This window comes from Mobula hypostoma, chromosome 27, assembly GCF_963921235.1.
Source record: "Mobula hypostoma chromosome 27, sMobHyp1.1, whole genome shotgun sequence".
NCBI classification, from domain to species: Eukaryota; Metazoa; Chordata; class Chondrichthyes; order Myliobatiformes; family Myliobatidae; genus Mobula; species Mobula hypostoma.
Window position 1 is genome coordinate 36,480,937 of NC_086123.1, and position 52,755 is coordinate 36,533,691.

The 52,755-nt window shown below is 45.3% G+C and overlaps 2 protein-coding genes across 2 annotated transcripts; one reads left to right on the forward strand and one right to left on the reverse strand.

Moving 5' to 3' along the window:
• Nucleotides 1–14,125: 14,125 nt before the first annotated feature.
• On the reverse strand, nt 14,126–27,568 carry unga (uracil DNA glycosylase a). The gene is made up of 7 exons (XM_063034158.1): nt 27,365–27,568; nt 26,357–26,587; nt 21,584–21,679; nt 20,416–20,513; nt 19,688–19,776; nt 15,800–15,978; nt 14,126–14,632 (listed from the first exon to the last, which is right to left on the reverse strand). Exons 1-7 carry the CDS (start codon nt 27,473–27,475, stop codon nt 14,492–14,494), a joined length of 945 nt encoding a protein of 314 aa, XP_062890228.1. The 5' UTR covers nt 27,476–27,568; the 3' UTR covers nt 14,126–14,491.
• Nucleotides 27,569–28,252: 684 nt separating this feature from the next.
• On the forward strand, nt 28,253–51,610 carry alkbh2 (alkB homolog 2, alpha-ketoglutarate dependent dioxygenase). The gene is made up of 4 exons (XM_063034208.1): nt 28,253–28,336; nt 35,856–36,220; nt 45,458–45,656; nt 49,536–51,610. The coding sequence occupies exons 2-4, from the start codon at nt 35,902–35,904 to the stop codon at nt 49,843–49,845; spliced, it is 828 nt and encodes a 275-aa protein (XP_062890278.1). The 5' UTR covers nt 28,253–28,336; nt 35,856–35,901; the 3' UTR covers nt 49,846–51,610.
• Nucleotides 51,611–52,755: the final 1,145 nt, after the last annotated feature.

The following is a 52,755-nucleotide window of genomic DNA, read 5'->3' on the forward strand; positions in this document are numbered from 1 at the left end:
CAGGTAGAGTTGGCCAGAATTGATTGGAAAAGAACACTGGCAGGGATGACAGCAAAGCAGCAATGGCTGGAATTTCTGGAAACAATTCTGAAGGCACAAGATATATACATCCCAATGAGGAAGAAGTATTCTAAAGGAAAGCGGACACAGCTGTGACTAACAAGTCAAAGCCAACATAAAAGCCAAAAAGAGAGCATATAATAGAGCAAAAAATAGTGGAAAGTTAGAGGATTGGAAAGCCTTTAAAAACCAACAGGCAACTAAAATAGTCATTATGAAAGTAAAAATGGAATATGAGAGTAAGCTAGCCAATAATGTTAAAGAGGATACCACAAGTTTTTCAGATACATAAAGTGTAAAAGAGAGGAGATAATCCATACTGGACCAGTGGAAAATGATGCTGGAGAGGTTGTAATGGGGGACGAGGAAATGGCAGATGAACTGAATAAGTATTTTGCATCAGTCTTCACTGTGGAAGACACTAGCTGTATGGTGGAAGTTCCGGGTGTCAGGGGTCATGAAGTGAGTGAAGTTACCATAATTAGAGAGAAGGTTCTTGGGGAAACTGAAAGGTCTGAAGGTAGATAAGTCATGTAGACTGGATGGTGTACACCCAGGGTTCTGAAAGAGGTGGCTGTAGGGACGGTGGAGGCATTAATAGGGATTTTTCAAAAATCACTAGATTCTGGAATGGTTCTGGAAGACTGGAAAATTGCAAGTGTCATTTCACTCTACAAGAAGGGAGAGAGGCAGAAGAAAGGAAACTATAGGCCAGTTAGTCTGACCTCTAGATGGGAAGATGTTGAGGATGTGGTTTTGCGGTATTTGGAGGCACATGATAAAATATAGTCAGCATAGTTTCCTCAAGGGAAAATCTTGCCTAACAAATCTGTTGGAATTCTTTGAAGAAATAACAAGCAGGGTAGACTAAAGAGAATCGGTTGATGTTGTGTACTTGGATTTTCAGAAGGCCTTTGACAAGATGCCACACACGAGGCCACAGAAGCTACGAACCCATAGAATTACAGGGAAGATTTTAGCATGGATAAAGCAGTGGCTGATTTGCCGGAGGCAAAGAGTGGGAATAAAGGGAACCTTTTCTGGTTGGCTGCGGGTGACTAGAGGTGTTCCATGGGGGTCTGTGTTGGGACCGATTCTTTTAAAATTATGTATCAATGATTTGGATGATGGAATTAATGGCTTTTTTTTTTGCAAATTTTGCACTCAAATGAAGATATGTGGAGGGGCAGGTAGTTTTGAGGAAATGGAAAGGCTACAGAAGGACTTAGGTTGTTAGAACGGGCAAAGAACTTGCAGGTTGAGTCTGTAGTGAGGAAGGCAAACACAATGTTAGCATTCATTTGAAGAGGACTAGAATATAAGAGCAAGGATGTAATGTTGAGACTTTATAAAGCACTGGTGAGGCCTCACTTGGAGTATTGTGAGCAGTTTTGGGCCCCTTATCTTAGAAAGGATGTGCTGAAACTGGAGAGGGTTCAAAGGAGGTTCACCAAAATGAACTCAGGTTTGAATGGCTTGTCATATGAAGAGTGTTTCATGGCTCTGGGCCTGTATTCACTAGAATTCAGAAGAATGAGGGGTGACCACATTGAAAGCTATCGAATGGTGAGAGGACTTGATAGGGTGGATATGGAGAGGATGGTGGGAGAGTCTCAGACTAGAAGACACAGACTCAGAATAGAGGGGTGTTCTTATAGAATGGAGATGAGGAATTTCTTTAGCTAGACAGTGGTGAATCTGAAATTATTTGCCACTGGCATCTGTGGAGGCCAAGTCTTTAAGTATATATAGGGCAGTGGTTGATAGATTCTTGATTGGTCAGGGCATGAAGTGATACAAGGAGAAGACAGGATATTGGGGCTGAGAGGAAAATTGGATCAGCCATGATGAAATGGTGGAGCAGACTCAATGGGCCAAATGGTCTGTTTCTGCTCCTATATCTTATGGTCTTATTGAATATAATGCATTTAATGCATAACGGTGCTGATGTTTTGCAATAGCTTAACTAAGCTAAAAATGTTTTGTTGATGATTTTCATTTGTACTCAGTGTCTGAGGCTTCTCACTTAAGTGTCCAACAATAATCAGCCAGCACTGATGGATTCCAATTGCCCTGATACCATTACTCCATGACTGCAATGCCCTGGTGAAAACTTTCACCATGCTTGTCACTAACAACACCAAGATTTGCAGGGAAACAGTCTAAATGGGAATACAGAAAATGAATCTTTGGTGACATGTTGCACTTCATGGTTTTGTATGCTTGAAGCATGTTGTTAAACAGCTAAATGTAGTTTGGTGCTCTGTACTTGCAAAGAAACTTTTTAACAGCATCTTTGAATGCCTTCCATGTGATTTTCTCCGGTCCCACAAGTTCTTCGAATTACCTGTTATTGATGACCTGTTTGATTGTGGACCATCAAAAATGCCTTCCTTAATCTTGGCATCAGTTATTCTAACTTGAATTATGAATGGAAATAACAAATATAGGCAATTTAAAAAATAAATGATGCATGATAGATGAATTTCATGGTGATTTTCATGATCAGCAGTCCAAAGTCCATAAGATACACCCAAAAGTATTCAGGAAGCAATATCTTTGTTGTCCAGTGTAATCAAATATTTATTTCAGTTCAGCGCTGTGCCGCTAGCTCACTGCTGGCCTGTGCCCCAGTCCACATTGATCATTCCATGTCAGACTGCTCAATAACAGCAAAAAAATGAGTAATCAGAATTCAGGAACATACGCAACGTGAACCTGAAAGTCCCTTGAAACAAGTCCACAGCCTTGCTGAGCATTCCTTGCAAAGTGGATCCCAAGACTCCTGGACTTTCCTCCGACAGCGGCCAGCGTAAGGGAAGGAAGACCGGTCAAATGAATGGCAAACACACACCGTCCTCTGCTCTCATTCTCAATGACTTCAACCTTGCTCAAGACCTCAATCGCAGAGAAGCAATGGAGTCGCTCATGGTCTCCAGGCCACACAGTCCACTCCTAACCTCACCAATCTCCCTTGGTAACAGCAAAACACCAGGCCACTCAATTGGTCCAAAAACACATCATCAAAATGTAAATCACTGATTCCAATTGCATGCAGCTTAGTAGTAGAATCATATTTGAAAGAAGAACTAAATGGTAGTTTCATGAACTGTCTGCAGGACATCAATATTAATTACGTTGTTCACTCGTCATCTTGAAGGATTTCAGTCTTCTAGACATTGCTTTATTTTGTCCCCTCTTCAGCCCAGCATCGAGAGGTTAAAGCTTTTGTTAATCTCTCATTGCTGTGTTTCCAATTCCCAATACTGTATGTATCTTGTCACACTGAATCTCACTCATCACTCTGAGACCTACTTCCAGAACTAGCATTGAATGGTTAGAGATGAGGTGAGGCTTTTATATTTACTGAGAGATACAGGATGGAACAGGGCCTTCCAATGAGCCCCACTGCCCAGCAACCCAACTATTAAACACAAGCCTAATCATGGGACCATTTACAATTTACGATTAACCTGCTAACCAGGACTGTGAAAGGAAACTTCTGTGGTCATGGGGAGAACGTACAAACCCCTTAGAGACAGCGCTGGAATTGAACTCCACGCCCCCGCATGGCCCAAGCCGTAATAACACCACGCTAATCACTAAGCTACTGTGGAGCATCAAAGGGTCATCAGTCTTTTTAACGTTCTTCCCCAAAGGACAGTGGAAGAAAAGTCTTGGAATGACTTTAAGGCTGACGTCGGCAGATTCCTGATTGAATAAGGAGGTGAAACATCAAACACTACAGCAGAGTACGGGCCCCTTGGCCATGATGTTTTATTAACCTTTTAACTTACTCCATGATCCATTAACCCTTCCCTGCTACATGGGCCAGAACCCTTGTGAACCTCCTCTGGACCCTCTCCAATGCCAGCACATCTTTTCTAAGATGAGGGGCCCAAAACTCTTCACAATTCTCAAGCTGAGGCCTCACCAGTGCGTTATAAAGCCTCAGCATCACATCCTTGCTTTTGTATTCTGGACCTTTTGAAATGAATGGTAACATTGCATTTGCTTTCCTCACCACTGACTCAACCTGCAAGTTAACTTTTAGGGTGTTCTGCACAAGGACTCCCAAGTCCCTTTGTATCTCAGATTTTTGGATATTCTCTCCTGTTTAGAAAACGGTCTGCACATTTATTTCTACAACCAAAGAGCATGACCATGCATTTTCCAACATTTTATTTCATTTGTCACTTTCTTGTCCATCCCTAATCTGCCTAAGTCCTTCTGCATCTACCTGTTTCCTCAACACTACCTGCTCCTCCACAAATGTTTGTATCATCCGCAAACTTGGCAACAAAGCCATCTATTTCATCGTCTAAATCATCTATATACAGCATAAAAAGAAGTGGTCCCAACACCGACCCCTGCGGAACACCACTAGTTACTGGCAGCCGATCAGAAAAGGATCCTTTTATTCCCACTCGTTGCCTCCTTCCAATCAGCCAATGCTCTAACTATGTTTGTAACTTTCCTGTAATACCATGGGCTCTTAGTTTGGTAAGCAGCCTCATGCGTGGCACCTTGTCAACGGCCTTCTGAAAGTCCAAATATACAACATCCACTACACCTCCTTTATCTATCATACTTGTAATCTCCTCAAAAAATTCCAACAGGTTCATCAGGCAGGATTTTCCCTCAAGGAAACCATGGTAACTTAGTCCTGTGTCACCAAGTACTCCATCCCCTCATCCTTAACAATTGACTCTAACATCTTCTCAACCACTGAGGTCAGGCTAACTGGTCTATAATTTCCTTTCTGCTGCCTTCCTCCTTTCTTAAACAGTGGAGTGACATTTGCAATTTTCCAGTCCTCTGGCACCATGTCAGAGTCCAATTATTTTGAAAGATCATTTCTAATGCCGCCACAATCTCTGATGCTAGCTCTTTCAGAACCCTTGGATGCAGTTCCTCTGGTCCGGGTGACTTATGTACCTTTAGGTCTTTCAGCTTTTTGAGCACCTTCTCTCTTGTAATAGTAACTGCACCCACTTCTCTTCGTTCACACACTACAACATCAGGCACACTGCTGGTGTCTTCCACTGTGAAGACTGATGCAAAATACTCATTTAGTTCATCATCCATCTCCTTGTCCCTGTTATTTCTCCTACCTCATTTTCTAGCAGTCCTATATCCACTCTCAATTCTCTTTTATTTTTTACGTACTTGAAAAAGCTTTTACTATCCACTGTGATATTATTTGCTAGCTTGCTTTCATATTTCATCTTTTCCCTTCTAATGATTCTTTTAGTTGCTCTCTGTAGGTTTTTAAAAACTTCCCAATCCTCTATCTTCCCACGAATTTTTGCTTTGTTGTATGCCCTCTCTTTTGTTTTTATATCAGCTTTGACTTCCCTTGTCAGCCACGGTTGTACAATTTTCCCATTTGAGTATTTCTTCATTTTTGGAGTACACACGTCCTGCACCTTCCTCATTTTTCCCAGAAACGCACGCCATTGCTGCTCTGCTGACATCCCTGGCTGTAGCTCCTTCCAATTTACTTTGGCCAACTCCTCTCTCATACTATTGTAATTTGACAAACCTATTACAATTTTTTAAGGAAATTACCAGTAGGCTAAACAAGGGAAATGTAGTGGATGTTGTATATTTGGATTTTCAGAAGGCCTTTGACAAGGTGCCACACATGAGGCTACTTAACAAGATAAGAGCCCATGGAATTACAGGAAAGTTACATACGTGGATAGTGCGTTGGCTGATTGGCAGGAAACAGGGAGTGGGAATAAAGGGATCCTATTCTGGTTGGCTGCCGGTTACCAGTGGTGTTCCACAGGGATCAGTGTTGGGGCCGCTTCTTTTTACATTGTACATCAACGATCTGGATTATGGAATAGATGGCTTTGTGGCTAAGTTTGCTGATGATACGAAGATAGGTGGAGGGGCTGGTAGTGCTGAGGAAACGGAGGGTCTGCAGAGAGACTTGGATAGATTGGAAGAATGGGCAGAGAAGTGGCAAATGAAGTACAATGTTGGAAAGTGTATGGTTATGCACTTTGGCAGAAAAAAATAAATGGGTAGACTATTATTTAAATGGGGAAAGAATTCAAAGTTCTGAGATGCAACGGGACTTGGGAGTCCTCGTACAGGATACCCTTAAAGTTAACCTCCAGGTTGAGTCAGTAGTGAAGAAGGCGAATGCAATGTTGGCATTCATTTCTAGAGGAATAGAGTATAGGAGCAGGGATGTGATGTTGAGGCTCTATAAGATGCTGGTGAGACCTCACTTGGAGTACTGTGGGCAGATTTGGTTTCCTTATTTAAGAAAGGATGTTCTGACGTTGGAGAGGGTACAGAGAAGATTCACGAGAATGATTCCGGGAATGAGAGGGTTAACATATGAGGAACGTTTGTCTGCTCTTGGACTGTATTCCTTGGAGTTTAGAAGAATGAGGGGAGACCTCATAGAAACATTTCGAATGTTGAAAGGCATGGACAGAGTGGATGTGGCAAAGTTGTTTCCCATGATGGGGGAGTCTAGTACGAGAGGGCATGACTTAAGGATTGAAGGGCGCCCATTCAGAACAGAAATGCAAAGAAATTTTTTTAGTCAGAGGGTGGTGAATCTATGGAATTTGTTGCCACGGGCAGCAGTGGAGGCCAAGTCATTGGGCGTATTTAAGGCAGAGATTGATAGGTATCTGAGTAGCCAGGGCATCAAAGGTTATGGTGAGAAGGCGGGGGAGTGGAACTAAATGGGAGAATGGATCAGCTCATGATAAAATGGCAGAGTAGACTCGATGGGCCGAATGGCCTACTTCTGCTCCTTTGTCTTATGGTCTAATTTCCCTTACTCCACTGAAAAACTGCTATGTCAGACGTTACTTTCTCCCTATCAGATTTCAAGTTGAACGCAATCGTATTGTGATCACTGGTCCCTAAGGGTTGATAGGAAGATGGAAGGATTGAGGTCGAGTGCAAGTTCAGCAAGGACTCACTGGGCAGATGGGCTCTTTCTGTGCTGTATGACTCTTACACGAAAGCCTGCAGAGCTTTCATATGCTGGCTCCTTGTTTCCCTCCTGAATCAGAATCAGAATCAGGTCTCCCAAGTCAGAATTATTAGCACTGGCATTTCGTGAAATGTGTAGTTTTGCAGTAGCAGTATAGTGCAAGACATAAAAATCATTGTTAAGTTACAAAAATAACTGAGTAATGCAAAAGACAAATAACATGGGTTCACGGACGAGTGAGAAATCTGACGTCAGAGGGGAAGAAGCTGTTCCTATGTTGGTCACACAGGAGCGTGTTGGTGTGAAACAGGACCCAAGCTGAACATGGAGAGACCCAGAACTCTGTCCCTAAAAGTCCCTCCATGCACTCCTTGACATATCCCAGTTTAGCCCTTTCAGCTGCTTGAAGCACCAGATCTCCTCTGAAGTCAAGCAGTTTATATTTGAAATTTCCTATTTTAATTAACTCCTGTTTGTCAGAAAACAACCACATATGAGAGCTAGGACACAGGCCATAAGGTAAACTGCACTCATTATCTGCAAAATAGCAATTCCATGGTTAAAAAGCATGTGGGGCACAGATCTTTAACTGGCATCGTTTTTAATGTGTGAAAACAAGACCAAATATTGTGCAGTGATGTTGTTATATGTATCAGTGATATTATGTACAGAATAACTGCTTTGCAAAACTTCAGAAAAATAAAGCCATGCTTTCCAGAATGAGTTTTATGAGAATTATTAGGTTTTGAAAACCAAAAACAGCAAAAGCCCAGATCACATTTGTGAATCTGAAGTTCTGCACATTTCTTCGCCGGACCCTGTCAGGTGGATCTCTGTAACCAGCACTGGTGAAAAGTGGGAACAGTTTATGCAGGCAGGCAGTTTACGAACGAGGGATTGAAGAGATCCAAGGTGGCAGCTGGGGTCAGGACCACTGCTAATGTGGAGGCTTGGACTCCCTGTTCAATGCCAGCACAACCTTTCCTAGATATGGGACCCAAGATTGCTCACAACACTCCAAATGTGGTCTGTCCAATACCTTCTAAAGCCCCCGCCAGAGCTCAGAGACTGGGGTTTGTTCCTGACCTCTAGCTGTGTTCACTTGGGCATGGCTGGCTCACCCTGTGAACTCCCAGGTGCTTCAGTTTCCTCCTACCACCTGAAGATGTGCAGCCACTGCAAACTGCCCCCAGTACGTGGGCGAGTCTGCAGGGAAGATGGTGAAGTTACCTTCCTGCACTCGGGAGTGTTGGAGTTACTACTGAGCCAGGGCTGGTTACAGAGACCCAGGTTCAGACCCAGTGACATAAAGTGAACCTTGTAATTTAACCAGCCATTGCCAGTCAGAACCTTTTCATCTCCCTTTGGTCAGTGATGGGTACTGGTGAGACATTCTTGCTGGCAGATGGTCAAGGGCTCCCCACCCCAGGTTATACTGTACATTTACTATCCCAAGTACTTCCAAGTGTTGTTCAGTACAGAGCAGAACAACGGGTTCCCTTGCACATCCAAAATGACAAACCAATCTATTCAGTTGCCACTTGTTAACAGAACTCCTTTGTCAAAGGTCAGACAAGGCCAAGACACCAGTACCTACATTCTTGGAGACGGGTACGACTAACAGTCAAGAATCTCCGCCCTATAACGAGATCACCAACAACATCTTGTGTTTGGCTTTCTCTATAGACCATATACTCAACGCTGACATCATTGGGTCACCCAGATAGCAAGGAGCTCCGAACTGGTCCATTCCAGGATTCTCGGGTGCTTTGTTAGCTCCATTTAGAAAGGCAACTTGGCAGATTTGAGACACTAGTGTTCGAAGTATGTCACCAAATCCCACCCAGAGATAGATTTTCTTTCAAGCATTCACTGTAGAATAAAGAAATATAATAGGATCTACCACACACAGAGACTGACAACCAACTGTGCAAATAGAAAAAACTAATAATAAGTAATAATACTGAGAACATTAGTACATCCTGTGCAGAGTTGACGGGCCAAATAGCCTAATTCTGCTCCTATGCCTTATGGTCTAACACAAGTTGTAGAGTCCCTGAAAGTGAGTTACTAATGTTGCTCAGCCTTCTCTCAGATTGCAAGCCAACTGAGGCTATGGTTAAACCCAGATTCTGCCTGGATACAAAAAGACTGAAGGATGACTTCTCCCATGCAAAGTGTCTGCGGTTCAGGAGCATGAAACTGGTCTCAGACACAGGCTGAACAAGAGCTCGGTCTGGGTAGGTTGTGGGAAGTCAGGGGTCCAAACTATCAACAGAATGAAAGCAAATAAATGGACAAATTTAGCACATTGCTAATCTGTTTCCAAAAGAGGATTCCTCCTGCAGTTCCATTTGACAGGTTTCTAATCAAAATCATTTGGTACCATTTCAAAAATATAAAAGATCCTGCTGTTGGAAATCTTGAGCAACACACCCAGTCTGGGACGCTTCATCAGGATGGAAAGGAAGGGGGAAGAAGCCAGAATTACAAGGTGGGGGGAGGAGAGGAAGTACAAGCTGGTAGGTGGTGGGTGAGACCAGGTGAGGTGGAAGGTGGGAGTGAAGTGAGAGGTTGGGAGGGGACAGGTGAGACCAGGTGAGGGGGGAGGTGGCAGAGAGAGGGGATGAAGTGAGACACTGGGAGGTGATAGGTGAGACCAGGTGAGGTGGAAGGTGGGAGTGAAGTGAGAGGTTGGGAGGGGACAGGTGAGACCAGATGACGGGGAAGGTGGGAGTGAAGTGAGAAGTTGGGAGGGGATAGGTGAGACCAGGTGAGGGGGAAGGTGGCAGAGAGAGGGGATGAAGTGAGACACCGGGAGGTGACAGGTGAGGGGGAAGGTGGCAGAGAGAGGGATGAAGTGAGACACCGGGAGGTGACAGGTGAGGGGGAAGGTGGCAGAGAGAGGGGATGAAGTGAGACACCGGGAGGTGATAGGTGAGACCAGGTGAGGTGGAAGGTGGGAGTGAAGCGAGAAGTTGGGAGGGGATAGGTGAGACCAGGTGAGGTGGAAGGTGGGAGTGAAGTGAGAAGTTGGGAGGGGATAGGTGAGACCAGGTGAGGGGGAAGGTGGCAGAGAGAGGGGATGAAGTGAGACACCGGGAGGTGACAGGTGAGGGGGAAGGTGGCAGAGAGAGGGGATGAAGTGAGACACCGGGAGGTGATAGGTGAGACCAGGTGAGGTGGAAGGTGGGAGTGAAGTGAGAAGTTGGGAGGGGATAGGTGAGACCAGGTGAGGGGGAAGGTGGCAGAGAGAGGGGATGAAGTGAGACACCGGGAGGTGATAGGTGAGACCAGGTGAGGGGGAAGGTGGCAGAGAGAGGGGATGAAGTGAGACACCGGGAGGTGATAGGTGAGACCAGGTGAGGGGGAAGGTGGCAGAGAGAGGGGATGAAGTGAGACACCGGGAGGTGATAGGTGAGACCAGGTGAGGGGGAAGGTGGCAGAGAGAGGGGATGAAGTGAGACACCGGGAGGTGATAGGTGAGACCAGGTGAGGTGGAAGGTGGGAGTGAAGTGAGAAGTTGGGGGGCAGGGGGGAAGAGGTGAAAGAGGTAAAGGGCTGCAGGAGGAGGAATGAGATTGGAGGGGAGAGGGACACAGGAGGGAGGTGAGAAGACTAGAGGTAAAAGGGGAGCCACAATGGGGAATGGAAAGATGGAAGGGGGAAATCACCAGAACTTAAGAGCTCATGTCATCAGGTTGGAGGCTTCCCAGACGGAATATAAGGTATTGCTCCTCCAAGCCGAGTGTGGCCTTGTTGTGGCAGCGTCAATCGATCCCCGACACTCAGACCTCCAGGTCTCGCCCTTCACTGGGCAGAGAGGCTGAAGGCGAGTGAACCAGGTGCACCCAGGATGGGCCACCCCATCGTTTATCCTGTCCCACCCTTGGGACAGGATAAACAGTTCACATGGGAAATACACAACCATCCCTTTCTCACCTGGCTGATCTTAATTCTGAGTCATTGAAGGTGACAGGTAACAATCCAATCCAACCACAATAGAAACAGAAAACCTACAGGACAATACAGGCCCTTCGGCCCACAAAGCTGTGCTGAACATGTCCTTACCTTAGAACTACCTAGGCTTTACCCACGTATCCTTCCAGGAGTCTCTTAAAAGACCCCATCGTTCCCGCCTCCACCATCGCCGCTGGCAGCCCACTCCACTCATTCATCACTCTGCGTAAAAACTTACCCCTGACATCTCCTCTGTACCTACTTCCAAACACCTTAAAACTGTGCCCTCTCGTGCTAGCCATTTCAGCCCTGGGAAGAAGCCTCTGACTATCCACACGATCAATGCCTCTCATTATTTTGTACACCTCTATCAAGTCACCTCTCATCATCTGTTGCTCCAAGGAGAAAAGGCCAAGTTCACTCAACCTATTCTCATAAGGCATGCTGCCCAATCTGGGCAATATCCTTGTAAATCTCCTCTGCACCCTTTCTATGGTTTCCACAGCCTTCCTATAGTGAGGTGACCAGAATTGAGCACAGTATTCCAAGTGGGGTCTGACCAGGGTCCTATATAGCTGCAACATTACCTCTTGGCTCTTAAACTCAATCCCATGATTGATGAAGGCCAATGAACCGTATGCCTTCTTAACCACAGAGTCAACCTGCACAGCAGCTTTGAATGTCCTATGGACTCGGACCCCAAGATCCCTCTGATCCTCCACACTGCCAAGAGTCTTGCCATTAATGCTATATTCTGCCATCATATTTGACCTACCAAATTGAACTACATCACACTTATCTGGGTTGAATTCCATATGCCAACTCTCAGCCCAGTTTTGCATCTCATCAATGATTTACAACAGCCTTTGTACACCACAGTTCCTGTACCTTACCATCCTTTCACTGTCTCACTGGAACATATCTACGCAGAACCCTATGCAAATATCCCCTGAACATTTGCCACATTTCTTCCATATGTTTCCCTGAGAACATCTGTTTCCAATTTATACTTCCAAGTTCCTGCCTGATAGCCTCATATTTCCCCTTACTCCAATTAAACACTTTCCTAACTTGTCTGTTCCTATCCCTCTCCAATGTTATGGTAAAGGACATATGGTAAAGATCACTACCTCCAAAATGCTCTCCCATTGAGACCTGACACCTGACCAGGTTCATTTCACAATACCAGGTCAAGTACAGCCTCTCCTCTACATATTGTGTCAAGAACCCTTCCTGAACACACCTAACAAGCTCCACCCCAACTAAACCCCTCACTCTAGGGAGATGCCAATCAACATTTGGGAAATTAAAATCTCCCACAACAACCCTGTTATTATTATTCCTTTCTAGAATCTGTCTCCCTACCTGCTCCTTGATGTCCCTGTTAATATGGGGTGGTCTATAAAGAACAGCCAGTAGAGTTATTGACCCCTTCCTATTTCTAATTTCCACCCAGAGACTCTGTAGACAACCCCTCCATGACTTCCTCCTTTTCTGCAGCTGTGACACTATCTCCGATCAACAGTGTCGTGCCCCCACCTCTTTGCCTCGCCCCCACCCTTTCTGAAACATCCAAAGCCTGGCACTTGAAGTAGCCATTCCCGCCCCTGCACCATCCAAGTCTCTGTAATGGCTACAACATCATAGCTCCAAGTACTGATCCACGCTTTAAGCTCATTCACTTTGTTCGTAATACTCGTCGCATTAAAATAGACACATCTCAAACCATCGGTCTGAGTGCATCCCTTCTCTATCACATGCCTATCCTCTTTTTCACACTGTCTCCAAGCTTTCTCTGTTTGTGAGCCAACCTCCCTTTCCTCTGTCACTTCAGTTCGGTTCCCACCCCACAGCAACTCCAGTCAGATGATGGTCAAGAGGGAACAGGTGCAAAATCTCTGGAGTTGCAAGTTTTCTGATCAGAGTTCAAAAGTTGTTCTTACACCTTTTCTTCAGCGTGTTCGCAAACCCAGCAACCCAATCATATACAACTGCATGATATAGTGTGTAAATTACAAGACATTATCTTCTGGTTTATCAACCACTTTAGGGATTGATAAAACTAGAGGGCACAGATTTAGAATAAATGGGGATTTTTAAAAAAAAATTAAGGAGGAATATGAAGGGGAACATTCTTCACTCAAAGTGTAGCAAGTACCTTGAATGCATTGCCTGAGATCGGGCTTGAGACTGTCACTGACAGCACGTGTCTACATGAAGACTATGCTGGGAGACGGGATTAATACTGGTCCACTTGGACGAGCTGGGCTGAATGGCTTTTTCATACTGTACAAGTCACTCTAAATTCCTGTTCTGTGTCAATGACTGCAGTAAATGGAGGGCGAATGAATGGAGTCACGATGCGATGCACAGCCAGAGTAACTCTACCCAATTTCAGTACAAACCTGGCAGATAAACACTATCATATTTAGGGGAAGAAACATGTTTGACATTCACCCCTCATCATAACATTCAAACATTTACTTGTATCATCTTGCTTTATGCAGATCAGCAACTATAAGTCTAACTAGCTAAGTATTGCAAGCATCAAAGTAATTCACCAAATTTGGAGCCTGTGTGCAGCTCTGGTTAACTGCCTACAGAAGAGATATCAATAAGATTGTAAGAGTACAGAGGAAATTTACAAGGACGTTGCCAAGACTTGGGGACCTGAGCTGTAGTGAAAGGTTGAATAGGTTATGACTTTATTCACTGGAGTGTAGGGGAGTGAGAGGAGACTTGATAGAGGAATATAAAATTATGAGGGGTATAGATAGCAAGCAGGCCTTTTCCCACTGACTACAACTAGAGGTCATGGGTTAAGGGTGAAAGGTGAAATGATTAAAGGGAACTTCTTCCCTCAGAGGGTGGTGAGAGTGTGGAATGAGCTGCCAGAGGAAGTGGAGGATGAGTTAGATTGGACATTCAAGAGAAGTTTGGAGAGTACATGGGTGGGAGGGATATGGAGGGCTACGGTCTGGGTGCAGGTCAATGGGAGTAGGCAGAATTACGGTTCAGCATGGACCAGATGGGCTCAAGGGCCTGTTTCTGTGCTGTAGAGCTCTAATAATCTTAATGACATGAAAGGTACTGGAAATGTAATCAATTTGCAAATACTTGACAAATGAGCTTGGCCAAAGAAATAAAAAATTTTATTTAACATATTTACAAATCAATGCTGAAGCAGTTTTACAGCAGGCAGAACAAAAGGACCACATGTAAATATGTCTGTACATTTCGATAGAAATCACATTTAAAAGATTTTAGTCCAGGACTAAATTAGTGCATTTTTGGTGAAATGCTTTGGTTCAAGTACTCCCCCCACCCCACCCATGAACAAAACTGTAATTGGGAAATGTTAATCGAATGACGGCTTACTAGGGCATCACTATTCAAACAAAAACCTGTTTTGGGCAAGTCCTGGCAACAGCAACTCTTCAGATTCTGCTCAGTGCCATTGTATCCCAGTGTGAACCCACCAGCTCTCGCCAGAGGCTGGACTCACTGCAAACTCCAATCGATGGGAGTCTTCCCCGCTTTCTTCAACAACTCGTTGGTTCTGGAGAAATGCTTGCAACCAAAGTAGCCTCTGTGCGCGGAGAGTGGAGACGGGTGAACAGTCTGCAGGACGTGATGACGTTTCTGTAATGAGGCAATGTTAGTTAGACAGGTGCTGGATGGAGTCTCCCACGAGTGAAGCATCATTACAGCTATGTATGGGCAGCAGTTGGCGCAATTTCTTTACAGCGCCAGTGACCACCAAGCAGCGTTTGATTCCTGCTGCTGTGTCGGGTGTCTGTAACTGTGTGGGCTTCTTCCAGGCAGCTCAGCTTTCTGAAGACAGCATGTTATGTTGGCACAACAGTAGTTCTGGCCTCTGAGGTTTTTGAATTTCTTTCAAAGTAATTGGTTGAAGCACTTGCAGTATCGCAAAGCTGAACAAATATATTTATTTAGTTTTTTACTGACATAACAGCACAGAATAGGCCCTTCTGGTGCTTCGAGCCATATCGCCCAGCAACCCCCAACTTAGCCTTAGGCTAATCATGGGATAATTAACGTACCAGCTATTACATCTTTGGATTACCAGACACTAGAATACTACAGCACAGTACGGGCCCTTCAGTCCTTGATGTTGTGCCCACCCATATATCCCTTAAAAAAAACCCACACTACCCCGTAACCCTCTATTTTTCTTTCATCCATGTGCCTGTCCAAGAGGCTCTTAAATACCCCTAATGTTTTACCCTCCACCACCATCCCTGGCAAGTCATTCCAGGCACCCACAACCCTCTGTGTAAAAAACTTACCCCTGATGTCTCCCCTAAACGTCCCTCCCTTAACTTTGTACATATGCCCTCTGGTGTTTGCTATTTGTGCCCTGGGAAACAGGTACTGGCTATCCACCCTATCTATGCCTCTCTTGTAGATCTTGTAGACCTCTATCAAGTCCCCTCTCATCCTTCTACACTCCAAAGAGAGAAGTCCCAGCTCTGCTAACCTTGCCTCATAAGACTTGTTTTCCAATCCAGGCAACATCCTTGTAAATCTCCTCTGCACCCTCTCCATAGCTTCCACATCCTTCCTATAATGAGGTGACCATCATAATGAGGATTGTGGGAGAAGGTGGAGCACGTGGAAGAAACCCACGCGGTCACGGGGAGAACGTACAAACTCCTTACAGGCAGCAGTGGGAATTGAACCCGGGTCGCTGGTAAATGTGTAAAAGTCTCCCAGAGGCCTCCTCCCAAACAGGTTAGAAATTTTATAGATGGAATATCCCACAGACTAGAGGGAGAGATGACGTACCCTGTCGATAACACTGCCCTTCCGTTGTGCATACGCTCCCCACAGCATGAACACCAAGCCCTCCCGGTTTTTATTGAGGTAGGACACCACAGCATCTGTGAACTCTTCCCAGCCCTTGTCTTTGTGCGAGTTGGCCTGATGTGCTCGGACGGTGAGGACGGCGTTCAGCAGTAGCACGCCTGTTTGAAACAAAACAGAACATTCACAAGTGAGCCTCTGGGGGTAATCAGTTCAACTCAGACACTGCATGAGACCGGATCTCAACAAGAATTAGTGCAACTATGCTGAGTTTACACTCAGTGGCTAGGTGGACCTATTGCTTGTTAATGCAAATATCTAATCAGCCAATCATGTGGCAGCAACTCCATGCATAAAAGCATGCAGACATGGTCAAGAGGTTCAGTTGTTGTTTAGAACAAACATCAGAATGGGGAGGAAATATGATCCAAGTGACTGATTTTGGAATGATTATTGGTGCCAGACTGAGGTGATTTGAGTATCTGAGGAGTTGCTGATCTGCTGGGATTTTCGTGCACAACAGCCCTTAAGTGGAGCAGGAAAAAAACATCGAGTGAGCGACAGTTCTGTGGGTGAAAATGTCTTGTTAATGAGAGATCAGAGGAGAATAGCCAAAGTGACGGTAACTTAAGTAACTATGCATTACAACAGTGGTGTGCAGGGGAGCATTTCTGAACACACAACACATCGACCTTGAAATGATCGGGATACTGCAGAAACCCACAATCATACACCCAATGGCCACTTCATCAGGTACAGGGGGTCCTAATACAGTGGCCACTGAATGCAAATCATGGAACAAGAATGAATGCCCGCAAGAAAGTGGATCTCGGGGTAGCGTATAATAAATTTACTTTGACTAGGGATGGATCTTGCTGGCTGCCATAGGTCCTACAGCATCATGAAATAAAAGCAACATACATCAAAGTTGCTGGTGAACGCAGCAGGCCAGGCAGCATCTATAGGAAGAGGCGCAGTCGACGTTTCAGGCCGAGACCCTTCGTCAGGACTAACTGAAGGAAGAGTGAGTAAGGGATTTGAAAGCTGGAGGGGGAGGGGGAGATGCAAAATGATAGGAGAAGACAGGAGGGGGAGGGATGGAGCCGAGAGCTAGACAGGTGATAGGCAGAAGGGGATACGAGAGGATCATGGGACAGGAGGTCCGGGAAGAAAGACGGGGGGGGGGGTGACCCAGAGGATGGGCAAGAGGTATATTCAGAGGGACAGAGGGAGAAAAAGGAGAGTGAGAGAAAGAATGTGTGCATTAAAAAGAGTAACAGATGGGGTACGAGGGGGAGGTGGGGCCTAGCGGAAGTTAGAGAAGTCAATGTTCATGCCATCAGGTTGGAGGCTACCCAGACGGAATATAAGGTGTTGTTCCTCCAACCTGAGTGTGGCTTCATCTTTACAGTAGAGGAGGCCGTGGATAGACATGTCAGAATGGGAATGGGATGTGGAATTAAAATGTGTGGCCACTGGGAGATCCTGCTTTCTCTGGCGGACAGAGCGTAGATGTTCAGCAAAGCGGTCTCCCAGTCTGCGTCGGGTCTCACCAATATATAAAAGGCCACATCGGGAGCACCGGACGCAGTATATCACCCCAGTCGACTCACAGGTGAAGTGATGCCTCACCTGGAAGGACTGTTTGGGGCCCTGAATGGTGGTAAGGGAGGAAGTGTAAGGGCATGTGTAGCACTTGTTCCGCTTACACGGATAAGTGCCAGGAGGGAGATCAGTGGGGAGGGATGGGGGGGACGAATGGACAAGGGAGTTGTGTAGGGAGCGATCCCTGCGGAATGCAGAGAGAGGCGGGGAGGGAAAGATATGCTTAGTGGTGGGATCCCGTTGGAGGTGGCGGAAGTTACGGAGAATAATATGTTGGACCCGGAGGCTGGTGGGGTGGTAGGTGAGGACCAGGGGAACCCTATTCCTAGTGGGGTGGTGGGAGGATGGAGTGAGAGCAGATGTACGTGAAATGGGGGAGATGCGTTTAAGAGCAGAGTTGATAGTGGAGGAAGGGAAGCCCCTTTCTTTAAAAAATGAAGACATCTCCCTCGTCCTAGAATGAAAAGCCTCATCCTGAGAGCAGATGCGGCGGAGACGGAGGAATTGCGAGAAGGGGATGGCGTTTTTGCAAGAGACAGGGTGAGAAGAGGAATAGGGTGAGAAGAGGAATAGTTCAGATAGTTGTGAGAGTCAGTAGGCTTATAGTAGACATCAGTGGATAAGCTGTCTCCAGAGACAGAGACAGAAAGATCTAGAAAGGGGAGGGAGGTGTCAGAAATGGACCAGGTAAACTTGAGGGCAGGATGAAAGTTGGAGGCAAAGTTAATAAAGTTAACGAGTTCTGCATGCGTGCAGGAAGCAGCGCCAATGCAGTCGTCGATGTAGCGAAGGAAAAGTGGGGGACAGATACCAGAATAGGCACGGAACATAGATTGTTCCACAAACCCAACAAAAAGGCAGGCATAGCTAGGACCCATACGCGTGCCCATAGCTACACCTTTAGTTTGGAGGAAATGGGAGGAGCAAAAGGAGAAATTATTAAGAGTAAGGACTAATTCTGCTAGTCATGAAATAAACCCTGTTTGGCTGTAACTACTCCAGCAAAATTGAAACACTAAGCAGTGGGGAGGATATTCCCATGGTGGGGGTAGTCAGCTCTAGAGGGCACAGCCTCAAAATTGAGCGACGACCTTTTAGAACAGAGGTAAGGAGGAATTTTTTTTTTAAGCCAGGGAGTAGTGCTCTGCCAGACTATGGTGGAGGCCAAGTCTGTGGGTATATTTAAGGTGGAAGGTGATCATTTCCTGATCGTTCAGGGCATCAAAGGATATGGTGAGAAGGCAGGTGTGTGGGGTTGAGTGGGATCTGGGATCAGCCATGATGGAATGGCAGAGCAGACTCAATGGGCTGAATGGCCTAATTCTGCCTCTACATCTTATGGTCGAAGCTTTAAGAGCACTATTTAAAATAATCTAAAAGGGAAAGTCATGGCTTTCATTCTAAGCCAGACTCATCTCGATGGTAACAGTGAACTCGACACATGCTTTGTGCCCCAATACATTAGAACGTGGAAATGGCTGGTCATAACAGATACCCAACAAGATCCAGCATGTCTCCCTCGGCTGGTCCAAGTGTGAACAATATCTATTATTAATCTTCACAATGACCACTCCATTCAGAAGCCACCTTCAGTTGTGTCTGAAGGATCAACCGGTAGTTGGGAGGGACGCCTGGTCTTCATCTGTGATTAAATGTGATCTCACCCGACTGAAGGACAGGACAGGACAGGGGATCCGTAACTGAGAAATGGTCGGGCGTACTCGCTGCGGTGCCAAGGAATAGCTTCAACACCTGGAAACGCGAGGCCCTGGACAGAGTAAATAAGGACTCAATTCTCATGGCTGACAGGGTGAAAGAAAGATTTTGAGCCGAAACGTCGACTGTACTCTTTTCCTAAATGTTGCCTGGCCTGCTGAGTTCCTCCAGCATTTTGTGTGTGTGTTGCTCAGGCTTCCAGCACCTGCAGATTGCAAAATCTAAGATATTGGTGGAGGGATTGCTGGTCCTCCCAGGGTTAAGAACACCTGACCCTTGGGCACCCTGAGGGGGAACAGCTGGATGGAGCCAGTGGCCGCTGCACACATCTGCCTGGTAGGAACAGGCATTCACACCTGTTGGGGCGGATCAAGGCAAGCTGAGGAGTACAGCGAGTCAGTGGGACTGGCTGGTGGTGACTCACCCCACACCTGCTCCTGTGATCCTCCATCAATTATCGGGTTGTGTGTCATTTACTTCAAATAAAAGATGAGCGTTCCTCATCTCCAAACTCCCTCTGGTCAGCAGGAAGTAGAATGATGTACCTACCTTGCTTGGCCCAGCTGGTCAGATCACCGTGTGCTGGGTGCTTAAAGCCTTCAATGTCAGTTTCCAGCTCCTTGTACATGTTTTCCAGACTGCACGAGAACAGGAGAATTTACAGCATTCAAAGCACAGGGTCGTTCATTTCCCCCCACCAGCTCCAGACCCCGTCACTTGTACAGCGAACTAGCTCCAAACAGTTACCCATCTACGGGCTACTTCTGAACAGAGACAAGGCACATTATGACGACAGCATTTCACACACCCAATCTCACTGCACAGGGCAGGATGCACCCCCTTAAAAAATTTCACTCTTCTGTTTAAAAAGATGATTAAGAGGTTAGCTGTACCGTCACATGCACATTGAAACACACAGTTTTCATCAGCAAACAGTCTGAGAATGTGCTGGACGGACCATAGCTTGCCCACAACTTAATCCCATTCTGTACATCTTTTGAATGTGGGAGGATCCCGTAGTCACGGGGAGAACCATGCACACTCCTCAGACAGCAGAACTGAATCCCGTTCGCTGGAGCTGTACAGCGTTACGCTAACTACTGTGCTCCCTCATATAACGTTCCTTTCATTGCCAGGCGTCTATTTTTTAAATATTTTCTTACTAAACGATCTTGTACACAAACACTGCAGCCCCAAGATGGACGTAGCTAGTTGTTAACTTACTGAAGAATAAGTAGGAGACCGCAGATGGAACCAGACTACAAGAGCCTGCATACCTGGGAGGTGGTGGTACGGGGCGCTTGACACTGAAACACAGCCCGTGAGCCTGGTTTGGTCCATGGTACGGGTCCTGGCCGAGGATCACCACTTTCACCTGGGCAAAGACAAGGCTTCCTTTCATTCTGTTCCTCTCCACACAGAATCAATGCAACACCTCAGACACTAACACACATTACTGCTTTCCACAAGTAACTTGCATTTTCTGCCTCATATCAAAGTTCAAAAGTATGTATATACTGTACGTTACCATACACTATCTTGAAACTCATCTTATTGTAAGCACTTATAAGAAAAATACAATAGAGTTAACGAAAAGCTAAACAAAGACAAAGACCGACAAACAACCATCACACCCAAAATGCTGGAGGAACTCAGCAGGTCAGGCAGCATCTAAGGAAAAGAGTAAACAGTCAACATTTCAGGCTGAGACCCTTCAAACAAATGTGCGAAAGAAGGAAAATTGTGCAAAAAAAAAGTTGAAACATTGAGTTTCAAATGACTTTAAAAAAGTGAGTCTGTAGGTCATAGAATCAGTTCAGTGTTGAGGTGAGTGAAGTTAGGAGCCTAATGGTTGAAGGATAACAACTTCCAGAACCTGGTGGTGTGGGATTCAAGGCTTCTGAACCTCCTGTCTGATGGTAGTAAGCAGAAGAGGCATGGCCTGGACCAGGGGTTCCCAGGCCTTTCTAAGCCATGGACCAACACCATTGAGACAGGGGACTGTGGACCATACGTTGGGAACTCCTGGCCTGCATGGTGAGGGTCTTTGATGATAAATGCTGCCTATTTGTAGTCAATGTTATATTTGTATTTCTCTACTTTATGTCAGTATTACAGAAATCTAGTTCCCCAGGGTAGGAAAGTCCAAAGCTAGAAGGCAGAGGTTTAAGATGAGAGAGGAAAGATTTGAAGGGGCCACTTTTTTTTTTGACATAGTTGGTGTTGGATATTTGGAAGTGGCAAAGGCAGGTAGTGTTAGAATGTTTGAAAGACATTAGAACAGGGGTTGCCAGCTTTTCTTATGCCACAGACCAATACCCTTAAGCAAGGGGTCCATCATCCCCAAGTTGGAACCCCTGCTCCAGGGGTTGATGAGCTCAATTTGTAAGGTTCACTGCCATGACACACCAGAAGAAACCCTCAAAGGGCCAACACTGCACTTACATCACGGACATCGCACATCTCCGACCATGAGAAGACTTCGTGAGGTGGCGGATAAACTGTGTAACGCTTCCTCTCTGCAGCTACAAACGCCATCAGCTGAAAACAAACAAGCTGGAATTGAGCACAATCTGACCCAGACCCCTGTATCTCCCCAGTGGAAAAGGACAATGGACAATAGGTGCAGGAGTAGGTTATTCGGCCCTTCTAGCCAGCACCGCCATTCACTGTGATCCACAATCAGTATCTCGTTCCTACCTTCTCCCCATATCCCTTGACTCTGCTATCTTTAAGAGCTCTATCTAACTCTTTCTTGAAAGCATCCAGAGAATTGGCCTCCACTGCCTTCTGAGGCACAGCATTCCACAGATCCACAACTCTCTGGGTGAAAAAGTTTTTCCTCAACTCCGTTCTAAATGGCCTACCCCTTATTCTTAAACTATGGCCTCTGGTTCTGGACTCACCCATCAGTGGGAACATGCTTCCTGCCTCCAATCCCTTAATAATATTACATGTTTCAATCAGATCCCTTCTCATCCTTCTAAATTCCAGTGAATACAAGCCCAATCGCTCTAATCTTTCAACATATGACAGGAGCGACTGGGCTTGTATTCACTGGAATTTAGAAGGAATTAACCTCGTGAACCTACGCTGCACTCCCTCAATAGCAAGAATGTCCTTCCTCAAATTTGGAGACCAAAACTGCACACAATACTCCAGGTGTGGTCTCACCAAGGCCCTATACAGCTGCAGAAGGACCTCTTTGCTCCTATACTCAACTCCCTTTGTTATGAAGGTCAACATGCCATTAGCTTTCTTCATTGCCTGCTGTACTTGCATGCTTACTTTCAGTGACTGATGTACAAGAACACCAAGATCTCATTGTACTTCCCCTTTTCCTAACTTGACACCATTCAGATAGTAATCTGCCTTCCTGTTCTTGCCACCAAAGTGGATAACCGTACATTTATCCACATTAAACTGCATCTGCCCACTCACCCAACCTGTCCAAGTCACCCTGCATTCTCATAACATCCTCCTCACATTTCACAATGCCACCCAGCTTTGTGTCATCTGCAAATTTGCTTATGTTACTTTTAATCCCTTCATCTAAATCATTTATATTGTAAATAGCTGCAGTCCCAGCACTGAACCCTGCTGTACCTCACGAGTCACTGTCTGCCATTCTGAAAGGGACCCATTAATCCCTACTCTGTTTCCTGTCTGCCAACCAATTTTCTATCCATGTCAGTACCCTACCCCCAATACCATGTGCTCCAATCTTGCCCACTAATCTCCTATGTGGGACCTTATCAAAGGCTTTCTGAAAGTCCAGGTACAGTACATCCACTGGCTCTCCGTTGTCCATTTTGATAGTTACACCCTCAAAAAATTCCAGAAGATTAGACAAGCACGATTTCCCCTTCGCAAATCCATGCTGACTCGGACCGATCCTATTTCTGCTATCCAAAAGTGCCACTATTTCATCTTTTATAATTGACTCCAGCATCTTCCCCACCACTGACATCAGGCTAACTGGTCTATAATTCCCTGTTTTCTCTCTCCCTCCTTAAAAAATGGGACAACATTAGCCACCCTTCAATCCACAGGAACTGATCCTGAATCTATAGAACATTGGAAAATGATTACCAATGCGTCCATGATTTCTAAAGCCACCTCCTTAAGTACACTGGAATGCAGACCATCAGGTCCCGGGGATCTATCAGCCTTCAGTCCCATCAGTCTATCCAACACCACTTTCTGTCTAATGTGAATCTCCTTCAGTTCCTCTGTTACCCTAGGTCCTCCGGCCACTATTACATCTGGGAGATTGTTTGTGTCTTCCCTAGTGAAGACAGATCCAAAGTACCTGTTCAGCTCGTCTGCCATTTCTTTATTCCCCATATTAAATTCACCCGTTTCTGTCTTCAAGGGCTCAACTTTGGTCTTAACTATTTTTTCCCTCTTCAAATACCTAAAGCAGCTTTCACCATCCTCCTTTATATTCTCAGCTAGCTTACCTTCGGACCTCATCTTTTCCCCCCGTATTGCCTTTTTAGTTATCTTCTGTTGCTCTTTAAAAGTTTCCCAATCCTCTGGCTGCCCCCTCATCTTTGCTAGGTTATACTTCTCTTTTATTTTAATACTGTCCTTGACTTCCCCTGTCATCCATGGTCGCCCCTTACTCCCCTTAGAATCTTTCTTCCTCTTCGGTATGAACTGATCCTGCACCTCCTGTAATATTCCCAGAAATACCTGCCATTGAGTTCCACTGTCATCCCTGCTAGGGTATCTTTCCAGTCAACTTTGGCCAGCTCCTCCCTCATGGCTCCACAGTCCCCTTCGTTCAACTGTAATACTGGCACTTCCGATTTTCCCTTCTCCCTCTCAAACTGCAGATTAAAACTCATCATATTATGGTCACTACCGCCTAATGGTTCCTTTACCTCCAGTTCCCTTATCAAATTCGGTTCATTACACAACACTAGATCCAGAACTGCCTTCTCCCTGGTAGGCTCTAGTACAAGCTGCTCTAAGAATCCATCTCGGAGGTACTCCACATACTCCCTTTCTTGAGACCCAGACCCCTGTATCTCCCCAGAGGAAAAGGACAAACTGACCCAGACCCCTGTATCTCCCCAGTGGAAAAGTTCAAACCGACCCTGTATCTCCGTAGGGTTAGATTGAACTTATAGTAGGTTAAAAGGTCAACAAAACAAATTCTAAGAGGGCGGTGGGTGCATTCACTACACGTCTATAACCTTGACCAAAGAGGCAAGCTGGAATGTTATTCCAATCACGAAGCAGCGCCTGGTCTCAGAGCAGGTGATTACTGGACTATGGTGTAGGGGCGAGAGGTTTACGACCCAGCATGAAAAACTAACACTACCTCAGGCTACATTCCCTTTCCTGCTCAACACAAGTCCATAACACATTGGAGCAAATTAGGGCATTTAGCCCATTGAGTCTGCTTTGTATGGCTGACTGCACCAATATCATCAGATTTGTTGCGTATAATCGTCATTATATGCCCTGTCACATGATGCAGGTGATCGTGGTCACATGATATGCACCAGCTGCTCCTACGACCATCAACGTACCTCCACCTCGTCACCCCATGTATAATTTATGTTCATTTACATTAGTCATACTCATGATATACTGTGAAGCTGCTGCAAAAAGACAATTCCGTTTTCATAGTAACTATATCCGCACACATCAATAACTTTGAACTCCTGTAATTGCAGTGGTTAATTTTAAAGTCAGTAAATTAAATCTAGGACATTTACACTGCTCACAAAATTACTGAGCTGCTCTAAAGTTCGCCTCAGCAAAGCCCAAGGTACAGACATCGGGGAACGGTTGATTTTAAACAACTTGTCAAACAGCAAAGATCGAGGGTGATTCCGGAACCTACAACAAAAGCTAAACTCGCCCACAGCTGCCATTCTGACACCTGATCAAAAGTATCCTCTTGTCTGCTGGCTTCTTGGTGAACTACAAAAGATCCAAAACCCAGACAACTCAGAAGAACACAGGGTGAAGGCCAACAGATTTTCACTGGCTGGGCAGCCTATTATTTAAAACATATTGAGTACATTCCACTTCAATAGTCACAGAAAGAAACAGGCCCTTTGGCCCATCAAGTCCATGCTAAAACCTTTTAAACTGCCTGCAGCAGGGCTCTGGCCTTCCATACCCCTTCCATCCATGTACCAATCCGAACTTCCATTAAAAGTTGAAATCGACCTCACACACAGCACTAGTGCTGGCAGCTCGTTGCTACTCTGAGTGAAGTAGTTTTCTCTCATGTTCCCCTTAAACTTTTCACCTTACACACTTAACCCATAACCTCTAGTTGTAGTCCCACCCAATTTCCATGGAAAAAGTCTGCTTGCATTTACCCTATCTCCACCCCTCAGTTTGTACAGACATATTTACATGTAGTCCTTTTGTTAATGTTCTGCCTGCTGTAAAACTGCTTCAGCATTGATTTGTAAATATGTTAAATACAATTTTACTTCTTCAGCCAAGTTTATTTGTCAAGTATTTGCAAATTGATTACATTTCCGGTACCCTTCATGTCATTAAGACAGAAACAGGCCCTTCAGCCCATCTAGTCCATGCTGAACCGTAATTCTGCCTACTCCCATTGACCTGCACCCAGACTGTAGCCCTCCATATCCCTCCCACCCATGCACTCTGCAAACTTCCCTTGAATGTTCCAATCTAACTCACATCCTCCACTTCCTCTGGCAGCTCATTCCACACTCTCACTACCCTCTGAGGGAAGTTGTTCCCCTTAATCATTTCACCTTTCACACTTAACCCATGACCTCTAGTTGTAGCCCCAACCTCAGTGGAAAAAGCCTGCTTACATTTACCCTGTCTATGTTCCTCATAATTTTATATTCCTCTACCAAATCTCTCCTCAATCTTCTACATTCCAAGGAATACGGTTCTAACCCATTCAATCTTTCCCTATAATTCAGGTCCTCCAGTCCTGCAACATCCTTCCTGTACACTTTTAATTTTATTTGCACCTTTCCTGTAGATAGGTGACCCAAACTGCACACAATACTCGAAGTGAAGCCTCAGCAACTTCAACATAACGTTCCACCTCCTGTACTCAATACACTTGTGCTACAAGCTCTCCTTACATTTATCAAAGTAGAATTGAAATGATGGCGAATATCGGCAGTGCGCGGAAACACAATATAACACAGCCAGGAGGGTTACTGACGGTTGGCAGCTCTAATTGCTCCCTGCTCTCACCCTGATGAAATAGGGTTTGCTGAACTCGGTCATCAGCTCCTTCTTCCAGTTTTCCTCGAGGCCCAGGGGCGCATTCCGGGCCGCAAGTCTCAGCAAAGCCGCCTGCTTGTTCCTCTCGATGCGGGAGAGTTGCTGGGGACTCAGCGGGGACCTGGGTTTGGTCGATTCCTTCAGCTCTTCCTCCTCCTCCGAGCCAACCTTCAGCTTCTTCACCGGCGTCCACTTGCCGTCCTGGGGGCGGAGAAGGAGCCGGTGGGTTAACATGGAACGGAGACAACGCATGGTCACAGACATCAACCATCGCCAAGTCCCGCCTCCGCGACCATTGACAAATCCCAGCGCAGACCCGCCTCCGCGCTCCCATTGGCTAATCCCATCGGAGACCCGCCTCCGCGACCATTGACCGTCCAGGCGGAGACCCGCCTCCGCGACCATTGACAAATCCCAGCGCAGACCCGCCTCCGCGCTCCCATTGGCTAATCCCTTTCTCCCAGAAACATTCTTCCCGCCAACTCCAAATGAATAGTCATTGATTTGAAAATACAGATGAATATTCTTTTAATCGAAAAATTAGGAAGTAAAATTTTACACAAGATTCATTCTACCGGAATTTAAAAGATTAATACGAACTAAAACATTAAAAATCAAATAAATTCAGCAACACTGTGTCTGCGGATAAACTACATATACACGTATTCAGATATGCAATGCTAACAGCAAAACACAATCTAAATGCTATACAAGGTTATAGTTTTAATCTTTCCATCTAATTAATCGAAATTAAGAAAGCCGCCGGAACTATACTCGGCGTTTACGTTTAAGAAGAAAACAATTTTCCGGATAAACCGCTCTTCCTCTAACCAAAGCTATTCAAAAAGACAACAATACTTAAAATAAAACTTGTTTTGCTGTTAAACTGCACAACTATTCAAAGTTTTCTAAAATATTATTTCAAAATATAATTAGTACACAGTAACGCTTCACGATTTTATAAGGCTGTTTTTTCACCTCTTCATTAATAGCTTCCTTATCATTGAGTTCCTCCTTTGTAACTTCAGATAAACTTCTTTTCTTCACTGGCGTGTTGAAGTAGGATATAATAGATTTCTGTCCGATCATGTTGAAGAATTGCTTCCCTCTAAATGAGTTAATATTTTCAGTGTTTTTAAGAAATTCAGTTCAGGCAACCACTGCACAGATACAGCTTCTGCGCGGGATTCTCACCCATGTGAATCTTTCGCGCCAGCTCGAGGGGGCGGGACTAAGATTTTACCGAGAATTTCACAAAATGTAAATTTCCCCTCCTCCAGTAATACGAATTAAATATTTCCACAAGTGGCGAGGCGAAATTTTGTAAAATATCCCCAGAAAGAGAGAGGAAAACCCCATTAAATTTTAACTTGACAATTGTAATAACGAGTAAAAATCTGATTATTACTAGACAACAAGGTTTCACGTGGTATAGTTGGTTTATTTTATGGAATATTTATTTAGACCAACAGAATAAAACCTAAGATTAATGGAATATTTTCGTATTTTTTACTTTTACCCTGTTTTTAAATCAGCGGGAAACGATTGGTAACATATAGCTACTTTGATAATAAATGCTTACTTTGAATTTAAACCCCAAATCTACTGTTTGGATATTCCGAGGTCAACCAAAAAAAACTATTTTCACAATTAAGCAAAAGGCTAATCTTATTATACGTAGCTGTTGCAATTTCGCAATATTAAAGCTCTGTGAATGACATGTTGAACTTGCATTTACACAGTTTTATCCCCAAGTCCTTAGATTTATTCCTTCCTATCGCTTGCGTTTAGGTAACATGGGGTTAAGAGTGAGTTAGAAGAAGAGATTGATTGGCTAATCTTGGACATGCGGTTTTCTGACCTCCCCGCGGTTCAAGTGGTTTACTGGAGTCCTGTTTGAAGGAGGGTTTGTTTGGATAACAGCCGAGAGCGGGGCTGAGGGACGGTCAGGTAAACAGTGAGCTTGTCATTTTAATCCTGTAATGCAACCAAAGTTGAAACCTGGGGAGAAAAGTGTGATTGGGAGGTAAGCTGAATGCAAGATCTGCTGGAAATCCGGACCCTTCATCAGGACCGGATCTGCCCCGGTGTTTGTTAACAACAAACGATCTGCCGTACGAAGTTAAGGGGTCGAGCAGCATCTGTGAAAGGAAAGGAATTTCCCCGGGTCGAAGCTATGGAATGGGCACTTTACTTAGTTCCCTGTCTTGCAGTGTGTAGGCCCCAATGTTGGCCTTATATTCGACAGAGTTTAAAAGAACGGGGTGCAGGCTCAGTGAAACTACCAAAGTGCTGACGGCACTGGCAGACTAGAAAGATGTTACTGAAGGTGGGAAGTGATAGTTCTCTAGCCAAAGGGTGGCGAATCTCTGAAGTTCATTGCCACAGCCGGCTGTGGAGATCAAGTCATTGAGGATACAAAAATAGGTTATATTCCGTCTGGGTAGCCTCCAACCTGATGGCATGAATATTGACTTCTCTAACTTCCGTTAATGCCCCCACTCCCCTTCACAACCCATCCCTTATTTATTTATTTAATATATTTCCCCCTTTTTTCTTTTTTCTCCCTCTGTCCCTCTCACTATAACTCCTTGCCTGCTCTCCACCCTCCGGGCTCCCCTCCCCCCTTCTCTCTCTCCCCAGGCTCCCAGTCCCTTGATCCTCTCCCTTCTCCAGCCTGGTATCCCTTTTGCCAATCAACTTCCCCGCTCTTGGCTCCATCCCTCCCCCTCCTGTCTTCTCCTATCATTTTGGATCTCTCCCTCCCCTCCCACTTTCAAATTTCTTACTATCTCTTCTTTCAGTTAGTCCTGACGAAGAGTCTCGACCTGAAACGTCGACTGTACCTCTTCCTCTTGGTGCTGCCTGGCCTGCTGCGTTCACCAGCATTTTTTGTGTGTGTAGGTTGATAGATTCTTGATTAGTCAGGGAGTCAAATGTTACGGAGAGAAGGCAGGAGAATGAGGGGTAATAAATCAATCATGCTGGATTGGTGGAGCAGATTTGAATGGCTGAATGGCCTGATTCTGCTCCTATGTCTTGTGGTCTAATTGCGGAAGAGTGTGAGGATTTTGGGACTGAGACAGGGAGTAATTTCTTCTCCAAAAGGATGACGAAGCGGTTTCAGCAGTGGAGGGCAAATTATGAAGCACATTCAGGGAGGAGTTAGATGCTATGTAATACTAATGGGCAGAGAGAACGAGATGAGGAGAAAGTAGGAACATGTCCTGGAACATTTATATGAGTCATATATTGGGGCAAAGTCAGGATGTAAATATCAAACTGGAGGGCATAGGTACTTTTGGTCAAGATGGTGCCAGCAAGCGATGAGTCCTTGGACAACATTTCCCTGAGCGACATCTTCCAGATAGCAAACCTTTCCAATTATTTCACTTCTCCGCCTTTCTTTGTTCTTTATGTCTTGTTTGTATTAAGGAAACTGTGATGTACAGTTTGGGTCTCGATCCAAGGAACCAGCGCTATGATATATCCAGGGTGCTGCCTCGTGGAGATCAAAGATAGTGGGGTGGGGGGGGGCACAAAAAGAAAGGTCCGAGAACACAGACTGACTTGTGGAAAGGACCAGTGGGGTCGTGAATGACTCCATCTCAAAGCAGCGAGGAAGATTGAAGCATCGCAGCGAATGCGGAGGGGGGATGGTCAGCGGCTGGATCGGCTCGTTCTGCCCCGGATCAGAGGCGTTAGGACCCGGGGCGTAGTCACCCTTTACAAAAGGACTGAGTTTGTGCGGCTGGTCTCCTCGTATGCAGATGAAGAAGTTTCTGATATTCTGAGATTAATGTGATTATTGGACTGGTCTTCATACTGGTTTCTGCAGTTTTTCAGTGTTTTCTTTCTTGTGGACAATTGGTGGGTGGGTGATCTGTAAATGTTTTGTGGGTAAGGTTGGGTGTTGGGGGGTTTGGAACTACTGTTGCTGTTCTTTTCTGCGAGTGAGGGGGGTGGGGACTGTTATTGTCACTGTTTCATTTCGTGATTGAGGGGGTCAGGCACTGTTAATGTCACTTTTTTTTTGCTGCAGAGTAGGGGTTACTTGGGGACTGTGAGTTTTGTCTTTTTTGTGCCGGTAGGGGGAAGTTGATGTCATTTCTTTTTTCAAACCCCATGGTCTTTCTGTATTTCCTGGCTATCTGGAGAAGACAAATATCAGAGTTGTATTATACATGCATACTTTGGCAATGGGATGAACCTCTGAAACTTGGCACCTTGTGAGCTGCCCCCAGTACATCTTCGTACATTTCCATTCATGTGTGACAGTCGATAATCCTGTATGGTGCTGCAGTCGTGCTCGTATTGATGGAGCAAGCCCACAGGACTGAATGGCCCACTGCTTCCTGACTTGCATGTGGGATTGAGGGACCCTACTATTGACGATGCCTTGGGGGAAATACGGTGACAACCAGATAACTCGGTACTGATTGTTTAGAAACCCGCGCAGTGCAGTACTCACGAGTTCTGACCTAGCGTTGAGGGCCCAGGATGCACAGGGTGTACAGTCAGAGTCAGGGTCTGGACTCTGGGCTACGGGTGGCTAGAGCAGGGACTGGGCTCGGAACAACAGAAGTCAGGAATGTTTGAGGTTAGAAGGGCCGTGCGGTACTCCTTTGCATCTTGCAGACAAGGGACTGTTGAGGGAGCACAGTGGGTCAATGTTCTGAGTCGAGAAGATAAAGACAAAAATGTCGATTGTCCATATCCCTCCACAGATGCTGCCTGACCCACTGAGTTCCTCTAGCAGTTTGTCGTTTTGTTTATATATTTTCTTGCTCTTTGACTCGAGAGACTTCGACGAGAAGAGGCGGAGGACGAGCTTGCTCGCAGTTAGTTTTTACAATACCTTCTGAGATGGTGATGTGCTTCTCATGTGAGATGTGGCAGTCTTGGGGGAACTCCCCTCTCCCGCAGAGTCACATCTGCCAGAAGTGCATACGGCTGGGCAATCTTGAAGACCATGTAAAAAACCTGGAGCAGCAGCTGGATGACCTTCGACTCATAAGGGAGAATGAGGCAGACATAGATGAGAGCTACAGGGAGGTAGTCACACCTAGGCTGTCGGAAGCAGGTCGTTGGGTGACAGTCAGAGGGGGGAAAGCAAAGGTGAGCAGACAGGTAGTGCAGAGCACCCCTGTAGCCATTCCCCTGAATAATAAGTTTACCATCCTGGATACTATTGGCGGGGACAACCGACCAGGTGTGAGCCACGGTGGCAGGGCCTCCGGCACTGAGTCTGACCCTGTGGTGCAGAAGGGTGGGACGGAGAAGAGGAGAGCTGTCGTCATTGGAGACTCTATAGTCAGGGGAGCAGACAGGAGGTTTTGTGGATGTGGGAAGGACACCCGCATGGTTTGTTGCCTCCCGGGTGCCAGGGTCCGGGATGTCTCTGACTGGGTGCACGACATCCTGGTACGAGAGGGAAAGCAACCAGAAGTCGTGATACATGTTTGCACCAACAACATAGGCAGGAAGAGGGATGAGGTCCTGAAGTGTGAGTTTCGGGAACAAGGCAGAAGGCTGAAGAACAGGTCCTCAAGGGTGGCGTTCTCAGGATTGCTGCCAGTGCTACGTGACAGTGATGGTAAGAATTGGAGGAGATGGCAGTTGAATGCGTGTCTGAGGAGTTGGTGCAGGGAGCAGGGTTTTAGATTTTTGGATCATTGGGATCTCTTCTGGGGAAGGTGGGACCTGTACAGATTGGATGGGTTGCACCTGAACTCGAGGGGGAGCAACATCCTTGCAGGTAGGTTTGGTAGCATGGTTCGGGAGGGTTTAAACTAATTTGCCGGGGGGTGGGACCCAGAGCAATGGAGCAGTGAAAGAAGTGCATGTAGTAAAGCCAGATCTAACATACAGAGAAGCTTTGAGGAAAGAGAAACAGAATAAATGGTGTAAAGACAGTAAGATAGAAGGGCTGAAATGTGTGTACCTCAATGCAAGAAGCATCAGGAACAAAGGTGATGAACTGAGAGCTTGGATACATACATGGTATTATGAGGTAGTGGCCATTACAGAGACTTGGCTGGCACCAGGGCAGGAATGGATTCTCAATATTCCTGGATTTCAGTGCTTTGAAAGGGATAGAGAGGGGGGGACAACGGGAGGAGGGGTGGCATTACTGGTCAGGGATACTATTACAGCTGCAGAAAGGGTGGGTAATGTAGCAGGATCCTCTTTTGAGTCAAAGGGTGGAAGTCAGGAACAGGAAGGGAGCAGTTACTCTACTGGGGGTATTCTATAGGCCCCCTGGTAGCAGCAGAGATACACAGGAGCAGATTGGGAGGCAGATTTTGGAAAGGTGCAAAAATAACAGGGTTGTTATCATGGGTGACTTTAACTTCCCTAATATTGATTGGCACCTGATTAGTTCCAAGGATTTAGGTGGGGCAGAGTTTGTTAAGTGTGTCTAGGATGGATTCCTGTCACAGTATGTGGACAGGCCGACTAGGGGGAATGCCATACTAGATCTAGTACTAGGTAATGAACCGGGTCAGGTCACAGATCTCTCAGTGGGTGAGCATCTGGGGGACAGTGACCACCGCTCTCTGGCCTTTAGTATTATCGTGGAAAAGGATAGGATCAGAGAGGACAGGAAAATTTTTAATTGGGGAAAGGCAAATTATAAGGCTATAAGGCTAGAACTTGGTGTGAATTGGGATGATGTTTTTGCAGGGAAATGTACTATGGACATGTGGTCGATGTTTAGAGATCTCTTGCAGGATGTTAGGGATAAATTTGTCCGAGTGAGGAAGATAAAGAATGGTAAGGTGAGGGAACCGTGTGTGACAAGTGAGGTGGAAAATCTAGTCAGGTGGAAGAAGGCAGCATACATGAGGTTTAGGAAGCAAGGATCAAATGGGTCTATTGAGGAATATAGGGAAGCAAGAAAGGAGCTTAAGAAAGGGCTGAGAAGAGGAAGAAGGGGACATGAGAAGGCCTTGGTGAGTAGGTTAAAGGAAAACCCCAAGGCATTCTTCAATTATGTGAAGAAAAAAAGGATGACAGGATTGAAGGTAGGACCGATTAGAGATAAAGGTGGGAAGATGTGCCTGGAGGCTGTGGAAGTGAGCGAGGTCCTCAATGAATACTTCTCTTCGGTATTCACCAATGAGAGGGAACTTGATGATGGTGAGGACAATATGAGTGAGGTTGATGTTCTGGAGCATGCTGATATTAAGGGAGAGGAGTTGTTGGAGTTGTTAAAATACATTAGGACAGATAAGTCCCCGGGGCCTGACGGAATATTCCCCCGGCTGCTCTCTCCCTCCTTTTTTAAAAAGTGACCTGGATGTGGGAGTAGAAGGGTGGGTTGGCAAGTTTGCAGACGACCAAAAGGTTGGTGGTGTTGTAGATAGTGTAGAGGATTGTTAAAGATTGCGGAGAGACATTGATAGGATGCAGAAGTGGGCTGAGAAGTAGCAGATGGAGTTCAACCTGGAAAAGTGTGAGGTGGTACACTTTGGAAGGACAAACTCCAAGGCAGAGTACAAAGTAAATGGCAGGATACTTGGTTGTGTGGAGGAGCAGAGGGATCTGGGGGTACATGTCCACAGATCCCTGAAAGTTGCCTCACAGGTAGATAGGGTAGTTAAGAAAGCTTATGGGGTGTTAGCTTTCATAAGTCGAGGGATAGAGTTTAAGAGTCGCGATGTAATGATGCAGCTCTATAAAACTCTGGTTAGGCCACACTTGGAGTACTGTGCCCAGTTCTGGTCGCCTCACTATAGGAAGGATATGGAAGCATTGGAAAGAGTACAGAGGAGATTTACCAGGATGCTGCCTGGTTTAGAGAGTATGTATTATGATCAGAGGTTAAGGGAGCTAGGGCTTTACTCTTTGGAGAGAAGGAGGATGAGAGGAGACATGATAGAGGTGAACAAGATAATAAGAGGAATAGATAGAGTGGATAGCCAGCGCCTCTTCCCCAGGGCACCACTGCTCAATAGAAAGAGGACATGGCTTTAAGGTAAGGGGTGGGAAGTTCAAGGGGGGTATTAGAGGAAGGTTTTTTTTACCCAGAGAGTGGTTGGTGCGTGGAATGCACTGTCTGAGTCAGTGGTGGAGGCAGATACATTAGTGAAGTTTAAGAGACTACTAGACAAGTATATGGAGGAATTTAAGGTGGGGGCTTATATGGGAGGCAGGGTTTGAGGGTCGGCACAACATTGTGGGCCGAAAGGCCTGTACTGTGCTGTACTATTCTATGTTCTATGTTCTCTATAAACTTGCCAGGTTCACAGGAAAAGATATTACTCTCCTAAGTAATATGTTTAAAACAAATGAAATGACAGTATGTTTGATTTTAATAGGAGTAACATCTTGTTCTGTAGTTTGCATTCTGTTATTGTTCTCCCTTGGCCACACTGCACCAGGGTATGAGGATCCCAGATCGGCCTCTACAGCCACCGATAGACAACAGCATACTCGAGCCAAGAGATCGCGCTGCTGCCTCAGTGCACTGTGTAATGATTGAACTGCGCACGAGACAGGGCTTTCGCTGAATCTCCCTACACTTGACAATACGCATATTCCAACTCGTCAGTGCAGCCCCAGTAATCCAGCGCCCTCCAGCCGCTGATGACTTGTGGATTTTCTTGACCGCGGGGTCAGAATCGGATTTATTATCACTGATTGTGTAAGCGACAACACAATAGATTTTGTGACATAGATCAGGGCGGCAGAGTGGTGTAGCAGTTAGGTTAATGGTTTACAGGGCCAGCAGCGTGCACAGGGTTCGATTCCCTCACGGTCTTTAAGGTGTTTGTATTTTCTCTCCATGATCGCGTTGGTTTCCCCAGCTGCGCTGATTACCTCCCATATTCCAAAGACGCATGGATAAGGGTTAGGATGTTCTGTTGGTGGTGGGAGCACGCTGACATGTGCAGGCTGCCTCCAGCTAATGTTGCTTGTTAATGCAACGGCACATTTTGCTGTATACTTGTGACAAATAAATCTAATTTCTGATAATGAACCTGAATCGGTTTCTGATCCAGCTGTCCAGAGAATCTGAAACAAAAGAAAATCTGCAGATTCTGGAACTCCGAATCTGAGCAACACACACAAAATGCTGGCGGAACTCAGCAGGCCAGGCAGCATCTATGGGGGAGAAAAAATTCAGTCAATGTTTTGGGCCGAAATCCTTCAGCAGGCCTGGAGAGAAAAAAGCCGAGGAGTAGACTTAAAAGGTGGGGGTGGGGGGAGAATTTGCTGCAGTCAAAAGGCTGGAGGGTGCTGGATTGTTGGAGTTTCACTGATAAATTGAACTTGGTTTATTGTCACATATATAGTACAATGAGTTTGAACAAGGTAAAACAATAATGCAGAATAAAACAATGACAGAGAAAGTGTAGCGCAGGTAAATAAAGTGCAAGATCATAACGAAGTAGATTGTGAGGTCAAGAGTCTATCTTATCATGCACAGTTGATGAAAGTCTGTGTTCTGTTTTCTGACTAGACTGCTGCTGAAAGCTGTATCTCGGTGGAAGCCACTCAGTGTAACGATGGACAGGTTTGTGGTGAACAAGTTGAAGACTCCTAGGAATGGCAGGTTGGATCGAAAGGAGAAGATTGAGGACCCGGAGAGTGTGCGTGATGGAGAAGCAGAGAGCCCCAGGAAGAAACTGAGAAGAAACCAGTCAGGGGGAGGTGGAGGATGTCTAGTGCCGTCCTTGGCCCAGCAGCAATCAGAGAGCGATGTCACCGTGTCCTGGAAGCATCTCCGAGCCGACGGACTGAACTGTGACTACACCAAACTCTTCACCAAATCTGAGGCTGATGACATATTCCTGGAATTGGAGAGAACACTGGAGTATTTTTCAGGTACAGATTAGATGTGGCACATTAGCGTAATACTATTACAGTGCCACAGACCCGACTTCAGCTCTGCCACCATTTCGAAAGAGTTTTAACCGTGTGGATTTCCTCCGGGTGCTTCTGTTTCCTTTCACATTCCAAAGACGTACGGGTTACTAGGTTAATTAGTCACATGGGCTTATTGACCTGGAAGGGCTTGTCACGGTGCTGTATCTCTAAATAAATATGTTAAGGGAAGGAATGGGAAGTTCACACAATTCACCATTCTGTCAGTAGAAATCTCACCTCTGAAATGAAAGCAACCTGGTTTACATGTTTAAGACCAGAAGATATAGGGACAGAATTAGGCCATTTGGCCCATCGACTCTGCTCTGCCATTTGGCCCATCGACTCTGCTCTGCCATTTGGCCCATCGACTCTGCTCTGCCATCTCATCATGGCTGATCCAATTTTCCTGTCAGCCCCAGTCTCCTGCCTTCTCCCCGTATCCCTTCATGCCCTGACCAATCAGGAACCTATCAATCTCTGCCTTAAATATACATAAAGACTTCGCCTCCACAACTGCCTGTGGCAAAGAATTTGACAGATTCACCACTCTCTGGCTATAGAAATTCCTCCTCACCTCTGCTCTAAAAGTACACCCCTGTATTCTGAGGTTGTGCCCTCTGGTCATAGACTCTCCCACCATAGGAAACATCCTCTCCACATCCACTCTATCAAGCCTTTTCACCATGCAAGAAGTTTCAATGAGGTCACCCCTCATTCTTCTGAATACAGGCCCAGAGCCATCAACTGCTCTTCATACGACCAGCCATTTAACCCCAGAATCGTGAACTCTCTCAAACTCCCTTTGTTGGTGATGGGGATAAACGTGTAGGTATTTTAGATCTGCTGCTCACTAAGGCAAGTAACGAACTCTCCTGAGTGAGAGCACCGGCAGATACATTGCATGCCACACTCTGTTTTTAAAGGCACACTGATTCCACGTACCTGCTGGGGGTGGCAATCTGCTTTGTTACGTGAAACTCTGTGTGTACTTGGCACCATACAGATCATTTCATCACACAGTGCATCGAGGTAGTACGATAACAGAACGCAGAATGAAGTTGAGCAAGCTGGGGCATTATTCGTTGGAGTGAAGGAGGGTGAGAGGTGTACTGGATGATGCGAGGCAGACTGGACAGCTGGAGACTTTCTCCCAGGGTAGGAACAGCTAAAACTTAAAGATGATTGAAAGAAAGTCCAAGGGGGATATCAGAGCTAGCTTTTTTACACGGGGGGTGGGGGGTGTTTGGAACTCACTGCCGGGAGTGGTGGTAGAGAGACATTTAAGAGACTCTGAAATAGCCTCATGTATTAAATGGAGGGCTATGTGGGAGGAAAGGATTAGATTGACTTTTGAGTAGGATAACAGGTTAGCACAACATTGCGGGCCGAAGGGCCTGTACTGAGGTGTAGCTTACTATGTTCTAAAGTGTTACAGTTATAGGGAAAGTGCAGGTAGAGAGTAAGGTTGTAGATACCTACACATAAAAAGCTAGGTTGTAAGGTGGTGGGCCAGAAGTATTGGGGGGGTGGGTAAAGTGTTGTTGATAGCAGTTAGACTGAAAAAAAGCAAAGACTGATTTTTTAAAAAATTCTAAATAATAAGTATTAGAAATAGTTGGCAAGTTGGGCAGCTTCTGTGGACAAGGAGAAATGGAGTGGGCAACCTTTCATCTATCAGTACAGGATATTCAATAACATTTAACCGATCAATAATTCCCCTTCCAGAAAAATTCCATTGTGGCATAGTTGATACCGGAATTAATCCAGGGTTTTCCACCGGTAATCTCTTTGAAGCTTGTTAACCCAGCAAACGAATCTCCTCCCAACAACCTCCTCCAAATTAGGCGAAGCTTGAGCAGTGTCTATTGAAGGTGTTCAAACCCCTGCAGAAAAGCTAAGCGCTGGTATCTTCACATTGAAGGAGAGTTCGAGCTGAGCAAATTGAAATTTTTGAACTGGGAGTCTGCCAGAGATATCAGAGACCAAGGGCATGTAAAATGTTGGGAACCTGTGTCTGAGACAGAGGATTTCTTTCAACACAAGTGATAATAAATTATATTGTGGAATTACTTACTGGAGAAGTCGGTGGAACCAGAAGATACAGGTGTGGTGTGGCGGTAAAATTCCAAGACCCAGGCTGGTCTAACAATCCAGTAACTTCAGTTCAAGTGCCACCATGGTAGGTAGCTACAGGATCTGATTAATAGCTGGATTCATTGAGGGGGGCACAGTGGTACACCAGTTAATGCTGTTACTTCACAGCACCATAGATCATGACTACGAGTGCTGTCCCTGTGGAGTTTGCAAGTTCTTCCTGTGACTGTGTTAGTTTCTACCAGGTGTTTTTGTTTCTTCTCACATCCCCAAAAGACAAACTCAAAAAAAAAACTTCAAAAATCCATTATCACGGTAAGTATATGTCACCTTGACATTCATTTTCTTGCAGGCATTCATAGTAGACCGGGTCTGGTACTGTGGCTCAGAAGAGCAGAGAGGTGACGAGGACTGCGGTGTTGATAGGAGGTTCCTTAGTCAGAGGGACAGAGACGAGGCTCTGTGGGCGTGACAGAGACACCGGGAGGGTATGTTGTCTCCCAGGTGCCAGGATCGAGGATGTCTCTGATCAGGTCCATATCATTCTCAAGGGTGAGGGTGAGCAGCCAGAGTTGTGGTACATATTGGCAGCTATGACTCAGGCACACAAGGTGAGGAGGTCCTGACGAGAGATTTTAGGAGCTAGCTGAGAAACAGGACCTTCAGGGTGGTATTCTCTGGATTGCTGCCTGTGCCACATGCCAGTGAGAGTAAGAATAGGACGATTTGGCAGATGAGTGTGTGGCTGAGGGACTGGTACGGGGGAGCGGTTCAGGCTTATGGATCATTGGGATCTATTTTGGGGAAGGTATGACCTGTACAAAAGGGATGACTTGCACCTGAACCCGAGGGGGTCCGATCTCGTTGCGGGCAGGTTGGCTGCAGTTGTTTGGGTGAGTTTAAAGTAATTTGGCTAGGGGATGGGAACTGGAGTGATGGTGCTGAAGGTGAAGTAAATGGTTTACGAACAGAAGCAATGTGTAGTGAGGAGAGGCTAGTGATTGGGCAAAATTGCAGTCAACAGGATGAGTTGCAATGTAGAAGGCAGACAAAATCGAAAAGGGCGAATACAGGACTGAAGTTCACTGAACTTGTAGCACAGTTACAGATTGGCAGGTATGATGTTGTGGGCATCACTGAATCGTGGCTGAAAGAAGATTATAGTTTCGAACTTAACGTCCAAGGATACACCTCTTACAAAAAGGATAGGCAGAGAGGGTGGTGTGGCTCTGTTGGTTTAAAAAAATTATTAGAAACTGGTGACATGGGGTCAGAAGGTGTTGAATCGTTGTGGATGGAGCTAAGGAACTGCAAGGGTGAAAAAAACCCTGATGGGAGTTATATATAGACCCCCAAACAGTAGTGTGGATGTGGTCTACAAGTCACAACGGGAGATAGAAAACGCATGCCAAAAGGGCAATGTTACAATAGTCATGGAGGATTTAAATATGCATGTAGATTGGGAAAATCAGGTTGGTGTGGGATTCCAAGAGGGGGGACTTCTAGAATGCCTAGGAGATGACTTTATAGAGCAGCTCATGGTTAAGCCAAGTAGGGGATCAGCTATTTTGAATTCGGTGTTATGCAATGAACCGGAATTGATTAGAGAGCTTAAGGGGCAAGTGACCCTAATATGATCAAATTCACCCTGAAATTTGAGAACGGGAAGCTATCATTACAGTGAAGCATAGGAAATTACAGAGGCATGAGAGAGGAGCTGGCCAGAATTGATTGGAAAAGAACACTGGCAGGGGTAATGGCAAAGCAGCAATGGCTGGAATTTCTGGAAGCAATTCAGAAGGCACAGGATATGTACATCCCAAAGAGGAAGAAGTATTCTAAAGGCAAGATGACACGAGCATGGCTAACAAGGGAAATCAAAGTCGACATAAGAGCCAAAGAGAGGGTATAGAGCAAAAATTAGTGGGAAATTAGAGGATTGGGAAGCTTTTAAATAGCAACAGAAGGCAACAAAGTCATTAAGAAGGTAAAGATGGAATACAAAAGTAAGCTGGTCAATAATTTTAAAGAGGATACCAAAGGTTTCTTCAGATATATAAAGTGTAAAAAAGAGATGAGAGTGGATTATCAGACTGCTGAAAAACTACGATGGAGAGGAAGTGGCAGAAAAGCTGAATAACTACTTTGTGTCAGTCTTCAGTCTGGAAGACACGAGCAGTATGGTGGAAGTTCCAGGTGTCAGGGGGCATGAAGTGTGTGAAGTTGCCATTTCTAGAGACAAGGTTCTTGGGAAACTGAAAGGTCACCTGGATGAGATGGTGTACACCCCAGAGTTCTGAAAGAGGTGGCTTAAGAGATTGTGGGGGCATTAGTAATGATCTTCCAAGAATTACTAGACTCTGAAATGGTTCCAGAAGACTGGAAAATTGCAAATGTTACACCAGTCTACAAGAAGGGGGAGAGGCAGAGAAAAGGAAATTATAGAACAGTTAACCATAAAACCATAGAAACTACAGCACAGAAACAGGCCTTTTGGCCCTTCTTGGCTGTGCCGAACCATTTTCTGCCTAGTCCCACTGACCTGCACACGGACCATATCCCTCCATACACCTCCCATCCATGTATCTGTCCAATTTATTCTTAAATGTTAAAAAAAAACCTGCATTTACCACCTCATCTGGCAGCTCATTCCATACTCCCACCACCCTCTGTGTGAAGAAGCCCCCCTTAATGTTCCCTTTAAACTTTTACCCCCTCACCCTTAACCCATGTCCTCTGGTTTTTTTCTCCCCTTGCCTCAGTGGAAAAAGCCTGCTTGCATTCCCACTATCTATACCCATCATAATTTTATATACCTCTATCAAATCTCCCCTCAGGGAATAAAGTCCTAACCTATTCAACCTTTCTCTGTAACTGAGTTTCTCAAGTCCCGGCAACATCCTTGTAAACCTTCTCTGCACTCTTTCAGCCTTATTTATATCCTTCCTGTAATTTGGTGACCAAAACTGCACACAATACTCCAGTTTCGGCCTCACCAATGCCTTATACAACCTCATCATAACATTCCAGCTCTTATACTCAATACTTTGATTAATAAAGGCCAATGTGCCAAAAGCTGTCTTTACGACCCTATCTACTTGTGACGCCACTTTTAGGGAATTTTGTATCTGTATTCCCAGATCCCTCTGTTCCACTGCACTCCTCAGCGCCTTACCATTAACCCTGTATGTTCTACCTTGGTTTGTCCTTCCAACGTGCAATACCTCACACTTGTCTGTATTAAACTCCATCTGCTATTTTTCCAGCTGGTCCAAGTCCCTCTGCAGGCTCTGAAAACCTTCCTCACTGTCTGCTACACCTCCAATCTTTGTATCATCAGCAAATTTGCTGATCCAATTTACCACATTATCATCCAGATCATTGATATAGATGACAAATAACAATGGACCCAGCACTGATCCCTGTGGCACACCACTAGTCACAGGCCTCCACTCAGAGAAGCAATTCTCTACCACCACTCTCTGGCTTCTTCCATCGAGCCAATGTCTAATTAGTTAGTTTGATCTCAGTGGTTGGGAAGATATGGAGTCAATTAAGGATGAGGACTCATGGTACTTGGAGGCACATGATAAAATAGACCACTGTAAGCACAGTTTCCTCAAGGGAAAATCTTGCCTGACAAGTCTGTAGGAATTCTTTGAAGAAATAACAAGCAGGATAGACAAAGGAGAATTGGTTGATGTTGTGTCCTTGGATTTTCAGGAGGCCTTTGACAAGGTGCCACACTTCTGCTGATCAACAAGCTATGAGCCCATGGTATTACAGAAAAAGGTTCTAGCATAGATGCATGATAAAACAGTGGCTGATTGACAGGAGGCAAAGCCTGGGAATAAAGGGAGGCTTTTCTGGTCGGCTTCCGGTGATTAGTGGTGTTCCACAGGGGTCTGTGTTGGGACCGCTTCTTCTTACATTGTCTGTCAAAGATTTGGATGATGGAGTTGATGGCTTTGCTGTGTGGAGTAGGTGGATAGTTTTGAGGAAATAAAGAGGCTACAGAAGGACTTAGACAGATTAGGAGAATGGGCAAAGTGGCAGATGGAATACAGTGTCAGAATGTGTATGGTCTTGCACTTTGGTAGCAGAAATAAAAGGGTTGACTATTTTCTAAATGGAGAGAAAATACAAAAATCTGAGGCACAAAGGGATTTGGGACAGCTTAAAGAGAGCTTTTGGTACATTGGCCTTTATAAATCAAAGTATTGAGTATAAGAGTCGGAATGTTATGGTGAGGTTGTATAAGGCATTGGTGAGGCCGAATCTGGAGTATTGTGTGCAGTTTTGGTCACCAAGTTACAGGACGGATAGTAATAAGGTTGAAAGAGTGCAGAGAATGTTTACAAGGATGTTGCCGGGACTTGAGAAACTGAGTTACAGAGAAAGGTTGAATAGGTTAGGACTTTATTCCCTGGAGTGTAAAAGAATGAGGGAAGATTTGATAGAGCTATATAAAATTATGATGGGTATAGATAGAGGGAATGCAAGCAGGCTTTTTCCACTGAGGCAAGGGGAGAAAAAAACCAGAGGACATGGGTTAAGGGTGAAGAGGGAAAAGTTTAAAGGGAACATTAGGGGGGGCTTCTTCACACAGAGTGGTGGGAGTGTGGAATGAGCTGCCAGATGAAGTGGTAAATGCGGGCTCACTTTTAACATTTAAGAAAAACGTGGACAGGTACATGAATGGGAGGTGTATGGAGGGATATGGTCCGTGTGCAGGTCAGTGGGACTAGGCAGAAAATTGGTTCGGCACAGCCAAGAAGGGCCAAAAGGCCTGTTTCTGTGCTGTATTTTATGGGAGTCCTTGTGCAGGATTCCTTGAAGATTGATATGCAGGTTGAGTCTTTGGTGAGAAAAGCAGATGTGAGTTAGCATTCATTTCAAAAGGACTGGAATATAAAAGCAAGGATGTAATGTTGAGACTTTATAAAGCACTGCTGAGGAGTTTTGGGCTCCTTATCTTAGAAAGGATGTGCTGAAACTGGAGAGAGTTCAAAGGAGGTTCATGGAAATGATTCCAGGATTGAATGGTTTGTCACATGGAGAGTGATGGCTCTGGACTGGTATTCGCCGGAATTCAGAGGAAAGAGGGGTGACGTAATTGAAACCTATCGAATGGTGAAAGGCCTTGATAGAGTGGATGTGGAGAGGATGTTTCCTGTGGTGGGAGAGTCTAAGATCAGAGGACGCAGCCTCAGAATGGAGGAGCGTCCTTTTAGAATGGAAATAAGGAATTTCTTTAGACAGGGAATGGTGAATTTGTAAAATTTGCATATTCAAGCCAATGTTTGATAGATTCTTGATTGATCAGGGCATGAAGGGATACGGAGAGAAGGCAGAAGATTGGGCCTGAGAAGAAAATCGGATCAGCCATGATAAAATGGCAGAGTAGACTAGATGGGCTAAATGGCCTGATTCTGCTCCTATATCTTATGGTTTTATAGAACAATAAAACACTTGTTGGTTCATATCTGCCGTGTTGTATGATGTGGGCATTTTATGGTCTTTTCATGACCAGGACTGTTCTTGCCAAATTTTTCTACAGAAATAGTTTGCCATTGCCTTCTTGGCAGTGACTTTACAAGACAGGTGATCTCAGCTATTGTCAACACTCTTCAGAGATTGCCTACCTGGTGTCAGTGGTCGCATAACTAGGACCTGTGATATGCACCAGCCACTCATACGACCATCCACCACCTGCTCCCATGGCTTCACGTGACCCTGAACGGGGGGCTAAGCAGGTGCTACACCTTGCCCAAGGGTGACCTGCAGGCTAATGGAGGGAAGGAACACCTTACACATCCTTGGTAGAGACGTATCCCCACCCTGCCACCCACAATGAAACACTACATACAAACAAATACCATGTTGATAGATTCACTGTGTACCACCCCTTGTTGCTTGGTGCAGGCAAATGGTGAAATAATTGAAGGGAGTCTGCTGGATCTGAGAGCAGGGAATTGGGGTGAGGAGGAACTAGACTAATGAGATTGCTGCCCTGGAAACTGGCATTGACTTGATGGATCAAATGTTGCCTGGTTTGCTTTGCTATAGTCACATGTACTGACCACCCAGACAGATCGTCGAGGTAGTAAGGATAAAACCATGCATTGGAGAAAGTGCAGTGTGGGTAGATGATAAACTGTTGGGGCAGGTTGGGAGATGAAGGGTTAATAGCTTATTCTGAGTCCATTCAAGATCTGACAGTGGGCTAGAAGCTGTGCTTGAGTCTGCTGGCTCATGCTCTCAAATCTTGAGTCTTCAGCCTTCCAGGAGGGGCGGGGGGAGGAAGACTGGCCCACAGGCGATTATAGATTACGTTGCTGCTTTTCTAAGGCAGCAGGAAGTGTAGACAGACTCAGTGTGTTAGAATAAATTAGCTTTTTAAAAGAAAACAGAGTCTGGAGACTGTGTAGTGAAAGAAAGCCTCAGCCAAGGCGTGGCAGCTAGTGTAATGATTTTCAGCACCAGCAATGGGGGTTGAGTTCCCACCACAGTCAGCCGTTTATACATTCTTTCTGTGACCGCGTGGGTTTCCTCTGGGGGCTCTGGTTTCCTCCCACAGTCCAAAGACATACGGGTTGGGGTTCGTGAGTTGTGGGCACGCTATGTTGCCGCTGGATGTGTGAAGACACTTGCAGGCTGCCCCCACCACATCCTTAGACTAAGCTGGTCGTTGATACAGATGACAGGTTTCACAGAAGTTTTGATGTACTTGCGGCAAATAAAGCTAATCCTCGGAATCTTTCTCTTTACAATACCTTTCTTGACATCAGCACCAAAGTACTTCAAACTGCAGCTGGTGTGTAATGCAGGAACTATTGGTCAATTTGTGTATGGTGAGCTGTCACACAGACTCTTTCAGTGGCTTGGGAGATGCATATGTTCTGGTCATCAGAATTATTTCCTCTGCTTCTCTTCACAATGGTTTATCCAGAACAGACAGCACTTTGATTTCATGCCGAACCCAAAACTCAGCAACCCTGACAGTGTTGCACTCACTCGCTGGTGTGTGCATCTGTTGGAGTGTCACATTCCTGACTCGATGATTATGCTTTTGATTTTTGTGTCTTTTTTTCTCTTCAGGTGATCTGACTAAAGTTCAGGTGTTTGGGAAGTGGCACAATATTCCACGCAAACAGGTGTCCTACGGTGACCCTGGTTTGACCTACAGATATTCAGGGGTGACCTTGTCCCCTAAGCCTTGGACTCCTGTGCTGGAGAAGATAAGGGAGAGAGTGACACAGGTGACTGGGCACACATTCAACTTTGTGCTGGTGAACAGGTGAGTGGGTTCAAGAGTGAGCGTGCAGGAGGTGAGGAACAGGATGAAGAGTCCATAATATCCTCTTAAAATGGCTGATCCTCCATCAGTGTGTGGGATACTAACCCTAATGTACAGTATTCCCCGCTGATCCAATTCCCCTGCAGTGTTTCTGCCCCTGACCCTCAGCCTGAAATATCTACCGTTCATTCCCCTCCAGAGATACAGCTGGATTTGCTGAGTTCCTCCAGCATTTTGTGTGCATGTAGGGTCAAGATTTTCAGCAACTGTGTAATCTCTTGTGTTTGTACCTATCTTGGGTAACTGTTTTGAGGCAGAGATGGAACATCTGATCAAGAATGAAAAGGAAATCCATGAACGTGAGATTCTGCAGATGCTCTGTGTCAGAACAGGGTGATGCTTGTTGGGATGTTAGTGACTATGTCCTTACCTAAAATTGGAGCCAGAAACTTAACAGTACTGTACAGATGTCTTGGGCACATATTCATAGCTGGGGAGCCTAAGAATTTTGCACAGTACTGTTGAGTGAGCTTATCAATCTGACGGGAATGAAGGACATTTGGACTGGTGAGGGAGGGTGTCGGACAGATGGTAGAGAAGGAGCACCAGGGGCAGGGGGTGGTGCAGGTGCAGACACACCCAGCCCCGAGACACCAGACAAGGCCATTTGATTCCAAACTATTAGTTTATTGATTACGGCAGAATGTCTCTCTGGTGTTTCCCTCTCCCTTCCCCTTTTCCCAACCATGATTCCCCTCTCCCTGCCTCCTTCGCAATCTCAGTCCACAGTCGAGACCCATATCAGAATCAGGTTTATCATCACTCACATATGTCATGAAATTTGTTTTTATTTTGCAGCAGCAGTACAGTGCCATACGTAAAATTACTATAGTACTGTGCAAAAAGTTGTAACGATATATATGTTCATAAGACTTTAGCACAGTACTGTCTATATTTAGAATTCTATAGTTGTTTAAGGTATATATGGTTGAGCCCCCTGAGGTTACACCAATGGGATTTTAAAGATTTGTTTTATTTGTCACGTGTATATTGAAACATACTGTGAAATGTATCATTTGAATTAAGTCAAATCAGTGAGGATTGTGAAGGCAGCCCGCAAGGGTCACTGTGTTTCCAGCACCAAGGCAGCTCACTTACATTAACTTGTCCCTCTTCGGAATGTGGGAGGGAACCCACACAGTCACCGGGAGAACGTACAGGCTCCTTGCAGACAGTGGCAGGAATCGAACCCCAATCGGTGATCGTCAAGGCTGTAAAGCAATTGTGCTAACAGCTATGTTCAAGTGCCGCCCCATATTGTGGGCAGCCTTTGCCTTTTCCTGATCTCTGTCTATTTTCCTGTCTAAAATTGGAGACAAGTTATCTATTTAGAATTATAGTTTTACTTGAGTTCTCACCAGCAACCGGATGTCTATGGAACTCAAACTAATCACAGTATTATACAGCGAGAAACATTGTGGCATGAAGATAGTGGGGACAAATTATATGGGGCCAGTGCAGGAAAGTGGTACAGAGATAAAACATCAGCTTTTAAAAAAAATTTATTTTGAGCCACGCTTCCAGCACCCCACCATTTTAACCCTAGCCTAATCTCGGGACAATTTACAATGAGAAATTAATCTACTGACCTTTGGAATGAGGAGCACCTGGAGGAAACCCACACGTTTCATGGGGTGGATGTACACACTCCTTACAGAGGATGCCAGGATTGAACTCGAAACTCACTAGGCACGAGGGACCAGGTGACCTTACCCCTGCTGTTATCTCACCTGCAACAGTGACCATAATGCCTATCTCAGTAACTAGCGACCCTCAGGGATGATAGTCAGCCATCGTTGCTCCATGTGTGTTTACGTTGCCAGCTTAGCATGCCTGTAATTTACTAAAGCTTAACCTGTACGTCTCTGGAATGTGGGAGGAAACTGGAGCACCCGGAGGAAACCCACACAGACGCAGGGAGAGCGAACAAACGCCTTAAGGACAGTAGAGGGAATTGAACCGGGACTTACAGCTGGCGCTGTAATAGCATAATGCTAGCAATACTGTGCCAGTATAAAAGGTAAATAGTTAAAGTTTCAGGTTAATGAGTCTGCCAACCAGAAATTGTAACTCCGTTTTTTTTCTTTACGGGTGCTGCCTGACCTGCTAAGCATTCTCCTCAAACTCAATCTTTGTTTTATTTCAGCTTCCCAGAATCTGCAGTATTTTGCTTCTCATTAACACTGAGTTTGCCAATGACAAATGCCTGCTGATCTCTGAAGATTTTCTTTTCCTTATCACAAGTTCACAATTGGCTAGTAGGGTGGTCAGCGTGATGCTATTACAGTGCCAACGACACGGGTTAAATTCTGTTCTGCTGAACCTTGTAGGCATGCTATGTTGGCATGAGAATGTGTGGTGACACTTGGCGGCCCCCAGCACATACACGTACGTGTGTGTGTGTTAATGAAAATGGTACATTTCACTGTACGTTTGGATATACACGTGATAAATGAGTCTGAATTTGTAACTATTCCCGCCACTGTCTGAGGAGTTTTGTGTATTCTCCTCATGATCACGTGTTTCCTTTGGGTGCTGCGGTTTTCAACCACATTCCTGAGACGTTTGGGTGAGTAGGTTAATTGGTCACGAGTGTAATTGGACAACACGGGCTCGTTGGGTTGGTAGGTCCTGTTCCGTGCTGTGTCTGAGTAAATAAAAAATAGATAAGAAACCAGAGGTCTCCAATCACTGAGCACTTCTGGAAGGGTGGTGTGCCACAGGGATCAGTGCTGGGCCCATTGTTATTTGTCATCTATATTAATGATCTGGATGATAATGTGGTAAATTGGATCAGCAAATTTGCTGATGATACAAAGATTGGAGGTGTAGTGGACAGTGAGGAAGGTTTTCAAAGCTTGCAGAGGGATTTGGACCAGCTGGAAAAATGGGCTGAAAAATGGCAGATGGAGTTTAATACAGACAAGTGTGAGGTATTGCACGTTGGAAGGACAAACCAACGTAGAACATACAGGGTAAATGGTAAGGCACTGAGGAGTGCAGTAGAACAGAGGGATCTGGGAATACAGATACAAGATTCCCTAAAAGTGGCGTCACAGGTAGATAGGGTCGTAAAGAGAGCTTTTGGTACATTGGCCTTTATTAATCAAAGTATTGAGTATAAGAGCTGGAATGTTATGATGAGGTTGTATAAGGCATTGGTGAGGCCGAATCTGGAGTATTGTGTTCAGTTTTGGTCACCAAATTACAGGAAGGATATTAGTAAGGTTGAAAGAGTGCAGAGAAGGTTTACAAGGATGTTGCCGGGACTTGAGAAACTCAGTTACAGAGAAAGGTTGAATAGGTTAGGACTTTATTCCCCGGAGCGTAGAAGAATGAGGGGAGATTTGATAGAGGTATATAAAATTATGATGGGTATAGATAGAGTGAATGCAAGCAGGCTTTTTCCACTGAGGCAAGGGGAGAAAAAAACCAGAGGACATGGGTTAAGGGTGAGGGGGGAAAAGTTTAAAGGGAACATTAGCGGGGGCTTCTTCACCCAGAGAGTGGTGGGAGTATGGAATGAGCTGCCAGACGAGGTGGTAAATGCGGGTTATTTTTTAACATTTAAGAAAAACTTGGACAAGTACATGGATGAGAGGTGTATGGAGGGATATGGTCCGTGTGCAGGTCAGTGGGACTAGGCAGAAAATGGTTCGGCACAGCCAAAGGCCTGTTTGTGTGCTGTAGTTTTTCTATGGTTTCTATGGTAAGCGGGGTAGGGAGCTGGCGGTGCGATCTTAACCTCTGGGATTGCTTCATCACCTGGTTGCAATGCCAAGTGCTAGCTAATAATGCCTCCGCTTGTCATCTCGACAGGTACAAAGATGGGAGTGACCACATGGGTGAGCATCGGGATGATGAGAAGGAACTGCAGCCTCGCAGCCCCATCGCGTCTGTTTCCTTTGGCGCCTGCAGGGACTTCATCTTCCGCCATCGAGATGCGCGGGGGAAGAGACCGATGCGTCGCCTGGAACCAGTGAAGTTGCTGCTGGGTCACGGCAGCTTACTGATGATGAACTACCCGACCAACGTCTACTGGTATCACAGCCTGCCCGTCCGCAAGAAGGTGCTGGTGCCCAGGGTCAACCTGACCTTCCGCATGGTTCTGCCCTTGCTGAAGGACTAAACACCTAACCAGCAGGCTTCACTGGCATGCCGGGGAGGTCGGTTTGGGTAGGTCTGCAATCGTTCATTCTTCTGATGTCGCTGGGTTTGCATCTTCTGCCTCCAGTAACACACTTGGGTCACTCGCCACGTGCTGACTGAGCTGGTGGCCGATAGGTATTTAACTGTGACGCTCTCACTCACCCTTTCTCTGCAGATATTGCACAGAAGCATTAAATAGGATGCTGTGTATATCTCAGCTGAGAACCGTCCTCCCTTCTCGCTAGCCCCTGTGTATCATTAACCCCACGTTCCCGATACCCAGAGATAGCTTCTACCATCCCAAGAACTGTCAAAGGGGTAGATATCTTACATGAATTTTAAAAAAGGTTTTAGGCAGTTTTGGGATGACTCATAGTCTAGGGATATGTGAATTTGGAAAGGAGCTTACAGTGGATAGGAGTCAGGTTTTAAATGAGTTTGAACAATAACTTTCCGAGCACCTTGCTGTTTCTTCGGAGACATACAAGAGCACGTATCTCAGATTTGTGTTAGTTACAGGTATACCCGTTTCTCACACTTGGGTTCACTAACTGGTGTGAGGATGTACAGTGATGTTTAAAGGGGTTCCAGTGGGCTGAGGTAGCAACTAGGAACAGATGTGTAGGAAATGCACAACTACCCTGCTTACTATAGAACAAAATTTCTTACATAAATGTCTTCATCCAGAGTTAGAGATACATTTTCAGTAACGATTTCTATAAAATAGTGAGGGTATTGAGACCCATTCTGTCATTATGTTGTATTTAAGTTATTAAATTATTTCTACCTTGTTGAAACTTCAGCTTTGTATTTTTGTGGTGGAGAGCACTTGGCTCTCGTGCACGAGCACACACACACTCGTCGCCTTGTCGTTTGCTACTGTAGTCTTCGCTTGTATATTCTTATAGTGGGTCCTAAACTGAGCTGATATACTCCGGTTGGCTTTATAGGGCCTTTCCCGCCATACACGGTGGAATATTCCATTTCTTTAGTAATGGGGTTGTGTACATGTGTATATGTTGTTTGTATAGTGTAATTAAGGTAAATACTTCCTTTTATTTTGTAATATGATTGTAACAGCTGGCTAGTGGTGTAATGGATTTCGACGCAAGTGGTCCCGGGTTCAAACCTGGCTGGATCTTTGCACGCTTTCCACCGTACTGGGTTGAGTGTCGAGCTACCAACTTGGCCTTGTATAAAACAGACAAAATGCTAAAGAAACGGCGAAGTTGTCACCTGATGTGCCACAAGGCACGTCGAGGAACAACATATGATTGTAACTACATCGGGAATGCCAGGAGTCCACACTGGACAAAAGTAGTATGGCACTATTATTGTGTTTTCTGGTAGATAACTTTTTGTAAGTATTGGTGTAGGGTTCTCAGTAATATTAATTGTAAGGCTGACAAAATGACTTCTCTGTAATGTTAACTGCTGAGGTAAGGGGTTCTCTGTAGCAGCATGTTTGGGTTATAATTAGTGACAACGGGACCTGTAGTCATGTTATTCTCTCTATACGTGTGGAAACCGGAGGAGAAGCACCGGTTTTTGGTGGAGAAGAAGAGAGGTTGGACGTGAGTCGAGCGCTCTGGTAGATCACCGTGAGCGGTCCCAGCTGAAGGTCGACAGAGTTCGGAGGAGATCGAGGGGTGGAAAGGATACCTGATTTCGTGAGCTCCAAAGAATTATTTTGTGCACAGAACTGTTAAATTTATCGACTTGGTGCCTTTATTGTATTTGTTTCTACTAACCCATTACCAAGAAATAATTATAAAGTGTAATCATTTAATTGTATATTGTGTGCTGTCTGATATTTTAAGTTGGGGGCTTGTACCAGGGTGCATCACATAGTATCCACACCAATGCGATTACAGTGTTGGCGGGGTCACCGCCGGTTTACCCTAGAAGAACAGGAGCAAATTGGGCAAAGATGCTACATTGCCAATTTTCTTTTCACTATTATCACTCATTCTTGTAAGTTTGACTTTTGATGCACCTAAATGGACTAAGGTACTAAGAGACTCCAGCCATTTTTTTTCCTTTGGTCATAACCTACAATTTGTTATAATCTAACAATTTGTTTAGCTAGGTTTTCCCAAGTTTGTCTTAACAAGGCCATTCCCACTCTAGTGACTTCACCAAAATCCAGGCCAAATTTAGCATAAGGAAAGATGTGCACTTTGAAAAGAACTAAAATACAAACTATTATCTACATGGAGTAAGATTTATAGATGAGAAGAGTACAGGGAGATTTAGCTGTTTTTGTGTGCAAATTGCAAAAGGGTAGCAGGTAAGTCGGGAAGACAATAGCAAGATCTTTACTGCAAGAGTTTGGAGTTGAGGAATAGAGAATTTACACAATGAGGCCAACTGGAATACAGTGCAGAGTCAAGCAACACACATCAAAGTTGCTGGTGAACGCAGCAGGCCAGGCAGCATCTCTAGGAAGAGGTACAGTCGACGTTTCAGGCCGAGACCCTTCTGGTTTCCTTATTTAAGGAACAAAAAATATGTAAGAGGCAGTCTGAAAGAGATTCATCAGACTAACTCCTGACACGAGAGGTTTGTCTTATTGTGAGCAGCTAGAAAAATTCAATCTATATCCTTTGGAGTTTGGGATACTGAGAATGATCTTAACACAGGTGTGTTCCTGAGCACTGTTCATAACCTGGACTGTCTGTCAGAGCTATACAAGTCTGGCGACTAAATAAGTTACAAGAGGTCGAGGTACAATCTCCGGAAAGCTGTCTGACATGCGAATTGGCCATTCCGGACCAAACTTGAATGAGTGAAGGATGCTCAACAGCTGCGTCAGTGCTTGAATGCTCTCACCTCTTACAAAGAGAAACTGAGCGAGATGGGTGACAGCAGGGCTTCACTCCCAGATGAG

Bases quoted from the DNA above. Each gene is read 5' to 3' on its own strand.
- unga (XM_063034158.1), bottom strand. From the start codon at position 27,475: ATGATCGGACAGAAATCTATTATATCCTACTTCAACACGCCAGTGAAG. The intron at 21,680-26,356 runs GTGAGAGCAGGG...GTTTGTTTTCAG, and splicing joins GCAAACCCTATTTCATCAGG to CTGATGGCGTTTGTAGCTGC. The intron at 20,514-21,583 runs GTAAGTGCAGTG...GTCTTTGCCCAG, and splicing joins AGATGTGCGATGTCCGTGAT to GTGAAAGTGGTGATCCTCGG.
- alkbh2 (XM_063034208.1), top strand. From the start codon at position 35,902: ATGGACAGGTTTGTGGTGAACAAGTTGAAGACTCCTAGGAATGGCAGG. The intron at 36,221-45,457 runs GTACAGATTAGA...TTTTCTCTTCAG, and splicing joins AACACTGGAGTATTTTTCAG to GTGATCTGACTAAAGTTCAG. The intron at 45,657-49,535 runs GTGAGTGGGTTC...TCATCTCGACAG, and splicing joins AACTTTGTGCTGGTGAACAG to GTACAAAGATGGGAGTGACC.